This window comes from Bufo bufo, chromosome 1 (genome assembly GCF_905171765.1).
Source record: "Bufo bufo chromosome 1, aBufBuf1.1, whole genome shotgun sequence".
In the NCBI taxonomy this organism is placed as follows: domain Eukaryota; kingdom Metazoa; phylum Chordata; class Amphibia; order Anura; family Bufonidae; genus Bufo; species Bufo bufo.
The window spans coordinates 79,731,065-79,803,153 of NC_053389.1; the positions used below are offsets into that span (position 1 = coordinate 79,731,065).

Below are 72,089 nucleotides of genomic sequence, written 5' to 3' on the forward strand. Positions count from 1 at the left end.
CACGGCTGAGGGTTTTCACCATCCTCAGCCGTGACAGTCCTCCACCATGTCCTGCTGTGCCTTGTCATTTTTTCCAACAGCAATTTTGTCATTTTCTATTGTCGCCATCACCTCCTCGGATTTTAATGACGCTTTTGTAGCCCTCATCACCCCTTTCTCCACAGAAGGGGTTACCTTTCTCCTTGTCCGCCACCAAAGAACTGTCCCGCCCTATATGTCCCAGCTCCACTTCGGAAGCTGGGCCGGGCCGAGCAGCGGGTTCTAGGAGTGTGTATACCATGACCTCCTTCTCCGTGATTTTGCTTTTGTCTTTACTCTTCCTTGTTTTTACCATTTCATCTTCAGGAATGTCATCATTTCCAAAGTACAGTTTTCCTACTGAAGATTCTAGTTGTTTGATTTTTCCAATTAACAGTCCTCCAGCAAACCCTCCTTCCTCCCCAGACGCTGTTTCCTGGCTCCAGGAAGGTTCCCCCTGCCCTGCTGGCAGGGTGTCGTCCCCAGAATCTTCACCTACTAGGGTCTTACTCTGGCTCCTGATCCGCGGCCCTAACGGACCAGGGGTACCAGACCCAGACCCTGACATGCTTTCCAAACGACTTTCATTCTAGAACTTCTCCATAAACGGGCCGCCATTTTTTTCTATTGCCAACTTTTGCTCCTCCAAAGTCACTATCACCTCTTCTAGCTTGTTCAGCTTAGAGGAGAGAGTGGATTTCTTACGTTTGGGCAATAAGCTCTCCTGTATTTTCACATTTTTGTGTTCTAATTTGACTCTCCTCAATTCTTTTTTAACCTCTTCATACACCCTTAGATCATAAACTACTCTGGAAGCCAGAATAGCCGGGGTTTCAGTGGGGCCCTGTACCCCCCAGTTATAGAAAGCCTTTAGTTCTTTATTTTTTTGCTGACACCCCTCAGGGCGAGACAGACCAGACCCACCAGGGCGAGATACAGACATGCCAGACTCACGTACCTTCACCCCAGCCCTGGCCTTCTCTGCCTCAAATCCCACATTCTTAGAGGACTTTGCTGGCGCCTTCTCTGCTTGTTTACCTGCTACTTTGCCAACCATTGTTCTCTTCACCACTTGTTCAGCGGCAATCTCTTTTAGCTGCGCCAACCACCTGCTCAGCGGCAGACATCTTCATACAACAGGGCTTAGCCACATGAGAGCCATCCTGGTCCAAAGAGGAGTCAAGGCTGCTCCCCTTTCTCATGCTGCCCCGGACTTTCCCTGAAAGCCGGGTTTCAGAGCCACTCTTCTCCATACCGCCCCTCTCTGGAGCACTTGACTGCATAACTTGGGCATCATTTCGCTAATATTTTGGAGAATATTCATCATATATTCAAGAATTTGCGTTTATATTCTTGATTGCGAAAATCAGCAATGTAATATGCGCGTATTGTGCGCACAATACAGGCGTGGATCACATTTGCTACATATTTTGGTGCAATACGTGCAACTTCACATTTTAGCAGGTCTGACAACATATTACTAATTGGTGCACTAGGTATTGTTGTGACATCACAGCACTATGTCTGTAGCATGTATGTATGGACAGCAGAACCTATCAGCTACACTATATCACGATCCAACCTACACTGACTATCTCCAACTAACTATTAGTGATGAGTGGCAGGGATCATATTCGAATTCGCGATATTTCGCGAATTTTTTGTAGAATATTCAGTAAATATTCACGAATTCGAATATTCGTATATTCTAAAAAAAAATATTTGAAAAATTGGCAATGCAATGAACGCGTAATATGCAAATATTACGCGATCAATACAGGCGTGGGTCAAAAAGGAATATATAGCACTAACTTCGATCTAGTACTATATGTTAGTTTTTTTTGAATATTCGTCATTGACCAGGGGTAGGCAACTTTCCTATTGGTTGCTAGGGATGTTGCGAAGCTCAGACAAAGATATTGCTGCCTTCTCATTGGCCCACAAGCAAGAAGCAGGGAGGGATCATGGGTTCAGATGAAAAAAAATCTAGAATATTCACGAATACGATTATATAGCACAATATTTTAAATCTTAGTGAATTCTCGAAGTGGCGATATTCGCGATTAAAATTCACAATTAGAATATTCGCACCCAACACTAATGTCTATAAAAAAAATTGGAAGAAAAAATGTAATACAATAAATAAGTTGTAGTAAAATAAATAGATCCTAAGGTGAATAACCAGCACAAAATTCAATTGTTCTACAGTGGGTTTAACCATGGATAATTCCCCAAGTTTGACCACAGATTTTACTCTTTGCATTGCAAATTCTAAAATCTCAGGCCAGATCTGCAACATTTTTTTGTCATTTCACCTTTTGCCCCAGGCAGCAGGAAGGCGAGGGACATGGGTGCACCCCTGGTCTGAATTCTATAATCATGATCACATAAGAGGAGTTTCCACACTGACCTGGAAGACCCTACAGCTGCTGCCATCTCAGTGTGATACTTTTACCTTTAGGAGTCACATAGATGAGGATATGACACAACTCTTCCCAGCACTGCTCAGTGGGCGAGATAATTGTTTAGGTGTATTGCAGAGGTACAATGATGTAATTACTGAAGAATGTGGAAACACCCATTTGTCACAAGCCTTAACAGATACAAGAGAAGGTTCTTCTAGACTTCTAGACACTTAGACCAGACTGAAGAACTGCTTGAGAGATAAAGCAGCTTTTCGAAACATTTCAAGCAAGACGGTATACCAAGACTGTCAAGACTAACTCCAGCTTCTCCTCCCAATTGAGAGCTTTAAAGTATGGCATGATATATATATTTATGGTTTCTTAGCATTATGTCATAATATTTAATGATGGAAATATACCTTTAACTTTTTGCTTCCTTTAGCTTCATTTACACTTCATCATTCAGGATCCAAAACTTTCGTATAGAAAAGATCTTGACTCTGTTACCAATTGTATTCCATAGGGGCTAATGAGAGATCCATGTTTCTGCATACAAACTTATTTTCCAATATGTGGCATGCTCTACTGCAGGGATGGCCAACCTATGGCTCTCCAGCTGTTTCAAAACTACAACTCCCAGCATGCCCAGACTTGCCTTCAGCCTACAGCAGGGCATGGTGGGAGTTGTAGTTTTACAACAGCTGGAGAGCCACATGTTAAGCCATCCCTTCTCTACTGGATGCAGTGTGATGGCTATATTTTTAATCAAAGTCAATACAAACTGAAAATAGTCTGTATTTCTCCTAACTCCATCATAAACATGCACGGTCATATATGCAGGTTTTTAAAATGGGGGGATGAAAATCTGTCACTTTCAGATCCCTGACTTTCAGAGTTACTGAAATCCTACATTGCCGATCTTCATTCTCCTTAAATCTGCCATCAGAGAGAGTGGAGAGGTCCCATACATGTTAAATAATCCACAAATCCCACTGTAATCAGCAGCTTATCTGATATGGGTCATTTATGTTTGTGCTTCTGATGCAGCTAGAGATCTGTCTCTTCAGCTCACTTGAGGTTATATTTTTAATAGATTATTAAGCACATTGCAGAAGATTAATGGAGGAGTAACTGCTTTAAAAATTGTGCCATAATTAAAAGGCCTCTTTCACACGGGCGAGATTTCCACGCGAGTGCAATGCGTGAGGTGAAAGCATTGCACCCGCACTGAATCCGGACCCATTCATTTCTATGGGGCTGTGCACATGAGCGGTGATTTTCACGCATCACTTGTGCGTTGCGTGAAAATCGCTGCAAGCTCTATTTTGTGCGTTTTTCATGCAACGCAGGCCCCATAGAAGTGAATGGGGCTGCGTGAAAATCGCAAGCATCCACAAGCAAGTGAGGATGCGGTGCGATTTTCATGCATGGTTGCTAGGAGATGATCGGGATGGGGACCCGATCATTATTATTTTCCCTTATAACATGGTTAAAAGGGAAAATAATAGAATTCTTAATACAGAATGCTTAGTAAAATAGTGATTGTGTCACGGCGGACGTGCACTCAGACTAACAGTAAAACCACCAACCAGGCTCTAGGCGAGAGGTAGGGGAAGGGTCACCTCCTAACTTATCCCTGACCTCTCTCCCTGCACTGCTCAGCCCACATTCAGACCTTTGTGGTAGGTATGATGTGTCCACGTGCCTGGACTGAAACACCCTAAATTCCCTGAGATGGTGAAGAGGGGAAATAGGAGCAGCCTGCTCGCACAGAACCTGGATGGGAGAGATGACACCAAACAATCAAACAAGAAACCACACTTATCTCTCTGCGCTGGAACAGACAACCTTCCTCTCTAGCTTCCAAGACCAAAGTGATTAATATAATCCTCTCAGAGCACTGGGGTGGAGTGCTATTTAAACTCATAACCCCACCCAGTGCACCTGATGGGAGGCGGATCCAGCACAGCTCCAAAACAAAACACTAAACTCGTGCTGCTATTCTGGCCGACCTCCGCACACCGTCAGGACGGGGCATGACAGATGGAGGGGTTAAAAAAAATAAAAAATAATTTAACTCGCCTTAATCCATTTGTTCACGCAGCCCGGCTTCTCTACTTTCTTCTCTGTTCAGGAACTGGGTAAAGAACCTCTGATGACATCACTGCGCTCATCACATGGTCTGTCTCATGTGATGGACCATGTGATGAGCGCAGTGATGTCATCAAAGGTCCTTTACTCAGGTCCTGAACAAAGAAGAAAGAAGAGAAGCCGGGCTGCGCGAACAAGTGGATTAAGGTGAGTTACATTTTATTTATTTTTTTAACCCCCCAGCCCTATTTTACTATGCATTCTGTATTAATAATGCTATTATTTTCCCTTATAACCATGTTATAATGGAAAATAATAAAATCTACACAACACCTAACCCAAACCCGAACTTCTGTGAAGAAGTTCTGGTTTGGGTACCAAACATGCCGATTACATTTAAATGTTTTGCACTCGCGTGGAAAAATCGCGCATTTTCCCACGACGCACCCGCATCTTATCCGGACCAAATCCATGACGCCCGTTTGAAAGAGGCCTGAGGCTTTCCAACAGTTCTGGAACAATACTTGTGAAACCGTGATGTTTTACTTATTCCTTTTAAGTTTTCTTTAAGTATGCAGTGGGGTGCTCAGGTGTCACTCTTCTTTAACAGTCGCTCGAGTTCCTAATATAACAAAGTTAGGATTTATAACAACAGTTTTAAATTTCTTAGTTAATCATACTTTGGGTACACAGGGTGCCTCCTGATTTGTCACCAGTAGCTTTCCTGCTTCTTAGGCCTCATGCACACGACCGTTCCGTTTTTTTTGCGGTCCGCAAATTGCGGACTTGCAAAACATGGAGGCTGCCCATGTGCCTTCTGCAATTTGCTGAATGGCACAGGCGGTCCATTGTTTAAATGCCTTTTCTTGTCCGCAAATCGGACAAGAATAGGACATGTTATATTTTTTTTGCAGGGCTACGGAATGGAGCAACGAATGCGGACAACACACGGAGTGCTGTCCGCATCTTTTGCGGCCCCCATTAAAGTGAATGGGTCTGCACGCGGACCAGAACAAGGGTCGTGTGCATGAGGCCTTTCACTGACTCCTCGCTCCCTGTTTATTGCACTCTGATCTGAGGGTGATGCAACCCACATACAGGGTACATTGCTCTGGACTACACTACACATAGACCACAAAGCTGCAGGTGTCCTCTCACCAGTCTTGCACGGTTTCCTCTACCTTTGCTGGTTCTCTTCAGTGCCCTGCAGCACACTCTTCTCTGCTATTCACTTAAAATACATGTAGCATGCAGGATCAGGTCTTAGATTAGACTCTGCCCACTTCCAGTGCTTCACATACATCTTTCTTGGAAAGCAGCGTCTCTCTTGTAGTGTCTTCTCGCACAGGTTACATATTTTGCATTCTTGCCCATATTGTAGCGGTGTATGGGATATAGCTTATGTTGTCATTTCTATTTGGCTGTGTATTCTGCCTGCTACATGCATTTTCATATCAACATCTATGTTTCTGGACAGCTGTATTGTTTGTAGCTATTACAAACATATCAGCAAGTTAATTGTGTCATTGTCTTTTAGATTTTTACAAGAAAATGGCTGGATTTGCACTAACAGATGGTAAGTTTGGTGTCAATACTGATATTTTGGTCAAGTCTATAAAGAAAGAAGAGAAGTAAACATGGCTGATTAAACATTGACCCCTTAACAATCCTTTACATACTAGTACGTCATGGCAGCAAGTGACTTGCCGATCTTTGACGTACTAGTACGTCATGATGATTGGGCGGGTACAGGCGCTGAGGTGACAGGGGGCCGAAGACTACCATGGCATCACCAGGCGTTGCAAAAGCCTCGGGATCTGCCATATACAGAATCCTGTGAGACCCAGCCATTATGCACACACAGCATGTATTCTACTACATTGAAACTGGCATCAGACCCTGAAATGTTGAAGTCTCTGTACTGGGACTAAAATGAAAAGTAAAAGTTTTATAAAAAATTTAAAATAAAAATAAAACTTTACATTAAAAAAAGTGCCCCTTTCCTTTCATCAAGAGATTTTTAATAAAAAAAGAAAATAAAAAAATAGACATATTGGATATTGCCACATCCGTAACAAGCAGCTCTATTTAAATATCACATGACCTACTCCCTCCGGTGAACACCATAAAAAAAAAAAACTGTGCCAAACATCAATTTTTTTGGTCACCTTACCCAAAAAGTGTAATATTGAATGATCAATAAATCTTATGTACACAAAAATAGTACCAATAAAAACAGCTATTCATGCAAAAAAATTAGCCCCTACACAAGACGATTGGCAGAAGAAAAAATATGGTGTTCAGAAAAAGCATGATTTTTATTTTCAAAAATGCTTTTTATTGTTTAAAACTGAAATAAATAAAATAAAAAATAGACCTATTTAATATTTCTGCGTCCGTCACAACCAGCTCTATAACAATATCCCATGATTTACCCCCTCAGGTGAACGCCGTAAAAAAAAAAAAAACTCTCACTTTTTTTGGTCACCTTGCCCCAAAAAAGTGTAATATCGAACGATCAGAAATCATATGTACCCCAAAATGGTACCAATAAAACCTGTCACCTTATCCTGTAGTTTCCAAAATGGAGTCACTTTTTGGGAGTTTCTACTGTAGGGGTGTTTCCGGGGGTTCTTAAATTGCGACATGGCAACTAAAAATTATCCCAGTGAAATCTGCCCTCTAAAATCCATATGTTGCTCCTTCCTTTCTGCAATCTGCAGTGTGCCCATACAGCAATTTACAACCACATATGGGGTGTTTATGTAAACTGCAGAATCAGGGTAATAAATATTGAGTTTTGTTTTGCTGTTAACCCTTGCTGTGTTACAGGAAAATTTATTAAAATGGAAAGTCTGCAAAAAGAAGTGACATTTTAAAATTTCTCCTCTATTTTCCTTTAATTCTTGAGGAACATCTAAAGGGTTAAAAAAGTTTGTAAAATAATATTTGAATAACACGAGGGGTGTATTTTCAAAAAATGGTCTTTTATGGATGTTTTCTATTATGTAAGCCCCACAAAGTGACTTCATAACTGAATTGGTCCTTTAAAAAGTGGATTTTGGAAACTTTCTTGAAAATTTTAAAAATCGCATCTAACATTGTACTCCTTCTAACATCCCAAAAAAATTAAATGACATTTACAAAAATGATACCAACATAAAATAGACATATGGGTATGTAAAGTGGTTACTGTTTTATAATATATCACCTAAATGCAGAGAAATTGAAATTTTTAAAACTTTTGGTACATTTTGGATTTTTTTTATCAACTTTAATTTACAATTGTCATGAAGTACAATGTGTCATGAGAAAACAATCTCAGAATGGTTTGGATAAGTAGAACATTTCCAAAATTATTACCACATAAAGTGACACATCAGATTTGCAAAAAAATGGCTAGGTCCATAAGGTGAAAACTGGCCCAGGGTAGAAGAGGTTAAAAGAATGATTTGTTTTATTTTTCCAATTTTTATTTTTGCACATTGGTCTGATGGCTTCAGTGAGCATTCCATTTCAGTTATATGAAGCCTACATCTCCCCCTTTCAGCATTCTAGGCTACAATGTCCCATTTCTTCCTGCTGATATGGTTCTTCTAAGGCTAGTTTTGCACTCCCGGTATGGTTACCGTAGGCTGTTCCTGCAGGAATTGCCTGACGTTACACAATGCCCGCTGGCCCCATTGACTATAATTGGAACTGGCAGAGACACGGCATTACCCAGCAAATATGCTGCGATTAGCCTGACAAAAAATGCTGCGTGTGAATCCTGGCATATTTGCCGGGTAGCACCTGAATCTCCACCAGACCCCATTATGGTCAATAGGGCCGGCAGGCATTGCAGTAACATCCGGTAGTGCGCGATCCAGAGAGCTCCGTCAGGCTGTTCTCTGCTGGAACCTTATCGCCAGTGTGAAGGAAGCCTAAGTTATTGCATCCTGCTATCTGGGACAGTATCTGAGAGGGGGTGCATCTGCACCATTAATCACTGTAGAGCTTCTACAGCTAGAACCAGACTACAGAGGATACTGTTTATAGTCGGGTTCCTCTACTGAGCCAAAGAAATCTGTATACCATTAGAAAATACATGCAGGGGTGAAACAGGACTAAAGAGACAAAATAGGCAACTACTTTCCATACAAAAGAAATGCTTAAATGCACATGTTTTTTTATAAATAATAAAAAGGCCTCAAAAAAGTACGTTGCTTAGTGGCGTCGCAGGTCCCAATGGTGAAGTGGGTACAGTTCACACAGGTGAAAGCGTTTCTTTTGATTGGACCGCGCTGCCTCAGAAGTCACAGAAAATCCACAATCGAAGCCAGCAAGATAATCACGGACATGGGGAAGCAAACAGGCCAGTCAAAGCCTCTCCTCCTCTCCTTTCCAGGCTTCTATGGAACACCAAAATTGCATCCAATGGATCAATGGATCAATCACATTGTGAGTATAATAAAACCATTTTTTACTCCAATTTGCATGACGGTACTTCACTATTGGATGCAATTTTGGTGTTCCATAGAAGCCTGGAAAGGAGAGGAGGAGAGGCTTTGACTGGCCTGTTTGCTTCCCCATGTCCGTGATTATCTTGCTGGCTTCGATTGTGGATTTTCTGTGACTTCTGAGGCAGCGCGGTCCAATCAAATTAAATGCACATGTATTTGCTGGAACTATTTCTAATTATGCATTTTTTTCTAATTACAGATCCTTTCATAGGGGTAAAGGGATTCATAAATACTTCAAAAACAAAAATGTGGGTTAGCAATTTCCGGAAATATTTTCTTGTTGGACACCCAGAAGAGTGCACTGCCATTTTCGAATCAGATGTAGATGCTGGAGGTACAGTAGATACAATAACAGTTGTCCAGTGCGTTTAACTTTATATACACTAGTGGAAAATCAAAGAACACCTGAAAAAACGTAATGTGATTGAATTGAGATTGACAAAGTATAAACTGGGAGTGTTACTTGGTCAATGATCACCCAACCAAGATGGTGGACCCTTTACTTTCTGCAGCAGGATATATGTTGAGGCAGGATCACATTAGAACTGGGTAGGATCTCCACTTACATAGATACAGGCTGCCACTCTGGCATGATAACAGTCATACAGTTGCTGGATATCCTCCTGTGGTATGTCATTCCAAGTTTTCTCAGCTTGGCCCCATAGTTCAGCCAAGGTGGCTGTTGGTTACTGTGCATGGGAGATCCATCACCCCATTAAAAATCAGATATTCTTGATGGGGGAGAGATCTGGCAATAGAGCTAGTCAAGAGAGCTCCTGGATACCCCAAAGAGCATTTTGCGTAGTGCAGGCAGTGTTTGGGCAGACATTATGTTGTTGGAACACCTGTTGGAACATGTCTCCTGGTCAAAAAAGGCAGTAGGACTGATTCCACATTGTGATCTGGACATTCTACAGCTGGTCAGTGTTTCCTGTATGAATACCAGACGAGAACAGCCATTATAGCTAATAACGCCCAACATCATGACACCTGGTGTTTGTCCTGTGCCTCTCTGCAGTAGATGATCTCTAGCCATCCTGCGAACCCTGTGATGCATGTTTTCATATATTTTTTAAATATTTGTTGTGTCGTGGCCGAGTGTTCTATTAATGAGAAAAATTTTAGAATAATAGGAATGTAGTAAAATTTCACAAATTTTCTCATCTCTAGTCACAATTTTTGGGGTAATTAGAATACATTGCTCATTTAAACAATCATCTTTCTTTCTGTTTTAGCGGAACAAGCAACATTCTACCTAGAGACATACAGGGAGATTGGTGGTGATGGAAATGGCATTCCAGTGGCCATCAGTTGCCAAATAGGCAGTACAAATTACCTTCTGTGCATAGAATGCAATTTAGTTATTCTTAAGGTAAGATGATAAGATCCAGTACCAGATAAATATCTATTACCTATAAATTACTTGAGGTAACCCTTTAATGTGTGTATACTGGCCTCTGTTACCTTACTCAGTGTCCGCTCTCTGTCTGATTAGTGATCGGTCTTCTTCCTCTATGTGAATCTGTGGTGGCCGATGATGGAGTGAATATTCCCGTGCTTGCTGCGGAGTAGGACGGGCCTTCCTCTAGTCGGGTGTCCAATTTTTATTTTATTTTAGACTTGATAAATTCCTGCTGTTTCCCCATATCTGAGTGCCGTTCATAATTATCTTTTTGTCTCTGGATTTACCCCTTGCCTACTGTTCTGGCTATAGCTCTCCCTCCTGGCTGTGTCCCTGCTTGCCGATTTCTATTTTGTACCTTGCTGGTCATACTGGCAGGCCTACATCTAGTGAGTTTGCACCAGTTTTCTGCTACCTTCCTCTGCAGACGTAACCTGGGTCCCTAGCAGCCAAGTCCATCCGACCTTGTGGAAGTTTCTGGAGAAGAACCAGCAGTAGCCTTAGCTTCCTACCAACCAGAGTGGTTAAGGAAGACTAGTAGCAGATTATGAGTTTGCTGGCTGCGGTCCTGGACGGTGCTTAAAGGGTTTCTACCACCAGATTTTGACATATTTATGTCACGGCCACGGTTTTGGCCGTGACTCCTTGGGAGCCGCATACAGTTGCCCGCGGTTTGAGTTGTTGTTTCAACCGCAGCTTGAGGCTTGATGTTGCATGCCTCAAGTGCGGTTGCCGCGGACAACAGGTATGTGTGCGGTCCCTTTGGACTTTGTGTGCGTGTATGTATGCACTGTCGTTTGTCTGTGTGCACTCTGTGTAGTGTGTGGTGTGCACGGACACCTTTCCTGCACTGTGGTTGTCCGTGGCAACGTTTGTCGTTGTGTACATGTGGTGGCAGTGTCCCGGCCTTGGGGTTAACTCCCAGGACACGGTTGCCACCCATGTCGTTGTCTGCGGCAACAACCACAGTGTGTTTGTTGTGTTGGACACTTTCCCTTTAAGTTTGTGTTTCCCTTCCCTGGTGCTGGAAGGGTTAACTCCCTTCCCAGTGTGTGTGTGACTCACTGGGTGTGTCTGACTGCTGGGTGTGGCTTCTTGGCCTATAAAGCCTCACTGTTAGCATATGTCTGTGGGTTGCTTCAGCCATGCTTATGGCCATATTCAGCCATATTATGTCACATTAAGTTTATGTTCATCTTTATGTGTGATGTCTATGTGATGGCCATATTCAGCCATATTATGTCACATTAAGTTTATGTTCATCTTTATGTGTGATGTCTATGTGATGGTCTGTTGGGATTTTCCTGTGTTGTTTAGTGCAGCCTATGGATCTGGATTCCAGTTTGCACAGGGATCCAGTCAGCAAGGCTGTGGCAGGTAGGTGGAACTCGGATAGTTCACCTGCCATATCCGTAAGTCTGTTTGTGTTCCCCTTTTCCCTGCAGCTTGGCCAGTGAGACCCCTGTTCCTCCGTGTCCAGTAGGAACAGGCCGTCTTACCTTGACTCCTAGTTCAGGGACCGGACGGAGGGTGAGTTAGGGATCCGAGGTTCCGGAGCATGGGTCCTCCTACCTTAAAGGTCGGCCCATGCAGCTAGGAGTTAGGGTCAGGTTAGGGACGCTTTAGGAGGTGACCTGCTCCCTAATCCTGTTGTCCTGGCCGAGCAGCCATAACATCATCTGGCATCGCACGGCAGAGGATTTTCCCATCCTCAGCCGTGACAATTTAGCTGTCTGACACTAGCGATCTGCTAGTGTCTGCTGTACCTAACCGTGTTTTTGTATTACCTTTGTCTGCTGCGATTAACCTTAAAAACGTAATTTTATTTATATGCAAATGAGCCTCTAGGTGCTATGTGGGCGTCTTTTCAGCACCTAGAGGCTCCGTCTACTCACCATGTCTGCCGCCCATCTCGTCCCTCCAGCCCGCCCCTCTCGTCTATATTGACGGGCCTACATCGCGCCATCTCGGCCGAATTCTCGTGCCTGCGCCGTGCGCTTCTGTATTCGGGGCAGGCGCAATGACTGTCAGACCTCTCCCTGCACCGGCATCTTCGGCGCAGGGAGAGGTCCGACAGTCACTGCGCCTACGCCGAATAAAGAACAACCGCTCACTGTAACGAACTGTACTGCTCCGGCTCTCCAATCAGAAAGCAAGCTGTATACTGTATTCAGTTTGGGCTTATGTCTAACTGGACTAAGTAAGTTTTGAGCAAGAAAAGGCCGTATTACCTCAGTCCTGATGCAGAGCCATAGCTAGGCCTTCTTTCTCCTTTTCTCCTGGGGCAAAAACCAAATTGACTTATTGCTGCCCCTCCTAGAACCCAACTTCCCCTTCTCCCAGGTATGTCCCTGTCTTTATGGTACCTGATGAGTGACTGTGAATTTCTGGGGACCAGGCCCATACAGAAGGAAAACAACACATGTTCTGGGTGGCTGAATCATCATTCATGCATTCACTGACTAGAGTTCCAGTGACAGATCTTGATTTAAAAAAAACCATAAAGAATGTAAACATGCTTGTTACAATCACAATACAGCTTTAAGGTAGAAAAGTATAGATATCAGTAACCAACTTTATTTAACGACAGATTATGATTAATAAATTGTGATAATGAATTTCCACAGGAAACTGAATTGCCAGAAGAAATCCCAGAAGAGGCCAGTGAATATATCTTCTACAAAAGAAATTCTGATGACAAAAATGTAACTTTTGAGTCATCAGTGGAGAGAGGATTTTGCCTTGGATGCAATGAAGATGACCAGTATCTGGTGCTAAAGCCTTATCTTGAAGATGAATTTGATGCATCTAAAGCATTCCTCTTGAGTAAAAATTCACTTTGTGTTTAGTTGGAAACAACATGGTGTAAATTCAACCTTAGCATATCTTTTAGTAGTTTTATTTATTGTTTTTTGGCCTTCAGTGATGGTATAATTTTTTGTATGTTTTTAGGATCTAGCAAACCCACCAGTTCTTCAAATGTTGAAGTGTTTCAGCACTCACTAAAAGTAGCAATTCAAACAGCTCATTGATTAAGTCAGACCTCCACAAATCTGATAATCACCTATTTAATCCAAATTTATTTTACACCTTTTAATGCACTGTAGATGTGGGCACCCTATTGTAAAATATTATCTGAATTTTATGGGGGAGATTTATCAAGATTGGCATTTCCCTATGTCAGTCTTGATCCCATTGCACTGGAGTAGAGGTGAGCGAATCAATTTGCAGATTCGGAGATTCGTTTCGAATCTCAGATTTTTTAGACACTGAATCGAACCCGAATCTTTTTTGGTTCAATTCGGACGAATCTTGTAAAACTGAGCCCAGCGCATAAGCAATCAATAGTGTTCTGTCACCACCAGGCAGGAGGAAATTGCAGTCAGTTGGGGCCAAGCAATAACCACAGTTTGCGGCGGCAACTATAAAAGTAGATACAGTTACACCTGACTCTGTATCAGACCAAGGGGAAGGGGAAGGGGAAGGGCAAGGGGAAAAAAAAAAAAAAAAAAATTAACAAAACTAGATAGGAACTTTTTTTTTTTTATCTGTGTTTTAGAGGACGAGGGTGTTATATACCAATTTCCAGGGCAATTGGAGCAACTTTGGTTTGGAACGAATAGATTCAGGCCCGAACCAAACTTTTTGAAAAATTTGGCAAATCCGAAATGAACCGAATTTTAGAAGATTCACTTATCTCTTCACTGGAGTCAGATGTGACAAATTTATTATGAGGCAGATCCCTATCCCTCCATGCACTAGAAACTGAAATCTGCGCCAGCATGATGTAAACATGAGCTCTATTTATCAGCAGTTTCTGGCATCAGTTATAGTAAATCCGGCAGGCCAAGCTAAGCCCCTCCTGCTAAACCTTTTTCTCACCACTTCAGAAAAGTGAAGAGAAACCTATAAACCCCAAAATATGAAAATTAGCAGCACTCTGGTTGTTTACCTTAAAGGTTATATCCAATATTCAATCAGTGGACGTGCAGATAGTGTTAGGTTCATGCTTGCTGACCCCTGTACACACTTAATATAAGGCAACTCCAACACTCCCGTTGTCTTCAATAAACTTCCAAGTTCATTCGCCAAGTATCAGCAACATTTCGATGTCAACGACTATAGTCAAAATGTTGCGGATACTTGGTGAATAAACTTAGAACATTATTAAAGACAACAGAAAAGCTGCAGTTTCTATATAGCACAAGAAGCTTAAAAAGTCAGAAATTGTAGCGCCAATATGGCATGTGCCATGATATGCAAATGTTGTACCCCTCAATAGTGCCGTAAAAGCTTTTATAAATGTCCCATCATGTTTCTAAACTATTCTAATTATTTTTTGTTTGGCACTTGCAGAATATTCTTCAGAAAAATATTTAAAGGAAGTTACTGGGAGAAAACACCCATATCATTTCCAGAATATCCATAAAGACTTGCTTGTTGCTCACCCAAAAGAGTCCGCTGTCACTTTTGATTCAGTTGGAGATGTAAAAGGTATACTTAGGTCCAGTGTTGGTTTGAACATTGATGTGATTGGGAAATTTGATAGATTTAGCACTTTTCAACAAAAACGGAAAATCTAGACAAACGTTAAATCGGTTGTGTCAAGGGATATCTAACTGATCGGTGGGGATCTGAACACTTGGATGCCAATGATCCTGGAAATGTGGGTTCTCTTCTCTTGTACTAATGCTGCATCAAATTGCACATGCACTCCGCCACTTCATTCCTTCTCTATGCTCTGTGTTCCCCTTTGCCTTGGCCAACAAGAGGACATGGTTCAGCACCAAACGTAGTTTGGCTTCAGATGCACCAAAATTGTACCAAACTTCAGTTATATGATTTTACCATAAAGTAATCCACCCAATGTATGTCAGAAACTGAGACAAAACCTGAAGATCTAGACATATATGAAAAACCGCAGCACTCACTTGTCTTCAATTATGCAGGATTTATTCACCAACAACAATGCGACGTTTCGATCGTCATGGTCTTTCTCAAGCAATGAGAAAAACCATGACGGTCGAAACGTTGCATTGTTGTTGGTGAATAAATCCTGCCTAATTGAAGACAAGTGCGTGCTGCGGTTTTTCATATATGACGCATCCAAGGGGGAACTTCAGACTGGTTCCTAACACGGCTGGCACCACCACAAGAAAAGGTTTTATTTATTTTTTCGTTGTGCTGCTATATACATTTTTTCTATGAAGATCTAGACAAACATTACATAGGTTGTGCCAAGAATCCCCTATACACAGGATAAGGGATACTTAACTGATCGGTGGGGTCTGAACACTGGGACCCCTAAAAGTGGCCCCATGTTGTAGGCGGGTCAAATTGACTGAAGACGGGACAAACAAGTAGGCAGGGACAAGAGAAGTTGGCAGGCCCTACAATACCATAGTGCAGCACACAGAACCACCCCAGCAGAACCAAATAACACAGGGCAGCACAAAATACTGCCGCCCCAACCACAGAATTCAACTGTATCACTGTCATGAGGACGGTAATACAGTTGAGTTCAGGAGGGCACCTGTGGCCATTGAGCATCAGATCATTAGGTACCTGGCCTGTGGCCATCAAGAGGCTTCAGTGGCCCCCTGTAGGGTCTATGGCCAATCCGCTCCTGCCGATAATCCTGGAAATGTGGGTTCTCTTCTCTTGTCCTAATGCTGCATCAAATTGGGCATGCACTCCACCACTCTATTCCTTCTATATGCTCTGTGTTCCTCTTTGCCTTGGCAAACAGGGGGATGTGACTAAGCAGCAGACATGGTGTGTCTTTAGATGCTACAAAATTGTACCAAAATTCAGGTGTATGATTCTACCATAAAGTAGGCCACCTAATTAATATATGTCAAACACTGAGACAAAACAGTCCAACAGTGCACCAGATTTATGATTCCGCTCCAGCCACTGTGATAAATCTGGCATACTGTATGTTTAGAGAATCTGGTCTATGCTTTGATTATTTAGTAAATTACTATTATATTAGTAAATCAACCTCTTTGCATCGAAAAAGGTAAAGTCTGCAGCAAACATATAGAAGAGCTCTGTATAGTCTGACAGGCACTGTGTATATGTGGTCACTCTCTGGTAGGTATCATATATAAGGTACTCTGCTCTTTTGGCCCTCTTCTTTGATGAGTATGATACAGATGTGCTCTCCCTGAACATGTACCTTAAAGGGGTTTTGCCACCATTATAAATGTATTTAAAAATAAAGTATACCCTATAAATAAAAATATCAATAAATACATGTATTTAAAAAAAATATATATTTTAAAAGATATAGATGCATTTTCCCCCCTATGTTTACCTGTCCATTTCCTATGGTTACGGCCACCGCAGCAGTTACACTGCAGTGGCCGTGACTGCGCAGTTCATTCAGAACTGCTCTGTGAAGGAGACGGCCGGGCTAATCTGCTTGCTCTTTGTAGCACAGAAGCCCCCTGGCCACTCCTTGTAGTAGAAGCACTACTGACCGTTCCTTCTCAATGATGGCATCCAGTTCCTCCGCTACACCAGGATCGCAGGTTACATAGTGTGCTGAAGGAGATGGCTGGGCTAATCTGCTTGAGCTTTGTAGCGCAGAAGCCCCCTGGCCACTCCTTCTCCTTTGTAGCTAACCACTCTCCTGGCCCTCCCTCATACTGTGCTCAAGCCCATAAGAGTTATGCGGGCATGTGCAGTTCAATAAACCAGAGCCACCTCATAAAATCTCGTCACGGTTTTACAGCAGGCGCACTGGTCAGAGTTTATCCATTTTGATTTGAGGTGAAAGACAGCATTTTCTTAGTCTAGTTTTTATATGTTGGCCTTTATATAGTATTTAATAAATATATTATTATTCTCTAGATTAATTATATAAAATAGCAATATAATATAATAATAGAATAGGTAGTAAGGGGGGGCCATTTACAAATAAAAAATAAGCCCAAATTAGGCGTATATCAGTAGAAAACGAAGCAACGGTTGGTTGTGCCGTTATCTGAGACTTTGCCCAGCTCTTGCCAGGTCTAAAATTGTGGCAATGGCGTGGGCGGGGAAGGGGACGGGCCGGTAGGCTAGTCTCATTTACCATATTCTACGCCTGTTTTAAACGTAGAAAATGGTCTAAATGTAAGACAGCTTGGAATCTCTTTTACATTTAGAACCGGTGCAGGATGCGCTGAAGTTATGGAGAGACCTGCGCCTCTTCATAACTTTGGCGGAACCACCGCCGCCGTCTATGGGCCTAAGCGCCGGTCTAAATATGCCCCTTAGTGAGGTAAAAATTTTATGTAGAAGTATTATCAAATCGATTGTGCCTATAAATTCACCAATTATCTTGTATACATATGTTAATGTGCTCATGTGACTATGACGAAGCCCCTCCCACAGCCTGTGAAATCTGAGAGAAAAGAAAACAGCAGTTGGGAGGGACAGTGAGAGTAAACTCACTGCTGGCAAAACCCCTTTAATGCAAATTTGAAAGATGAAAAACAAATAAAAACCTTTATACATGTACAGCACACCATTCATTGGCCATCAATTACTTTAGGCATCGATGTTGAAAAAAGCATAAGCTTGATATATACTTTTCGTTTTTTTTACTGGATGACACTGGCGGATACCTCTGATGAATGGCATTTATTGGCCCTCCGTTGCCCGTAGTCTGCCATATTAAAAAATATACTAAATGGCACTAGGTTATATCCATTTTGTATCCTGAAAATTTGGAGTCCTTAAATGGCCGTTTTGGGACTGCAATATTGATGACTTATTCATTAATATGTAATCGATGTGAGTCCAACTCCTGGCACCCCAACCAACCAATGGTACTGCATTGCTGCTTCTATTCATCCTCCAGGTCAAGAAAAAAAATTACAATAAAGAGGTTCTCCCATGATTAATTTAAAAAATGAAAATCAGACTTCATATAGTACATGACTCTTTCTAACAAAGCTAGAACTAGCCCTGTACCTCACACGGATCCAGAGATCTCCACATTCATTGCTCTGCTAGATTTATATCAAGCTGGCGGCTCAAGGGGAGTGTCTTATCTGCTGCAGCTCAGGGGGCGTGTCCATGCTCTGCCTATCACAAATCAGGAAACAGTTTAAAGATGAAACTGAGCATGTGCGGCCATCTCAGTAAGCAGGACAAAGAGATAAGGAAAAAAAAAAAAACAGCAGGTGGTGCTATAGTTTTACATTTTATTGAATAACTAGCAGAAGGACCCAGCTTCGCTCGGGTATATTTCATCTATTACATTTAATGTTTGTGTGTGTCGTTAAAAGATATCGACAGTATCCCCCATAACAGTGACCTCTACAGTACCCCGCCTCTTCAACAGTGAACTCCACAGTCCTCGACCCCTTGACACTGCCCCCCCCACAGTGCCACACCCACTTAAAATGGGACCTCCACAGCAGCCCATCCCCTTAACTTTGACCTTCACAGAAGCCTGCCCCTTTAACAGTGAGTTTCACAGCACCCCACCCCCTTGGCAGTGACCTCCTCAGGGGCACGCCCCCTTAACAGTGACCTCCACAGTACCCCTTTCCCTTAACAGTGACCTGTTTCATAATAATACTCTATGGTGTAGCACTGTGACATGTGACATGCTGCGACTGCAGCACAACAGTCACAAAAAATCCATCCAAGATGGATTTTTCTGCAACTGTCGCGTCGCAGTCATAGCATGTCACATGTTGCAGAGCAACACCATAGACTATCATTATAAAAATTGTTGTGCGACATATGTAGCAGTGTAGTTGTGCCTTTATTGTCACGCGACACATGTCGTCGTGACCAAATGGCCATGACATGTTAACTACGCTATTATGCCAATGCCAAATTTATACACTGCCTGCCACCTGGATTTAACTAAGCAAATTGTTGTGAGCCTCCTATTGGATAATTAATGCATGGGCGATTATCTTTCAGCTGGCAACAATTTATTTAACCCCAACTGGTGCCATGAGTTGCTTCTTATTTCTTAAACAACCATGTCGAAAATCACATCTCGTGGTCGTGGAAAAGATGTTAGGCCGCTTTCACACGGGCGAGAATTCTGCGCGGGTGCAATGCGTGAGGTGAACGCATTGCACCCGCACTGAATCCGGACCCATTTACTTCAAAGGGGCTGTGTACATGAGCTGTGATTTTCACGCATCACTTGTGCGTTGCGTGAAAATTGCAGCAAGCTCTATACTGTGTGTTTTTCACGCAACGCAGGCCCCATAGAAGTGAATGGGGCTGCGTGAAAATCGCAAGCATCCGCAAGCAAGTGCGGATGCGGTGCGATTTTCATGCATGGTTGCTAGGTGACGATCGGGATGGGAAACCCGATCTTCATTATTTTCCCTTATAACATGGTTATAAGGGAAAATAATTGCATTCTTAATACAGAATGCTAAGTAAATTAGGGATGGAGGGGTTAAAAAATTTAAAAAATTATTTAACTCACCTCATCCACTGTTTCGGGCTACCCGGCTCATCTTCTTTCTTCTTCTTTGAGGACCTGGGAGGAAAAGGACCTTTGGTGACGTCACTGCGCTCATCACATGGTCCAACGGCGATAGCGCCACTCCCCATCATTGTACCCCTCAGGTTGTCTGAGTTATTTTTTTGTCCTTTGTAGGTTTCTAACTAATCAAATGTTTACAACTTTCAAGGCCTTACAACTGACATACTTAATCTGCAGTGGCTCCTTTCTCAGATTTCACTGAGGGTCACATGACCTGTGATGTCAGCTTCTCTCCCTGCTCTAATGATGTCTTGTACACAAGCCTGAGGGGGTAGGTCTGTGTACGAGATGCCACTGTGCTTCCACGCCCTCTGCACTGCCGTCTGCTGCTGTCTGCCCTGTGTCTCCCTGCTGGTTTGAAAAAATTACAATATTTTTTTCGTGGGACAACTCCTTTAACCACTACAGGACCGCCGTACGCAGGATTGCGTCTTTGCGACGGCCCTGTTATTCCGAGTGGACGCGCCGGCGCGTCATCTAGCGAGACGCGAGATTTCCTGTGAACACGCGCACACAGGTGCGCGCGTTCACAGGAACTGCAGGTAATCGAGTGGATCTGCAGCCTGCCAGCGGCGATCATTCGCTGGCAGGCTGTAGATCCGATTTTTTTAACCCCTTAAAGGTATATTAGACGCTGTTTTGATAACAGCGTCTAATATACCTGCTACCTGGTCCTCTGGTGGTCCCTTTTGCTTGGATCGACCATCAGAGGACACAGGCAGCTCTGTAAAGTAGCACCAAACACCACTACACTACACCCCCCCTTTCACTTATTAACCCCTGATCACCCCATATAGACTCCCTGATCACCCCCCTGTCACTGATCACCCCCCTGTCATTGATCACCCCCCTGTAAGGCTCCATTCAGACGTCCGTATGTGTTTTGCGGATCCGCGGATCCACGGATCCGCGGATCCACAAAACACATACGGACATCTGAATGGAGCCTGACAGGGGGGTGATCAATGACAGGGGGGTGATCACCCCATATTAGACTCCCTGATCACCCCCCTGTCATTGATCACCCCCCTGTAAGGCTCCATTCAGACGTCCGTATGTGTTTTGCGGATCCGCGGATCCGCAAAACACATAAGGACGTCTTAATAGAGCCTTACAGGGGGGTGATCACCCCATATAGACTCCCTGATCACCCCCCTGTCATTGATCACCGCCCTGTAAGGCTCCATTCAGATGTCCGTATGTGTTTTGTGGATCCGCGGATCCGCAAAACACGGACACCGCGGATCCGCAAAACACGGACACCGGCAATGTGCTTTCCGCATTTTGCCGATCCGCACATTGCCAGAACTATATAGAAAATGCATTTTTTTTGGTCACAAGTTAGCGGAAATTGATATTTTTTGTTTTTGTTTTTTTGTTTTTTTTTACAAAGTCTCATATTCCACTAACTTGTGACAAAAAATAAAATCTCACATGAACTCACCATACCCCTCACGGAATCCAAATGCGTAAAAATTTTTAGACATTTATATTCCAGACTTCTTCTCACGCTTTAGGGCTCCTAAAATGCCAGGGCAGTATAAATACCCAACAAGTGACCCCATTTCGGAAAGAAGACACCCCAAGGTATTCGCTGAGGGGCATATTGAGTCCATGAAAGATTGAACTTTTTGTCACAAGTTAGCGGAAAGGGAGACTGTGAGAAAAAAAAATAAAAAATTCCGCTAACTCGTGCCAAAAAAAAAAAAACTTCTATGAACTCGCCATGCCCCTCACGGAATACCTTGGGGTGTCTTCTTTCCAAAATGGGGTCACATGTGGGGTATTTATACTGCCCTGGCATTTTAGGGGCCCTAAAGCGTGAGAAGAAGTCTGGAATACAAATGTCTAAAAATGCCCTCCTAAAAGGAATTTGGGCCCCTTTGCGCACCTAGGCTGCAAAAAAGTGTCACACATGTGGTATCACCGTACTCAGGAGAAGTTGGGCAATGTGTTTTGGGGTGTCTTTTTACATATACTTTTTACATTTTACATATATACATTTTACATATATATTTTTTGTATAAAAAAATGGGAAAAGTTGTCTTTTAGAGATATTTCTCTCACCCAGCATGGGTATATGTAGAAAGACACCCCAAAACACATTGCCCAACTTCTCCTGAGTACGGCGATACCACATGTGTGACACTTTTTTGCAGCCTAGGTGCAAACTCACGCATTAGGGCCCCTAAAATGCCAGGGCAGTATAACTACCCCACAAGTGACCCCATTTTGGAAAGAAGACACCACAAGGTATTCCGTGAGGAGCATGGCGAGTTCCTAGAATTTTTTATTTTTTGTCACAAGTTAGTGGAAAATGATGATTTTTTTTTTTTTACTTACAAAGTCTCATATTCCACTAACTTGTGACAAAAAATAAAAACTTCCATAAACTCACTATGCCCATCACGAAATACCTTGGGGTGTCTTCTTTCCAAAATGGGGTCACTTGTGGGGTAGTTATACTGCCCTGGCATTTTAGGGGCCCTAATGCGTGAGAAGTAGTTTGAAATCAAAATGTGTAAAAAATGCCCTCTGAAATCCTAAAGGTGCAATTTGGAATGTGGGCCCCTTTGCCCACCTAGGCTGCAAAAAAGTGTCACAAATGTGGTATCGCCATACTCAGGAGAAGTTGGGCAATGTGTTTTGGGGTGTCTTTTTACATATACCTATGCTGGGTGAGAGAAATATCTCTCTAAAAGACAACATTTCCCATTTTTTTTATACAAAGTTGTCATTTGACAGAGATATTTATCTCACCCAGCATGGGCATGTGTAAAAAGACACCCCAAAACACATTGCCCAACTTCTCCTGAGTACGGCGATACCACATGTGTGACTTTTTTTTGCAGCCTACGTGGGCATGTGTTACCCAAACATTTTTTTTATTATCAAAGACATGTAGAACAATAAATTTAGAGAAAAAATTATATAGAAATGTAGTTTTAAAAAAAAAAAAATTACAACTGAAAGTGAAAAATGTCATTTTTTAGCAAAAATTTCAGTAAATTTCGATTAATAACAAAAAAAGTAAAAATGTCAGCAGCAATGAAATACCACCAAATGAAAGAAAAGGAGGTAAAATTCATTTGGGTGGTAAGTTGCATGACCGAGCAATAAACCGTGAAAGTAGTGTAGTGCAGAATTGTAAAAAGTGGTCTGGTCATTAAGGGTGTTTAAGCTAGGGGAGCTGAGGTGGTTAATGATCATTTTGGCCCATAGTCTGCATAGGAACTGTATTGAAAAAATTGCACGCTATGTGAAATGTACATATTTGAAAAATGGTTATACAAATGTAGTCTACATCAGCTTTCAGCTACAAAAATCCACAGAATATCTTTCCCGGACAAGTGTGACATTAAATGTAGCATCTGTGATCATAGATCGTGATTTTATTTACTAATAAACATTTTTCTCCTGAACAGGAGGATGAACTGCCAGCAGTTATACTAACGGACACCAGTGAATTAATTTTCTACACGAAAGCTTTTGCTAATGGGACATCATCTCTCCGGTTTGAGTCATCTTCTGTAAAGGATTTTTGCATTGCCTGGAATAGCAAAGACTCTAAGGTGATACTAAAGCAGTATTCTGAAAATAACCTTGATGAAACCATAAAAATGTCTCTTACAGAAAGGGACTAACCCAACAAAACGGATTGACTCCTCCTTTGTGATTGATTCCAAAACATTTAAATCATTCATTGTTTCACAGAGATATGACCTTGCTTTGCATTGTTATTAGAGATGAGTGAATTTTTCAAAAGTTCGATTCGGTTGATTTGCCATATTTTACAAAAAAAGTCGCTTCGTCTTACTTCGTCACGAAGTGCATTGTTTTGTAAGTAGTGGGTGCAATGACAGGGAGCTGCGATAGCGCCATTACCCATCATTGTACCCCTCAGGTTGTCTGAGTTATTTTTTTGTTCTTTGTATGTTTCTAACTAATCAAATGTTTACAACTTTCAAGGCTTTACAACTGACTTACTTCATCTGCAGTGGCTCCTTTCTCAGATTTCACTGAGGGTCACATGACCTGTGATGTCAGCTTCTCTCCTTACTCTAATGATGCCTCGTACACAAGCCTGAGGGAGTAGGTCTGCGTACGAGATGTCACTGTGCTTCCACGCCCTCTGCACTGCCGTCTTCTGCTGTCTGCCCTGTGTCTCCTTCCCACTAGATTCTTCAGGAAACTTTAACCACTCTGTAGCACACACTCAGGGCTGGAGGCTTTGCTGAGCAGCTGCAGGCAGTGAAGAGACACAGGATATTCCCTCGTCATCCTGCAGACACAGAGCTGACAGACTGGAGGAGTTCTGCAGAGCATTTCACAAGAACAGATAGGGGGAATAAATCTTGTGTGTATCAGCAGTGTCATTGTACAACTGGGACTTGTAGTTCTACACATACAACATGCTGCTGAGTATTCCAGCAGTCAGACTTTTCACTTAGGTCAGCACTTTTATTCACTTCCTTTGCAGAGCAGGGGGCACAAATATTCATAAGGAAAACCTCAGATTGTTATTATTGAAGGTAATCAGAGTCCAGAAGAGAACCAGGAAAATAAAGAAAACTATTTTTTTTTGCCTAAAACTTGCTTAGCTTATGTATATATTGCAATCATCAGATTTAGGCTACATGCACACGACCGTTCTGTGTTTCGCAAAACGGACAAGAATAGGACAGGTTATATTTTTTTGCGGGGCCACAGAATGGAGCAACAGATGCGGACAGCACATGGAGTGCTGTCCGCATCTTTTGCGGCCCCATTGAAGTGAATGGGTCCGCATCCAAGCTGCCAAAACTGCGGCTCGGATGTGGACCATAACAACAGCCATGTGCATTAGGCCTTACAGTGCTATATTTCTGTTTTACATAACTTGGGCAACCACTTTAAAATGTGGCAAGCTGTGTGCTTGCGACTTTTTGAATCCACCTTTTTGAAAAGAAAAAAAAATTGGTAAGCTCCTCTTTTTACGCCATACTTTCCACTTTTCAAAAGGAAGAAATGGAAAGGACGGGGAATGCGAGCAGTCAGCAGCGGAGACAAATTTATCTTCATTAATGCCAGTTTTCTGGTATAAATGAAGCCAGAAATCTACAGCAGTTCAGGGTTGTCGTAGATATCTGTTTAGGCTCACGGACTGCTTAGGGTTATACATAATTTATTATGAGGCCTGTGTCTCGTCATAAATGTGTTACGTCCTCTGACAGTGCAGGAAATATCAAGACCGGTGCAGAAAGCGACTGTCTTGATAAATCTCTCCTCCTGTGCCAAGATATGTTGCAATATAAATTATCATTTCACTCTTGAAGGGCCTGTGCAGTGCTACCATATTAATGACCTATATTAGCTCGATAAGGGTTTGACTCCCTTCACCCCGTCAATCAGCTGTTTGAAATGGTAGCGGCACTAATGCGAGCGCTGCTTGTGCTTCAAACTTAACTGTGCAGCGCCTCATCACATTTCACATCACAGCCAGGGAGAAAAAAAAGCTCACCTTCTCACTGGCTGTTACGCTCTCCGCTGTGATTGCCCTGTGCAGCCAGGGAGAAGGAGACGCCCATTGAGAAACCCTGGTGTCTACTCCTCCCTGTACCGATGCTTAGTATTAACCTACTGAGCGAGAAAACTGCAGGGGGGCACAGCGAAGCGTAGGAGCGATATTTTAAAAAAACATGCAGGGTGGCAGCATCAGCAGGGGAAGGGGCTGTTACCCCACGAGTAAAGGTATTTATCTAGAATAAAAAAAAACATGAAAGGTCCTCTTTAAAAAATATATATATAACAATGAAATATAATATGATGTAGCATTATAATGCTCAGCACCTCTGGGAAGTCCTTCAAGTCCTTCATGTTGGAAAATCCAGACAACTACTTCATGAAGCTGATTGAGAGAATGTCAAGTGTGTGCAAAGCTGTCATCGAAGGAATAGGGGGCTACTGTGAAGAATCTAAAATATAAAACATATTCTGGTTTGTTTAAGGCTAGTTTCACAATAGCGGAAGGGGAGTCCGGCAGGCTGTTCCGGCGGCAGCACTGAAGCGCACGGACTAAAAGTACTGCATGCCGTAGTTTTAGTCCAGCTGCCTCTTGCCGTGTGCTACCGTGCTGCCGCCGGAACTCCGCCACCGCCCCCAGGCTGCTGGACTCCCCTGCTGCTAATGTGAAAGTACCCTGACACTTTTCTGTGTACTGATATACCGAATTCCATATGTGTTCCTTCATCATTTTCATGTCTTTGAGCTTAAGACTACAATATAGAAAAAAAAATAAAGAACTACCACTTGTAGTGTATACATCTAAATTAAAATCAATATTTGGCGTGACCACCCTTTGCCTTCAAAACCCCATCTGTTCCTCTAGGTACACTTGCACACAGGTTTTTGAAGAAACTCAACAGGGGGGTTATTCCACCAGACATCTTGGAGAACTAAGCACATATCTTCTGTGGCTGTAGGCTTTCTCAGTTCTCAAGTCTCTTCATGTAATCCCAGACAGATTCGATGATGTCATCACTTCCTGAACTCATTGGGCCAGATTTATCATTACTCTGACAGCTCACTCCACTTTCACATATGGCTAAAGTCAGTTTTAGCTAAGTCAGATTTATGATCGGCCCTTCAGGACTGTGATAAATGTGGTTTGACGGTAGCAGTTTATCAGTCAATAAGCGGCTTTACAAAAGTCGCCCGTCTTTACGAAAAGTCGCATAAATAAGCATGGTCCGCACTGGAGTGATTTTGCGCATTATTTTGCGACTTTTTTGAGACTTTTAAATGCAATAGTAAATCTGTCTAGAGATTCATTTAAATAAGAAAACACGCCCACTTTCAGAAAACTGGCGAGCATAATGCAGAGTCAATAAAAGTCGCAAATTTTTGCGCAGTTTAAGCGATTGCGCAAAAATTTGCGACTTTTTCACTCCATTATTCTGACTTAAGCTAATGAGATAAATCTGGCCCACTTATTGTATTGCATGATGGATAATTATCTGACTGTATTTTTCATCACTGTTATTCCTGACCAAATCCCCTCCTCCATTTACTGAAATGTCAGTAGGAACTATCTTGATACAGTGCCACATAAATGGTTAGTGCATAAAGTCAGAATGCTTGGACTGGAGCGAAATGTGTGTATCCGGGTAAGTATCTGGGTAAGAGCCAGAGGCCACAGGCTGCATGCACACTATCAGTGGCGTGTAGCTACTCTGATTTATTTCTGTTATTTTTGTTGTATTTAAGCTCCTGATGAAACGTTGACATTTTATCAGCACAGAAACACGTTGAGCAGTGACAGTGACAGTGATGGGTGCGTCGTGGGAAAATCATGCGATTTTGCCTGCGAGTGGGGTGAGTTTTGTATGCGATTGCGTTGCGTTCTTCAGTTTTTTCCGCTTAATGTGGTACTGAATGTGGTACCCAGACCCAAACTTGGACTTCTTCACTGAAGTTCGGGTTTGGGTTAGGTATTCTGTAGATTTTAATATTTTCCCTTATAGCATGGTTATACGGGGAAATAATAGCATTCTTAATACAGAATGCTAAGTAAATTAGGGATGGAGAGGTTAAAAAAATAAAAAATAAAATTAAACTCACCTCATCCACTTGTTCGCACTGCCCGACTCATCTTCTTTCTTCTTCTTTGAGGACCTGGGAGGAAAAGGACCTTTGACGTCACTGCACTCATCACATGGTCCATCACACGGTCTATCACCATTGTGATGGACCATGTGATGAGCGCAGTGACATCACCAAAGGTCCTTTTCCTCCCAGGTCCTCAAAGAAGAAGAACGAAGACGAGTCGGGCAGCGCGAACAAGTGGATGAGCTGAGTTTAATTATTTTTTTATTTTTTTAACCCCTCCATCCCTAATTTACTTAGCATTCTGTATTAAGAATGCTATTATTTTACCTTATAACCATTTTATAAGGGAAAATAATGAAGATCGGGTCCCCATCCCGATTGTCTCCTAGCAACCTTGCGATTTTCACGCAGCCCCATTCACTTCTATGGGGCCTGTGTTGCGTGAAAAACGCACAATAAAGAGCTTGCTGCGATTTTCACACAATGCACAAGTGATGCGTGAAAATCACTGCTCTTGTACACAGCCTTATTGAAGTGAATGGGTCCGGATTCACCTCACGCATTGCACCCGCGTGGAAAACTCGCTCGTGTGAAACAAATTTAACTTGCCCCATCCACTTGGTCGCATAGCGGATCTCCTGTTCTTTCTACTTTCTTCAGGACCTGGCTAAAGGACCTTTGATGACGTCACTGTGCTCATCACATGGTCCATCACTTGGTCCATCACCATGGTGATGGACCATGTGATGACCGCAGTGACATCATCAAAGGTCCTTTAGCCGGGTCCTGTAGAAAAAAGAGGAGACCCGCTACACAACCAAGTGGATAGGGTGAGTTAAATTTGTTTATTATTTTTAACCCCTCAATGGACATTTAACTAAGCATTCTGTATTAAGAATGCTATTATTTTCCCTTATATCCATGTTATAAGGGAAAATAATAAAATCTACAGAACACCTAACCCAAACCCGAACTTCAGTGAAGATGTCCGGATTCGGGCCTGGGTACCAAACAATTTCTCACGCGCGTACAAAACGCCTTGCAGTCACTCTAAAACATCACGCATTTTCCTGCAACGCACCCGCATCTTGTCCAGCCCTCACACGTGACACCCATGTGAAAGAGGCTGTAACGGTATCAACCGTTGGCGACGTCCCTCTCCCCTGGTCAGCGTGCGCTGTAGAGCTGCTGCTGAGACTTCCAAGCCGAGTTGCGATTTCTAGTAGCCGTGCAGCTTTTACAAGAGCTAGTAGTAATATAGCTGTTCCCTACAACACGAGACGAGGCTGCGAGTTGAGGGAAAGAAGAACAACATTTATTGGTGCCACCCTTGGCCTTATATACCAGTCTCCATGGAAGGGGACCTCCCCCGTGGACATGATGGAGAACTGCGTTACAAACACACCGACCAATGGAAATAATCACACAATCCGGGACAGTCCCACACAATGTCTCCCCTCTGTCTGGGAGATAATCAAGTTAGACACTGTAGGTAAACTAATCATCTCCAGACAGAAAAACCACACTGTTTATAAAGATCCCCATACAGGACGTACAATGTCTCCCCCCTGACTGGGAGATAATCAGGTTAGACACTGTAGGTAACCTAATCATCTCCAGACAGTAAAACACCTTTTTTTTTTATACGCATTAAAAAGTACCCCAAAATCCACAATATTCCAACAGACAACCAGAGGGCTTCTGTTACAGAGGCCTTAGTCTTTTCCCCACGCAAAGCGCACCATTCACTGTGCGCTTAAAACTCAGTTAAATGTAGACCGCTGACAGCTCAGTAGAGTACAGAGTACGGGCTGTGAAATTTATAAATGGGGCCGCATAAGCAGGGAGTACGGGCAGGAATGCATATTTTGCTGCTCCTGCCCATGCCCCCCCGAAGGTTTACTAACTCCTGTTACCCATGTGCTATGCCAGTATTAGCTGAGTGGAGCTGGCTCCTGCTTCTGCCTGCTTCACTAAACTAAGATTTGACATGCAGGACCCTTAACTTAACGGAGCAGGCAATAGCAGGAGCCTCTCCACTCAGCTAATCCTGGCATAGTACATGGTTGCAGAGTACCCATGTGCTATGCCAGGAGTTAGTAATCCTCCAGAGGGCGCGGGCAGGAGCAGCAATATGCGCTCCTGCCCGTACTCACAGCACTGCTGCGACCCTGTTCATAAATTTCACAGCACGTACTCGGTACTCCGCTGAGCTGTCAGCGGTGTACGGAGAACTAAGTTATCAGCGCACAGTGAATGGGGAAAAGACTATGAAAAATACAAAATTAATTAATAAAGTATATATATTAAAAAAAAGTTTTATTAGGGCATTAGAGACATGTTATTAAAATTTGATACAAAGGTTTAGTTACTCTGTAAGTTAGACCACAGGTTTACTCACAGACATATGGACTACAAGTAACTGATACGGTCCAAAGGGATTATTCCTATTCCTAAAATAGCTGCTTTGTTAGCACAGCTACTCAGAACAGTCATATATATTGACATTAGAGTTGAGCGAACACCTGGATGTTCTGGTTCGAGAAGTTCGGCCGAACTTCCCGGAAATGTTTGGGTTCGGGATCCGAACCCGACTCGAACTTCGTCCCGAACCCGAACCCCATTGAAGTCAATGGGGACCCAAACTTTTCGGCACTAAAAAGGCTGTAAAACAGCCCAGGAAAGGGCTAGAGGGCTGCAAAAGGCAGCAAAATGTAGTTAAATCCCCTGCAAACAAATGTGGATAGGGAAATGAATAAAAATTTAAATAAAATAAATAAAAATTAACCAATATCAATTGGAGAGAGGTCCCATAGCAGAGAATCAGGCTTCATGTCAGCAGAGAATCAGTCTTCATGTCATAGCAGAGAATCAGGCTTCACGTCACCCAAAACTGGAACAGTCCATTGTCATATATTTAGGCCCCGGCACCCAGACAGAGGAGAGAGGTCCCATAACAGAGATTCAGGCTTCATGTCAGCAGAGAATCAGTCTTCATGTCATAGCAGAGAATCAGGCTTCACGTCACCCACCACTGCAGCAGTCCATTGTCATATATTTAGGCCCCGGCACCCAGACAGAGGAGAAAGGTCCCATAACATAGAATCTGGCTTCATGTCAGCAGAGAATCAGTCTTCATGTCATAGCAGAGAATCAGGCTTCATGTCATAGCAGAGAATCAGGCTTCACGTCACCCACCACTGGAACAGTCCATCGTCAGATATTTAGGCCCAGGCACCCAGGCAGAGGAGAGAGGTCCCATAGCAGAGAATCTGGCTTCATGTCAGCAGAGAATCAGTCTTCATGTCATAGCAGAGAATCAGGCTTCACGTCACCCACCACTGGAACAGTCCATTGTCAGATATTTAGGCCCAGGCACCCAGGCAGAGGAGAGAAGTCCCATAGCAGAGATTCAGGCTTCATGTCAGCAGAGAATCAGTCTTCATGTCATAGCAGAGAATCATGCTTCACGTCACCCAACATTGGAACAGTCCATTGTCATATAATTTAGGCCCCGGCACCCAGACAGAGGAGAGAGGTCCCATAACAGAGATTCAGGCTTCATGTCAGCAGAGAATCAGTCTTCAAGTCATAGCAGAGAATCAGGCTTCATGTCACCCACCACTGGAACAGTCCATTGTCACATATTTAGGCCCAGGCACCCAGGCAGAGGAGAGAGGTCCCATAGCAGAGAATCTGGCTTCATGTCAGCAGAGAATCAGTCTTCATGTCATAGCAGAGAATCAGGCTTCATGTCACCCACCACTGGAACAGGCCACTGTCAGATATTTTTAGGCCCCGGCACCCAGACAGAGGAGAGAGGTCCCATAACAGAGATTCAGGCTTCATGTCAGCAGAGAATCAGTCTTCATGTCATAGCAGAGAATCAGGCTTCACGTCACCCACCACTGGAACAGTCCATTGTCACATATTTAGGCCCAGGCACCCAGGCAGAGGAGAGAGGTCACATAGCAGAGAATCTGGCTTCATGTCAGCAGAGAATCATTCTTCATGTCATAGCAGAGAATCAGGCTTCATGTCACCGACCACTGGAACAGGCCACTGTCAGATATTTTTAGGCCCGGCACCCAGGCAGAGGAGAGAGGTCCCATAACATAGAATCTGGCTTCATGTCAGCAGAGAATCAGTCTTCATGTCATAACAGAGAATCAGGCTTCATGTCACCCACCACTCGAACAGGCCACTGTCAGATATTTTTAGGCCCCGGCACCCAGACAGAGGAGAGGTTCATTCTACTTTGGGTTGCCCCGCAATATAATGGTAAAATGAAAATAAAAATAGGATTGAATGAGGAAGTGCCCTGGAGTACAATAATATATGGTTAAGGGGAGGTAGTTAATGTCTAATCTGCACAAGGGATGGACAGGTCCTGTGGGATCCATGCCTGGTTCATTTTTATGAACGTCAGCTTGTCCACATTGGCTGTAGACAGGCGGCTGCGTTTGTCTGTAATTGCGCCCCCTGCCGTGCCGAATACATGTTCAGACAAAACGCTGGCCGCCGGGCAGGCCAGCACCTCCAAGGCATAAAAGGCTAGCTCTGGCCACGTGGACAATTTGGAGACCCAGAAGTTGAATGGGGCCGAACCATCAGTCAGTACGTGGAGGGGTGTGCACAGATACTGTTCCACCATGTTAGTGAAAATGTTGCCCCCTGCTAAAACGTTCCGTATCAGGTGGTGGTGCACTTAGCTGTGGCGTGGTGACAAAGCTTTTCCACATCTCTGCCATGCTAACCCTGCCCTCAGAGGAGCTGGCCGTGACACAGCTGCGTTGGCGACCTCTTGCTCCTCCTCTGCCTTCGCCTTGGGCTTCCACTTGTTCCCCTGTGACATTTGGGAATGCTCTCAGTAGCGCGTCTACCAACGTGCGCTTGTACTCGCGCATCTTCCTATCACGCTCCAGTGCAGGAAGTAAGGTGGGCACATTGTCTTTGTACCGTGGATCCAGCAGGGTGGCAACCCAGTAGTCCGCACACGTTAAAATGTGGGCAACTCTGCTGTCGTTGCGCAGGCACTGCAGCATGTAGTCGCTCATGTGTGCCAGGCTGCCCAGAGGTAAGGACAAGCTGTCCTCTGTGGGAGGCGTATCGTCATCGTCCTGCATTTCCCCCCAGCAACCCACCAGTGATGGGCTGCGTTGGGTGCCACCCCGCTGTGAACATGCTTCATCCTCATCCTCCTCCACCTCCTCCTCATCCTCGTCCTCCAGTAGTGGGCCCTGTCTGGCCACATTTGTACCTGGCCTCTGCTGTTGCAAGAAACCTCCCTCTGAGTCACTTCGAAGAGACTGGCCTGAAAGTGCTAAAAATGACCCCTCTTCCTCCTCTTCCTCCTGTGCCACCTCCTCTTCCATCATCGCCCTAAGTGTTTTCTCAAGGAGACATAGAAGTGGTATTGTAACGCTGATAACGGCGTCATCGCCACTGGCCATGTTGGTGGAGTACTCAAAACAGCGCAACAGGGCACACAGGTCTCGCATGGAGGCCCAGTCATTGGTGGTGAAGTGGTGCTGTTCCGCAGTGCGACTGACCCGTGCGTGGTGCAGTTGAAACTCCACTATGGCCTGCTGCTGCTCGCACAGTCTGTCCAGCATGTGCAAGGTGGAGTTCCACCTGGTGGGCACGTCGCATATGAGGCGGTGAGCGGGAAGGCCGAAGTTACGCTGTAGCGCAGACAGGCAAGCAGCTGCAGGATGTGAACGCTAGAAGCGCGAACAGACGGCCCGCACTTTATGCAGCAGCTCTGACATGTCGGGTAGTTGCGAATGAACTTCTGCACCACCAAATTCAGCACATGCGCCAGGCAAGGGATGTGTGTCAAACCGGCTAGTCCCAGAGCTGCAACGAGATTTCGCCCATTATCGCACACCACCAGGCCGGTCTTGAGGCTCACCGGCAGCAACCACTCGTCGGTCTGTTGTTCTATACCCCGCCACAACTCCTGTGCGGTGTGGGGCCTGTCCCCCAAACATATTAGTTTCAGAACGGCCTGCTGAAGTTTACCCCGGGCTGTGCTGAAGTTGGTGGTGAAGGTGTGTGGCTGACTGGATGAGCAAGTGGAAGAAGAGGAGGAGGAAGCTGAGTAGGAGGAGGAGACAGGAGGCAAAGAATGTTGCCCTGCGATCCTTGGCAGCGGAAGGACGTGCGCCAAACAGCTCTCCGCCTGGGGCCCAGCCGCCACTACATTTACCCAGTGTGCAGTTAGGGAGATATAGCGTCCCTGGCCGTGCTTACTGGTCCATGTATCTGTGGTTAGGTGGACCTTGCCACAGATGGCGTTGTGCATTGCACACTTGATTTTATCGGATACTTGGTTGTGCAGGGAAGGCAGGGCTCTCTTGGAGAAGTAGTGCCGGCTGGGAACAACATACTGTGGGACAGCAAGCGACATGAGCTGTTTGAAGCTGTCTGTGTCCACCAGCCTAAATGACAGCATTTCATAGGCCAGTAGTTTAGAAATGCTGGCATTCAGGGCCAGGGATCGAGGGTGGCTAGGTGGGAATTTACGCTTTCTCTAAAATGTTTGTGAGATGGAGAGCTGAACGTGTGACATGGTTGAGATGCTTGGTGACGCAGGTGGTGGTGTTGGTGGTACATCCCATGTTTGCTGGGCGGCAGGTGCCAACGTTCCTCCAGAGGCGGAGGAAGAGGCCGAGGCAGCGGCAGCAGCAGAAGAGGCCGAGGCGGCAGCAGCAGAAGAGGTAGCAGGGGGAGCCTGAGTGACTTCCTTGCTTTTAAGGTGTTTACTCCACTGCAGTTCATGCTTTGCATGCAGGTGCCTGGTCATGCAGGTTGTGCTAAGGTTCAGAACGTTAATGCCTCGCTTCAGGCTCTGATGGCACAGCGTGCAAACCACTCGGGTCTTGTCGTCAGCACATTGTTTGAAGAAGTGCCATGCCAGGGAACTCCTTGAAGCTGCCTTTGGGGTGCTCGGTCCCAGATGGCGGCGGTCAGTAGCAGGCGGAGTCTCTTGTCGGCGGCTGTTCTGCTTTGCCCACTGCTCCCTCTTTTGCTATGCTGTTGGCTCGGTCTCACGACTGCCTCTTCCTCCGAACTGTGAAAGTCAGTGGCACGACCTTCATTCCATGTGGGGTCTAGGACCTCATCGTCCCCTGAATCGTCTTCCACCCAGTCTTGATCCCTGACCTCCTGTTCAGTCTGCACACTGCAGAAAGACGCAGCAGTTGGCACCTGTGTTTCGTCATCATCAGAGACGTGCTGAGGTGGTATTCCCATGTCCTCATCATCAGGAAACATAAGTGGTTGTGCGTTAGTGCATTCTATCTCTTCCACCCCTGGGGAAGGGCTAGGTGGATGCCCTTGGGAAACCCTGCCAGCAGAGTCTTCAAACAGCATAAGAGACTGCTGCATAACTTGAGGCTCAGACAGTTTCCCTGATATGCATGGGGGTGATGTGACAGACTGATGGGCTTGGTTTTCATGCGCCATCTGTGCGCTTTCTGCAGAAGACTGGGTGGGAGATAATGTGAACGTGCTGGATGCACTGTCGGCCACCCAATTGACTAATGCCTGTACCTGCTCAGGCCTTACCATCCTTAGAACGTCATTGGGCCCCACCAAATATCCCTGTAAATTCTGGCGGCTACTGGGACCTGAGGTAGTTGGTACACTAGGACTTGTGGCTGTGGCAGAACGGCCACGTCCTCTACCAGCACCAGAGGGTCCACTAACACCACCACGACCATGTCCGCGTCCGCGTCCCTTACTAGATGTTTTCCTCATTGTTACCGTTCACCACAATAAGAAAAATATTATTCGGGCCAATGTATTGAATTCAAATTCAGGCCTTTTTTTACAGACACCTAACACTATCTGGCTATCTATTTAGGTACCGTATTACACTAATACAGGCACACCAGTAATGACAGATTTAGCTGAATATAAATTTGAGGCCTATTATTTAGGCGCTGGGTGACAGGTATACGTTTACGGACAGAATTAGACTTGGATCTGCACTGTAGCGTGTGTGTGAAGTTATTGAGAACTACCCTATCAGCACCTTGAATCTAATATACCCTTTTAGGGATAGATTTAAAGTAGGCCTGATACAGCAGAAACCACTAATTTAGAGAATTGCAAAATTGGGAATTGTATTTCAACCCAGAACAAAAACTGTGCTTTGACGGACACTAAATAACTTGACCAGCTAAAGCAGTAATGACAGATTTGGATGAATATAAATGTGAGGCCTATTTTTTAGGCGCTGGGTGACAGGTATACGTTTAATCACAGAATTAGACTTGGATCTGCACTGTAGCGTGTGTGTGAAGTTATTGAGAACTACCCTATCAGCACCTTGAATCCAATATACCCTTTTAGGGATAGATTTAAAGTAGGCCTGATACAGCAGAAACCACTAATTTAGAGAATTGCAAAATTGGGAATTGTATTTCAACCCAGAACAAAATCTGTGCTTTGACGGACAATAATTAACTTGACCAGCTAAAGCAGTAATGACAGATTTGGATGAATATAAATGTGAGGCCTATTTTTTAGGCGCTGGGTGACAGGTATACGTTTAATCACAGAATTAGACTTGGATCTGCACTGTAGCGTGTGTGTGAAGTTATTGAGAATACCTTGGTGACAGGCTCAGCTTTACCCTGATGTAGGATATAGCCAAAAAATAACCACACTATTGATGGTTAAATGCACTTGGGTGACAGGCTCAGCTTGCCCCTGATGTAGTATATGGCCAAAAAATAACCACACTATTGATGGTTAAATGCACTTGATGACAGCTTGACCCTGATGTAGGATATAGCCAAAAAATAACCACACTATTGATGGTTAAATGCACTTGGGTGGCAGGCTCAGCTTGCCCCTGATGTAGTATATGGCCAAAAAATAACCACACTATTGATGGTTAAATGCACTTGATGACAGCTTGACCCTGATGTAGGATATAGCAAAAAATAACCACACTATTGATGGTTAAATGTACTTGGTGGCAGCTTGTGCTGGCGCACCACAAGCCACAAAATGGCCGCTGATCACCCCAGAAAAAAGTGACTGAAAAACGCTCTGGGCAGCCTAAAAACAGTGAGCAATTGAATAGCAGCAGTTCAATGATCCACAGCTGTAGATCGATCACTGAATGAAGTCTTTTGGAGGAGTTAATCACTGCCTAATCTCGCCCTAACGTCGCAGCTGCAACCTCTCCCTACACTTGTATCAGCAGAGTGACGTGCAGCGCTACGTGACCCAAGCTTATATAGAGGCTGGGTCACATGCTGCACTGGCCAATCACAGCCATGCCAATAGTAGGCAAGGCTGTGATGGCCTCTTGGGGCAAGTAGTATGACGCTTGTTGATTGGCTGCTTTGCAGCCTTTCAAAAAGCACCAAGAAAGCGCCGAACACCGAACCCGAACCCGGACTTTTACGAAAATGTTCGGGTTCGGGTCTGTGTCACGGACACCCTAAAATTCGGTACGAACCCGAACTATACAGTTCGGGTTCGCTCATCCCTACTTACAAACAAACTAAGGGAGAAAAGAGAAAGAACCATATAGTATAAGATATATAAGGTTCTAAGAGGGGATTGAAGGGATATATGTAACTCCATTTTGTCTGTTTTAACAAAGTGTATTATGATAGCATCTTGTTCATGCACTGTTTCAAGTTCCCCCACTGGGACTTAGGAATCTTTCTCTTTCCTTTGACCATTTCCTGAAATTCCTAAGTTCCTAGTGAAAACAGTCACGCCTTATAAGGTCATTCCAGTTTAATGCATACTAGCATATATGTATCTACACATGATTGGTTAATGCTGTTACTATGTAAATTATACTCTCTGCCTTCTTTAAAAGGCTGAACTGAAGGGCAATAAAATTAGAGTGAATTTGAATAGACCTATGTTTTGTTGTATCTGACAAGTTCATTCTCCTGGCGCCAGATAGACTTAATCCAAGCTGACCACCGAAAGTCTGGTATCAGGGATACCATAGGCAAAGGGTCCAAATTTCCTTACAGTTTCTATTATGTAAGCCTCGCAAAGTGACTTCAGACCTGAATTGGTCCCTAAAAATTGGGTTTTTGAAGATTTGCTTCTAAACTTCTAAGCCTTGTAACATCCCCAAAAAGTAAAATATCATTCCCAAAATGATCCAAACATGAAGTAGACATATGGGGAATGTAAAGTAATAACTATTTTTCAAGGTATTATTATGTATTATAGAAGTAGAGAAATTGAAACTTGGAAATTTGCAATTTTTTTTTACAAATGTTTAGTAAATTTGGTATTTTTTTTATTAAAAAAAATGCATTTTTTGGACTTCATTTTACCAGTGTGATGAAGTACAATATGTGACGAAAAAACAGTCTCAGAATGGCCTGGATAAGTCAAAGCGTTTTAAAGTTATCAGCACTTAAAGTGACATTGGTCAGATTTGCAAAAAATGGCCAAGTCCTTAAGGTGAAATAGGGCTGCGTCCTTAAGGGGTTAAAGTTGGAATCCTCTGGAAACAAACAATTATATTTGTAATCCAAGGGACGATATGAAATGTTTTATAAAACCACATAAAATAACAGCAACATCATAGTAGAATTACATGAGGGCAGAGCGATATCCTGGACAGTCATTAGTTGCAAAGCGCGTATAAGCAGGAAAAAGAAATCAGGGTGTAATTTGGGTTTCTAAACAACGGATGGCGCATGGAACTGCTGTTTCCACTGCATATTCAGGACGACACAGACAAAATGTTATACTGTAATTTCACTGTAATTTCAGTCCATGATCTGCCCCGTTTCCCCTCCTCACAGCCATGCAGCGATCAGAACAGAGGGATTGAGGGTGGCAAGTGGTCGGGTCTGTGGGAAAACTGTTGCCCTGGAATTAATATAAGAATAAGATGGTGGGGCGGGCATTTTGTGATGGCGAAACAGAGGTGATGTTATAATAGACCAGTCTGACGAAGATACTGTACTACTGTAACTCTTCGTTATTCTTGGGTGACAACACAGAGGTCATCATCCAGCTTTTCCAGAGATCGATCCAGCAGACACTGGGAAAGCTGGGTGCCAATACTGTGGGAGCGCTGATCACCTCCTATCAGTGCGGTTTACTACTCTTCATGGATGTGTCTGAGGAGACGCATCATGATTGTTCTTGTAATGTTGCAGAAAAAGAGGGAACTTACCATTTACAAAATACTGTGAAATTAGAAGCATTCCTGGAATGGATGACGCCTCCCGGGGCAGCGTGGGAAGCAGCGTCACTGAGCACATGGACACAGCTACTGTACAGTACATGTTTTTAAAATTTTTGGGTTATACTGTACTGTATGATTATTATGCAACTTCCAAAACAGAGCCGCACTCCATCATCTCAATGTAGAGCTGCGGAGCGGACACCTGGTTCCCCTCTGAATGAAATATTATTCTTATTATTATTCCATGATGCAAAGGGATATCAGACCTTCGAAGATGGCATTGTGAATGGTGATTAACCCCTTCCCGACACATGACGTACTATTACATCATGGAAGCCACTGCGTTCCCGCAATATGACGTAATAGTACGTCATGGTGATCGGGCGGGCACATGAGCGGTGCGCTATCACTGCAGGGGCCCGGCAGTCCCTGGTAGCCGGGCCCCTGCTGCATCCGCCGGCAATGCTGTAAAAGTCGATGCCAGCGGATTAACCCCTTTTATGCTGTGGTCCGCGCTGACCGCAACATAGACCGGGTTTGTGTCGGGTGAGGGAGCGCATCGAGTCCCCGCGCTGCTGTGTCGGGGACCCGTTGTGTGACAAGGCAGCCTGATGCCGTGCAGAGGCTGCTTAATGCCTTGCACGGCATAGGGACCTGCCTTCTACGGATGCCGAGGAGATCCAGCCTCAGGCTGCGTCTCCTAGGCAACCTGTTAGTATATTGCTCACTGTAGTACACGAGCAGACAATGCATTACAATACACATGTATTGTAATGCATTGCAGAGGGGATCAGACCCCTAAAAGTTGAAGTCCCAGAGTGGGACAGAAATAAAGTTTTTTTTTAAAAGTGTCTTCAATAAAATTAATAAAGTAATAAATTAATAAAGTAAAAAAAAAACAAAAAAAAAAAAACGCCCCTTTCCCTTTATTTTATAATAAAAAACTGAAGAAAAAAACCCCACACATATTAGGTATTGCCGCGTCCGTAATGACTGGCTCTATAAATATATCACATGATCCACCCTGTCCGAAAAGCACCATAAAAAAAATAAACGGTGTAAATAAAAGCCATTTTTGTCACCTTACATCACAAAAAGTGCAACACCAAGCGTTTAAAAAGGCATATGTCCCACAAAATGGTAAAACCGTCACCCCATCCCGCAAAAAATGAGCCCCTACCTAAGACAATCGCCCAAAAAATATTAGCTCTCAGAACATGGAGACACTAAAACATCATTTTTTTTGTTTCAAAACTGCTATTATTGTGCTAAAGTGAAATACATAAAAAAAAAATTTGGACAAATATCAGGAGCTTGTAGAAAGGGACCTCTGTATACTTTATGACAGGGTTAAATCTAATAGCAACAACATAGCTAATATTTCGTGTGGTGACAAAATAAAAATAAAACGCTCTAACATGACCCCGGGTGAATTTCAGGCTCTGCGGGATCGAAGGGACAGACAGGATCTGGTCATTAAGGAGGCAGAGAAGGGGGGAGTGGTGGTTATTCTGGACAAGTTCTAAACATGCTCAGTGACACTACGACATATGTCACACTACGCAGTGACCCCCTCCCCCCTTTCCAGTCTGAAATGGCCAGAATCCTGTCCCTTGGTCTGGATCTGGATATTCTTACTAATAAAGAGATGGAATATATCTATATCCAGCACCCTATCATTGCAATCTTTCATGCGCTACATAAAATACACAAGGGCATTTTTCCACCTCCCTTGAGACCCATAGTGGCAGGGATAGGGTCCTTTTCAGAGCGTTCATCTGAGTGGGTGGATTCACTCCCCCAGCCACTCATTCCCATGATTCTGGAGTTTCTTAAGGACACAAGATCAGTCTTACAGGCTTTTACAGATTTCAAATGGCAGAAGGACTTTATATGGATCACTGCAGATGTGGTGTCATTATACACCAACATCCCACATGATCTTGCCCTAAAGTCGTTACACTGGTTTCTAAACACATATAGTGACTACACGGGAGTTCTCTCAGAATATATTGAATTGGTGGTGGATTTTCTACTCAGGCACAATTTTTTCATGTTTAACAATAATTTTTATTTACAGGTTTCGGGTGTGTAGATGGGGGCCAGGATCTCTCCCTCCATAGCCAATATTTTCATGGCATGGTGGGAGAGATACTTTCTCCTCATTGACACACACCCTTATCATTTCCACATCCAATGGTATGGCCGTTACATCGACGACCTGCTGTTTGTTTGGACTGGCGATGTGGCGGCCATACCGCCTTTTAAGGAATACCTTGATTCATGTTTGGAGACAATTTATTTTAGTGTCCACCATGTGCAAGTGTAGTTTCCTTTTTGGATTTGTGCCTGAGGGGGGATCCATCCCTGTCTAGAGTTGTTGCTTCTACGTACAGAAAGGAACTAGCTGGTAACACCCCACTCCTGGCCTCTTCCTGTCATCCTCCGCATGTTATAAAAAATATTTCTAAAGGCGAGATGATTCGCACAAGACAAAACTGCACGGAGGAGGAATCTTTCCTATGCGAGGCTGCCAACATAGTTGAGAGACTGTCACACAGATCTTATGCCGTACAGCATGTCTCTAAGTGTAGGGACTTGGCTCTGTCTATGAATAGGGACACACTGGTTTTCCCTGTGGTGGACAGAGCTAGGACATGTAGACAACCATTGCATTATAAAGCCAAGACAATCGTGTTTATCACACAATGCAGTCAAGAATACAAAGAAATATGTAAAATTGTCAATAGATACTTTCCTGCGTTGGGATATGATAAGGATTGGGAGAATGCGATTGCGGGAGGCTACCTACTTTGGCTAATGTCCTCAGCCCAAGTTTATTTCAGGAAAACAAAAAAACCCTAGGCCAACTTGGATTGCAAATAAAGGTAGTTATCGATGTGGACACGGCAAATGTATTTGCTGTGATCACACGAACACGGGCAGGTTTTTCGGATCCACCGCAAACAAAAACAATATGAGATTAAATCTTATTTAAATTTTAATATAAAATTTGTGGTGTATCTTATCAACTGCAATATTTCAGAAGCACGACTAACCCTATCAAGATCAAAATCCACAAACACATTTCGGATGTGCCGCATTATAGAAACCGCAATGTGTCAGCTGCTAGTCTAAACTTTGCAGTAGTACATGGCGGTGATACATCCAGGCTGCGGGCTCAGGGTATTGAGAGGGTTACTGTTCCCATCAGGGGAGGAGACCATAGAAGAAAGCTCCTGAATAGAGAAGCTTTTTGGATATTCCAGCTTGATATACGCCATCCTAATGGTTTGAATAAAAGGCATGACCTCATATTGCAGTACTAATGAGTTTTTGTCATTTTTTCCTTTGATTTTATAGCAAAAATTATTGTGTGTTTTTATATATATGTGTACACATGATATTCTTATCCTGGATTTATTTGGTGCTATTGTAACTTTTGTTAAGGTGGAACATGTGTTTTAGATTACGCACTGGGCTCACCAATCACGGTAAACACTTGATCAGGTGTTTGGTTAGCATATAGTGCACAGTCATTTGAGAGTCTCTTGTGTCATGAGTAAGGACCTAAAGACAAGGGTCTGAAACGCATAGACGAGACTGCCCTGTACAGGAAGTTATCGCTACAATAAAGTATATTCCTCTTTGCTACAAGACTGAGCTGGACTTCACGTTTTTGTTTCTGAATACATATTAGGTATTGCCACGTCCGTAACAACCAGCTCTATAAAAATATCACATGACCTAACCCCTCACCTTACATCACAAAAATTGCAACAGCAAGTGATCAAAAAGGCGTATGCCCCCCAATATAGTACCAATCAGACCGTCACCTCATCCCGCAAAAAATGAGACCTTAACTACAACAATCGGTCAAAAAATAAAAAAGCTATGGCTCTCAGACTATGGATACACTAAAATATGATTATTTTTTGCTTAAATAAAAAAAAAGTATACATTTTAGGTATCGCCATGTCTAAAACAACCAGGTCTATAAAAATATCATGTGACCTAACCCCTCAGATGAACACCGTAAAAAAAAAAAAATGTGCAAAAAAAATGCCATTTTTGTCACCTTACATCACAAAAATTGCAACACCAAGATATCAAAAAGGCATATACCCCCCAAAATAGGACCAATCAAACCGTCACCTCATCCCGCAAAAAATAGGTCTTTACCTAAGACAATTAGTCAAAAAAAAAAAAGCTATGGCTCTCAGACTATGGATACACTAAAATATGATTATTTTTTGCTTAAATAAAAAAAAAGTATACATTTTAGGTATCGCCATGTCTAAAACAACCAGGTCTATAAAAATATCATGTGACCTAACCCCTCAGATGAACACCGTAAAAAAAAAAAAAATGTGCAAAAAAAAAGCCATTTTTGTCACCTTACATCACAAAAATTGCAACACCAAGATATCAAAAAGGCATATACCCCCCAAAATAGTACCAATCAAACCGTCACCTCATCCCGCAAAAAATAGGTCTTTACCTAAGACAATTAGTCAAAAAAAAAAAAAGCTATGGCTCTCAGACCATGGATACACTAAAATATCATTATTTCGGTTTCAAAAATGCCATTATTGTGTAAAACTTTAATAAATAAGAAAAAGTAGACATATTAGGTATTTCCACGTCTGTAATGATCTGCTCTATAAAAAAGTCACATGACCTAATCCCTCAGCTAAACGCTGTAAAAATAAATAAATAAAAGCTGCGCCAAAACAGCCAATTTCCGGTCACCTTGCCCCATAAAGTGTAATAATGAATGATCAAAAAATCATATGTACCCAAAAATGGTACCAATAAAAACGTAAACTCTTCCTGCAAAAAACGAGCCCCTGCACAAGACGATCGGCAGAAAATTAAAGAAAATAGGGTGTTCAGAAAATGGAGATACAAAAACCAAATTTTTGTTTTCAAAAATGCTTTATTATGTAAAACTGAAACCAACATAATAGGAAGTAGACATATTTGATATCATTGCATCCGTAACAACTTGCTCTATACTTGCTCTTGTGGTCCGTTTTTCACGGATCCGCTGTTCCAATTTTTTTGCTTCCGTTGTGTTTCCGTTTCTGTTCCATTTTTCCGTATGGCATATACAGTATACAGTAATTACATAGAAAAAATTGGGCTGGGCATAACATTTTCAATAGATGGTTCCACAAAAACGGAACGGATACGGAAGACATACGGATGCATTTCCGTATGTGTTCCTTATTTTGCGGACCCATTGACTTGAATAGAGCCACGGAACGTGATTTGCGGGCAATAATAGGACATGTTATATCTATCAACAGAACGGAAAAATGGTTGTGTGAAAGAGGCCTAAGGCTACTTTCACACTTGCGGCAGAGTGATCCGGCAGGCAGTTCCGGCAAAACATATGCCAACTGATGGTATTTGTAAGACTGATCAGGATCCTGATCAGTCTGAAAAATGCCTGATCAGTCTGAAAAATGCATTGAAATGCCGGATCCGGCTTTCCGGTGTCATCCAGCAAAACGGATCCGGCAATTATTATTTCACACTAGCGGCAGGACGGATCCGACAGGATGTTCACCCTGTCGGATCCGTCCTGCCGCTATTTCGCCGTGCCGCCGGACCACCGCTCCGTCCCTATTGACTATAATGGGCAGTGCACTGCGAAAGGCCGCCAGACAAGAATAGGCATATTAGCCTGTCAGATCCGTCCTGCTACTAGTGTTAAAGTACCCTTAGAATACATGGGGATAAAACTGATTAGTTCTTTTCCGGTATTGAGCGCCTAGGACGGAACTCTATGCCGGAAAAGAAAAACGCAAGTGTGAAAGTACCCTAACTTTCAGTCTGGCCTCTATAATTTGTGTATTCAGTACATTTTATTGTATCAGTATCATACTGTTTTAATGGGTGGGTTTAAAGTTGTACAGAAAATAATATTTCATATGAATCAATTTTATTTATTTAGAAAACTCAGATAGTAACCAATTTAAAATGCTAAAATTTCATTGGAAGTAAATGCAAATAAATATTTTTATGTACAATTCAATAATACCACAAAAATATATATACAGTACAGACCAAAAGTTTGGACACACCTTCTCATTCAAAGAGTTTTCTTATTTTCATGACTATGAAAATTGTAGATTCACACTGAAGGCATCAAAAAGTATGAATTAACACATGTGGAATTATATACATAACAAACAAGTGTGAAACAACTGAAAATATGTCATATTCTAGGTTCTTCAAAGTAGCCACCTTTTGCTTTGATTACTGCTTTGCACACTCTTGGCATTCTCTTGATGAGCTTCAAGAGGTAGTCCCCTGAAATGGTTTTCACTTCACAGGTGTGCCCTGTCAGGTTTAATAAGTGGGATTTCTTGCCTTATAAATGGGGTTGGGACCATCAGTTGCGTTGAGGAGAAGTCAGGTGGATACACAGCTGATAGTCCTACTGAATAGACTGTTAGAATTTGTATTATGGCAAGAAAAAAGCAGCTAAGTAAAGAAAAACGAGTAGCCATCATTACTTTAAGAAATTAAGGTCAGTCAGTCAGCCGAAAAATTGGGAAAACTTTGAAAGTAAGGGCTATTTGACCATGAAGGAGAGTGATGGGGTGCTGCACCAGATGACCTGGCCTCCATAGTCACCGGACCTGAACCCAATCGAGATGGTTTGGGGTGAGCTGGACCGCAGAGTGAAGGCAAAAGGGCCAACAAGTGCTAAGCATCGCTGGGAACTCCTTCAAGACTGTTGGAAGACCATTTCAGGTGACTACCTCTTGAAGCTCATCAAGAGAATGCCAAGAGTAGGCAAAGCAGTAATCAAAGCAAAAGGTGGCTACTTTGAAGAACCTAGAATATGACATATTTTCAGTTGTTTCACACTTGTTTGTTATGTATATAATTCCACATGTGTTAATTCATAGTTTTGATGCCTTCATAGTCATGAAAATAAAGAAAACTCTTTGAATGAGAAGGTGTGTCCAAACTTTTGGTCTGTACTGTACATGTGTGTATACTGGATAAATGTGTATCGATGAACACAGAAGGAAAATATATATTCATGAACTGAATGAAAGGTCTCTTCTTCCACCTCTCTCATGTCCTTGGCACCACAGCACGCCCCTTATTAGAAAGGATCTGTAGCTGTTTTCATCCTGAGCCTCCTGGTTAGTGCTCAGCATACCAGATCTGTCCTGTGTGAACCCATAATTCCTCACAATGCAGAGTGATGTGCAGCTCATCCTGAGCCTCCTGAATCATGAACAGTACACACCAGGCCTCTCCTGTTCCCTTCCTCAATCCAATGCTTTGAAGCACTCTTTCTTTTCCTTAGGAGCTCTAGCTGTGCTCATCCTGAGCTTCCTGGTTCATGCCACTGCTGGTTGTTCTCTGAGTGAAGAGAGGGCTTTATGTGTACGGGAGGGCAGGGTCAGGTGTCCAGATCATATTGGGAGTGTTATCCTAGTAGATCAATACAGCAGCATTGAAGGATCATAGTGGGAGTAGTATTTTAATAAATCAATACAGCAGCGCTGTATACAGTATATTGGACTAATTTTCCCTGCCTGTCAACTTCTGGTGTATTTTGGTATATTTAATACTGTGTAGTGAATATTCAATTAAAATTCCAAGTGAGGATTATGGACTAACTGTACATTCATATATTTATAGATCTATTGCAATTTTGATTCATTACATCTAGAGTATTGGACTATATACCTGTATTTGTATACACCGCTCTATAATAAATATGTATACACCGCTCCATTTTACACCTGTATACACCACTCTATTATATACACTATCTGTATCCACTGCTCTATTGTATATCTGTATACATCGCTCAATTATGTCTTTAGATCTATGATACAAGTGGATTCGATTTTGATAACACCAGGTGATACATTGCACCGGATTTGTTGCGGCGTATAGAGCGGTGGATGCAGATACAGTATACTGTATAATGGAGCAGTGGATACAGATACTTTATATACAGTAATAGAGCGTTGCATACAGATATATAATGGAGCGGAGTATACAGATATGCAATGGAGCAGTGTATACAGATATATAATGAAGTGGTGTATACAGATATGTAATGGAGCAGTGTATACAGATATATAATGAAGTGGTGTATACAGATATGTAATGGAGCAGTGTATACAGATATATAATGAAGTGGTGTATACAGATATGTAATGGAGCAGTGTATACAGATATATAATGAAGTGGTGTATACAGATATGTAATGGAGCAGTGTATACAGATATATAATGAAGTGGTGTATACAGATATGTAATGGAGCAGTGTATACACATATATAATGAAGTGGTGTATACAGATATGTAATGGAGCAGTGTATACAGATATATAATGAAGTGGTGTATACAGATATGTAATGGAGCAGTGTATACACATATATAATGAAGTGGTGTATACAGATATGTAATGGAGCAGTGTATACACATATATAATGAAGTGGTGTATACAGATATGCAATGGAGCAGTGTATACAGATATATAATGAAGTGGTGTATACAGATATGCAATGGAGCAGTGTATACACATATATAATGAAGTGGTGTATACAGATATGTAATGGAGCAGTGTATACAGATATATAATGAAGTGGTGTATACAGATATGTAATGGAGCAGTGTATACAGATATATAATGAAGTGGTGTATACAGATATGTAATGGAGCAGTGTATACAGATATATAATGAAGTGGTGTATACAGATATGTAATGGAGCAGTGTATACACATATATAATGAAGTGGTGTATACAGATATGTAATGGAGCAGTGTATACAGATATATAATGAAGTGGTGTATACAGATATGTAATGGAGCAGTGTATACAGATATATAATGAAGTGGTGTATACAGATATGTAATGGAGCAGTGTATACACATATATAATGAAGTGGTGTATACAGATATGCAATGGAGCAGTGTATACAGATATATAATGAAGTGGTGTATACAGATATGTAATGGAGCAGTGTATACAGATATATAATGAAGTGGTGTATACAGATATGTAATGGAGCAGTGTATACAGATATATATTATGAAGTGGTGTATACAGATATGTAATGGAGCAGTGTATACACATATATAATGAAGTGGTGTATACAGATATGTAATGGAGCAGTGTATACAGATATATAATGAAGTGGTGTATACAGATTTGTAATGGAGCAGTGTATACACATATATAATGAAGTGGTGTATACAGATATGTAATGGAGCAGTGTATACACATATATAATGAAGTGGTGTATACAGATATGTAATGGAGCAGTGTATACAGATATGTAATGGAGCAGTGGATACAGAGTGTATTTATTAGCTATGTTCCTATAGTGGCTGAATGCTGATACAGTATCTAACAACAACATGTATGGATATATCACGCCGCAATATAGCCGGCACTTTGTATTCAGCTAGCGAAGCCTTTTCATCATTTCCTCCTTGCCTGCACCCTCCCCACCCTCATCCCCTTCTACCAGCAGAAACGCAGGACAATTCCCACACCAAAGAAATAAAGTAGGCACAAAGAGACTAAGGATCTATTCACACATCCGTAGTGTGTTTTGCGAATCCGCGGATCCGCAAAACACGGACACCGGCAATGTGCGTTCCGCATCTTGCGGACCGCACATTGCCGACACTAATATAATATATGCCTATTCTTGTCTGCAATTCCATATCCGGGCAGCACATCATGCGGCCCCATAGAAATGAATGGGTTCGCAATTCCGTTCCGCAAAATGCGGAACGAAATTCCGGACGTGTGAATGGGGCCTAAGGCTTCCTGCACACAACCGTATGGCTTTTACAGTGTTTTGCGGTCCGTTTTTCACGGATCCGTTGTTTCATTTTTTGCTTCCGTTGTGTTTCTGTTTCGTTTTTCCGCTCCGTTTTTCCGCATGGCATATACAGTATACAGTAATTACATAGAAATAATTGCGCTGGGCATAACATTTTCAATAGATGGTTCCGCAAAAATGGAACGGATACGGAAGACATACGGAGTGCATTCGTATGTGCTCCATTTTTTTTTTTCAGACCCATTGACTTGAATGGAGCCACGGAGCGTGATTTGCGGGCAATAATAGGGCATGTTCTATCTTTCAACGGAACGGAAAAACGGAAATACAGAAACGGAATACATATGGAGTACATTCCCTTTTTTTATGCGGAACCATTGAAATGAATGGTTCCGTATACGGACCATATACGGAACGCAAAAAAAGGCCCCTAAACGGAAAAAAAAAAACGGTTGTGTGCAGGAGGCCTAAGGTTTTCCTGCCACACACTATAAACTATACTATCTAACACTAACTATATGGATTATATATTTCAACTAACTATCTCTATAACCTACACTAGACCCTGCACTGGACCTTATCAGCTATTCAGCTACACAATTCCCTTTTACTATCTAACACTAACTATCTGGAATGGTGGGATCCTGGACATTAGGGAAGGATCCACATGGGATTAAGGTCATCCCTAGGTGCTTCATGCTATTAGTTTTGGCGGGAATTTTCCCGCCTTTTTTACTGTTGCCATGTCCGGGCAGATTGCCTGGGATGGCAACATGGTTTTGATTGGGTCGCCAACGTTTGGGCAATTCTGCCCTGGTGTGGCAACGCTTATTTTATTGGCTGATATTTTAGCCAATGGTTATCTTTGTTTATGTTGCCAAGGCTGTGATTGGCTAATCGGGTGAGCTGGTGCTGCCAGAAACAGATAATGTGGAGGTGAGGACTGCGGCATCTCCTTTAGGTGAGCGGCACTCTGAGCGCCAGAAGAGACGTCGCCGTTTTTTTTCTCCCTCCCCTCCTAGGCGTCTGCAGTCACTGGAGCGTCGTGTGCAGGGGAGCACCCAGGAATTTTCTTTAGGGGGGGTCCGAAAGGCAAAAAAATGCGGCATGTGTAGTGCGCTATGCTAATTGAATTTTTCAAAGCCCCCTTTATATTTAAAAATGCAGGGAAAGGGTGTAGTGTGTTGTGCTGATTCTTTTACTTGGCGATTCTAAAAGGCCTGCATGAAAATAACAATGCGGCGCGCGAAGCAAATTTTTTGGCCCCGCCCATTATTAAAAGCCCCTCCTACATATAATAGGCCACTCCCAACAAACACTGTACAGCTGACATTCTATAGTTGCGGCCTGTCTCTACACATCATACGGAGAGGGGAGGGTCTGTCCTGGCTGCACTGCCTGCTTATATAACAAGCTACAGCCAGGAAGCTCCTCCGCTCTCCTCCCTCCCCTGATCCTGCTCAAGGCCTGTGGTTCCCCCCACCATCTGCCACCCACCCGTGGCCTGCTGCCCCCCTTGACCGTCCTCACCCAGCTCTGAATCCTCCTTCTGCAAATGGCAGGGGGAGGAGCCGGAGCATCTCCTCTCCTACATAGCACCACATACCTCTTACATCCAGTGATGTCACCTTTGTTGTAGACGTTCTCTTTCCTCATCTTCTCCATTCAGACCAGACCGCCATGATGATTTTTCAGCCATCTCCCATCTCTGCAGAGATTAACAAACAGACATTAGTTTCCCACATTTCCATCATCTTCACATCTTCTGAACACCCTTTCCTGCCACCCCCAATACTGTGCCCGCTGTGCCCCCAATACTATACTACAGAAACAGTCCCCCTGGAAATACTACTACCACACAGATAGTGCCCCCCTCAACAATTATTGGCACACAGTGCTCTAAAAAAATAACTGCGCCCAGACACTAATAGTATAAAGATAATGTCCCCCAAAAATTATTGTGCTAAGCTGATACTGTGGCAGGGTGCCCCCCAAAGTAACAGGGCTCCCCAAAATAGAAATAATTCTCTGCCAGAGCACACTTAGTAGTAATAATGCCCCTATAGTGCCCATACTAGTAATCATGTTCCTCATAGCCCCCCAGTATTAGCAAAGCTCCGCATAATACCTCCTAGTACTAATAATTCTCCCTACAATATGACAGTACATGAAATACCCCCGCTTAGTGCCCGCTGTTGAGCTAATGTCCCCATAATGTATGCCAGTATAAAATACCCCTATATAGTGCCCCAGTAAATTCCCTCATAGTGCTCCTCTCCCTTCCCCATAGTGTCCCCCATAATATGCCAGTAAAAAATGCCCCTTCTAAGTGCCACCATATGCCCCAATAGTGCTCCACTCCCCCATAGTGCCGCTCTCCCCTATAGTGCCTACCATAATGTGCCAGTAAAAAAATGCCCCCTTAGTGACACCAGATGCCATAATGTCCCCATAATGTGCCAATAAGAATAAAGGCCCCTTTAGAGCCCCCACTTCCCCTTAGTGCCCCCAAATAATGCCCCTATAGTGCAACCAGATGCCCCATAGTGCCATTCTCCCCTATAGTGCCCCCATAATATGTCAATTAAAAAAAAGCCCCTTTAGACCCCCCAGATGCCCCCATAGTGCTCCTCTCCCCCATGGTGCCGCCCCATAAAGTTCCACCATATGCCCCAATAGTGCTCCACTCCTCCATAGTGCCGCCCTCCCCTATAGTGCCTTCCATAATGTGCCAGTGAAAAATGCCCCCTTAGTGCCACTAGATGCCATAATGCCCCCATGTGCCAATAAGAAAAAAAGGCCCCTTTAGTACCCCCACTTCCCCATAGTGCCCCCAAATAATGCCCCTATAGTGCCACCAGATGCCCCATAGTGCCGTTCTCCCCTGTAGTGCCCCCCATAATGTGTAAAAAAAAAAGCCCCTTTAGAGCCCCCATAGTGCTCCTCTCCCCCATGGTGCCCCCCAAATAATGCCCCTATAGTGCCACCAGATGCCCCATAGTGCCGTTCTCCCCTATAGTGCCCCCCATAATGTGTAAAAAAAAAAAAGCCCCTTTAGAGCCCCCATAGTGCTCCTCTCCCCCATGGTGCCCCCCAAATAATGCCCCTATAGTGCCACCAGATGCCCCCTTGTGCCGTTCTCCCCATAATGTGTAAAAAAAAAGCCCCTTTAGAGCCCCCATAGTGCTCCTCTCCCCCATGGTCGTCCCCCCCATAATGTGCCAGTAAGAAGTGCCACCTAAAAAAAAAAAAGAGTACCACCAGATGCCCCATAGTGCCGTTCTCCCCTTTAGTGCCCCCATAGTGCCAGCTCCCCCCCTCCAAAAAAAACAAAACAACAAAAATAAAATAAAAAATACACTGATACTTACCTCCATCAGCAGCGATGCGATGCAGGCTCTTCCGGCCTGTGTCCCTGCTGTGTGCTGCCCGGCTCAGGCGCGTGATGATGACGTCATCTCGCCTGAGCCGGCCTCTGATAGGCTGCAGGCATTAGTGCCTGCGGCCTATCAGAAGAACAGGGGAGGGACACGCCTCTCCCTCCCCTGCCGCAGCACAGCACAGGCATCTGTATCGCTGTCCTAAGGACGGCGATACAGATGGATTAGATATGGAGATGAGCGCTTCCACAATGGAAGCGCTCATCTCCTAGTACTCCCACTGCCCCCCCGGCCCCCCCACCACCGCCGCAGCCGCAATTACATCCAGGGCCGCGCCGCCTGTGGTGATCGGCGGTGCGGCCCTGAAGGATTAAAAAAAAAATAATTCGGTTGGTTGTTCTAGGGGGGGTAGGTGCGCCACTGGTCGTGTGACACCTTCCTCCAGGCACAGGGATGTTAGAGGTCGCCGTTTTACAGTTTGTACACAGCAAGTACGCAGGGAGGCAGTGTGGTCTGGCTTACCTGAGGTAGCTCCTGGAGATGTCCCTCGGTCCTCTTCTGTTCCGGGTCATCTGCCTCAGGAGCCGGAAGCTGTTTGTGTTCCTGTGCTTGCATCATCTTCGCAGGCTGTGTCTTCAGCGCCATCTGGTGGTCAAGGGGAGCAACTGCATCTAGAGGAAAATTTACTATTAATTAATCAGTGCTCAGAGGCAGGTCCTTCTTTTAACCCTTTAGCTTCCGGTGTTTTTTCTCAAGTGGAGCCTCTGAATAACGTGCAATCATCAGCTCCGGTGAGCAATCTACTGTGGGGGGTAAGGGTGAATAATGATGCTATGCATGTTGTTCCTATGGCCCTAGCCCCTGCGCCGGTCTCTGCCACTGATGCTGGTCCCGTCATTGTGGACGTCGCCTCTAGATTTCCATCATCGAGTCAAGCTGCAGTTACAACGGTGATGGACCCTCAACCAACGGGATCACCGGCTGGTTAGTCCTCGGCGGTTGCATCCAACTCTGCAGGAGGGACGGCGCCATTGCAGCAGGGTGAGCTTCCAGCTGCTTCTTCGCTTGTACCTCTGTTTTCACAGGTTTTAAATGCCTTCAAGGTTTGCTTACGGCTCCTCAGTTGGTATCTGCCCCCGTCCCTCTCACCGGTGCTGCTGGTTCTGCTCTGTTTCCACGGCCGATTGATGTATCTGCTGCATGGCGTCCAGCGGGTCCGGGTGGACAGGGATTGGGTGTTGCAGGGACGGACGAACCTATTCCTACTCCGCCTGTTAGGGCTAAGAGAGTTCCAGAGTCGTGTTACAAGGAAGCGGTGACATGTACTTTGTCTCCGTTGGGTTTCCATTTAGCTGCATCTGTTAAGGAGAACATTTATAATAATGAATATGTCGATATCTTGTCCCTTTTGCCGGCTTCAAAGGATTTTGTTGTGAAGCTGGAGAAGGGAGAAGATAAGCTGGGTTTGGATGACCGCAAATGGCCTGTGGCGCGGTCATTTAATAACTGGCTGCATGCATTTTGTATTTTCGCTAGTGTGTTAGGTGAGCGTAGGCCTGAATTTTGTTCAGGGCTGTTTCAGCATCTTGAAATTGTTTTGGAGGCATATAAAAAAAATTCCGGTTTGGGTTGGTATTATTATAATGAAGGTTTCCGTCAGAAACTGGCTGTGCATCCGTCCGTGCGCTGGGGAGTTAAGTATGTGGGCCTTTGGTTGAATTTGATGTCGCCGCAGCGTTTCTCCCCAGCGCATAGACCGATTGCTAATCAAAGTGTAGGCCTGTTGCGAAAGGGTACCTGTTTTGCATTTAATGATACTCAGTGTCGATGGCCTGCCACGTGTAAATACAAGCACGAATGCTCTTTTTGTGGTGGGGGCACCCAATGTCCCGATTGCAGTACGCCAGTCCTGCAGGGTGAGCGAATGTGAGGTCACAGGGGTCAGTTAGCAGACTGAGGGTTACTCTGGACTTCTCCAAAGCATTTGAAACTGTACCACATAAAAGGTTAGTATATAAAATGAGAATGCTCGGACTGGGAGAAAACGTCTGTATGTGGGTAAGTAACTGGCTCAATGATAGAAAACAGAGGGTGGTAATTAACGGTACACATTCAGATTGGGTCACTGTCACTAGTGGGGTACCTCAGGGGTCAGTATTGGGCCCTATTCTCTTCAATATATTTATTAATGATCTTGTAGAAGGCTTGCATAGTAAAGTATCAATTTTCGCAGATGACACTAAACTGTGTAAAGTAGTTAACACGGAAAAGGACACTATACTACTACAGAGGGATCTGGATAGACTGGAGGCTTGGGCAGAGAAGTGGCAGATGAGGTTTAACACTGACAAATGTAAGGTTATGCACATGGGAAGGAATAATGCAAGTCACCCGTACATACTAAATGGTAAAATACTCGGTAACACTAACATGGAAAAGGATCTAGGAATTTTAATAAACAGCAAACTAAGCTGCAAAAACCAGTGTCAGGCAGCTGCTGCCAAGGCCAATAAGATAATGGGTTGCATCAGAAGGGGCATAGATGCCCGTGATAAGAACATAGTCCTACCACTTTACAAATCGCTAGTCAGACCACACATGGAGTACTGTGTACAGTTCTGGGCTCCTGTAAACAAGGCAGACATAGCAGAGCTGGAGAAGGTCCAGAGGAGGGCAACTAAAGTAATAACTGGAATGGGGCAACTACAGTACCCTGAAAGATTATCAAAATTTGTGTTATTCACTTTAGAAAAAAGACGACTGAGGGGAGATCTAATTAATATGTATAAATATATCAGGGGTCAGTACAGAGATCTATCCCATCATCTATTTATCCCCAGGACTGTGACTGTGACGAGGGGACATCCTTTGTGTCTGGAGGAAAGAAGGTTTGTACACAAACATAGAAAAGTATTCTTTACGGTAAGAGCAGTGAGACTATGGAACTCTCTGCCTGAGGAGGTGGTGATGGTGAGTACAATAAAGGAATTCAAGAGTGGCTTGGATGTATTTCTGGAGAGTAATAATATTACAGGCTATAGCTACTAGAGAGGGGTTGTTGATCCAGGGAGTTATTCTGATTGCCTGATTGGAGTCGGGAAGGAATTTTTTATTCCCCTAAAGTGAGGAAAATTGGCTTCTACCTCATAGTTTTTTTTTTTGCCTTCCTCTGGATCAACTTGCAGGATGATAGGCCGAACTGGATGGACAAATGTCTTTTTTCGGCCTTATGTACTATGTTACTATGTTACTCACAATTTGTAGAAGACCTTGGGCAGGCGTACAGCAGTGATGGAGAGGCTGGCACATGGATCCTCTGGGGCACTCTCTGTATATAGGGACCAGGCTGGGTGGTAGGTGAGGTGCCCTGGGTGTTGGAAGTTTAGTGTGCCGGTGGCAAGATCCCTTATAGTTCATGACGCCAGTGCCGGTAACGGTGGCATACCGATTTGTTGTAGGAATAATTGAGGTACACACAGTTGTAGTGAACCAGAACTCTTTTTTACTGAACAGTTCAACTATTTACAGGCTTCAGAAAGTTCAATATGCAGGATAATGGTATCAGGCAGGCTTGACATAAATGGCAGGTAAAATCCTAGCAAGATAACTCAAGAGGGAATAAACTCACAGATCAGGCTGTACTTTCTGCAGAATCCTGTCTGACTTTCTCCAAGGCCCGGATGACTAATAGCTGGCTTTATCATTGGGAGAGAACCTTCCTCTGGTATGAATCCACTTGCTGCAAATAACCTTCTGCCTTTCAGCTTTCTACTTTGCTGGTTAAAATTAGCACTGCTCTGTACTTTGTAAGATGCAGGATAACTTCAGGAGGGAACCTCTTCTCCGGGACTAACTTCTGAGCTTTGCTTACTCAGGACTTCAGGCAGGCTAGACTGAGCTACTTAGCGTCCTGGACTGGACTGAACTAGCTCTTTCCTGTCTGGGCCTAACTATATATACTAGGGGGTTCCCTAGCTCCCTCTACAGCTTGGGAGAAGAAACTACACCCCTAACAGGCCTGGTACACAGGAAATAACATGAAAATATGCATTACAATGCAATACAAAACACAATAGCAATTTCCCACAGGAGGTGGGGGCAACATGTCCCTTAGTAGTACCCACCCTTACGTAGCAGGACACTACATAGCCCGCTACTTTGAGGTTGCCCGTCCTCGGCGCAACACAGGGGGCCCGCCCCGCTGGAAATGTAGTGTCCCACTAGGTCAAGGTGGGCACTACACAAAGGGGTTAATGCGTTTACTGCCTTACTGTTATGTGTATGCATTTCTTGTGTTAACTGGGTGTCAGGCTTGTCAGGGTGCAGTTTAGCCTCCCAGGCGTTAGAGGGAGATAGGGAGCCCCTAGTATAAATGTCCAGGCCCAGACAGGGGAGTGACAGTGTATTCCAGGGGACTAGAGGAGTCACTTAGTCAACCTGAAGCTCCTGAGGCTAGGAATAGCTCAGTTGAGATACCCCAGTAGCAGGACAGGACCTCCTGGGAGAAACCTGCAGCTTCCCTACCAAGCAAGGATAATACAAGGTCAGATAAGTAACCTGATGGGCAGAAGTACTATAAAGTAAAGAGCAAGGGTCAATACTGGAGGAAGGATTTATATACCAAGGATTAAAGCCAGCAATTAGGCATCCGGGCCTTGGGATCCAGCCAGCTAGAATAGCTGAAGGGGATAGAGCAGCATTGCACTGCAAAGCATTAACTGTTTGCCCTCCAAGTATCTTGCATGATTAATACCTGCCATTATTGAAAGAAAACCTGCTTGTGGAGTATTGTTCAAGGGACTGCATCATCATTATCTACTGTAACTACATGTACAAAGTTGGACTGTTTTTCCAAAGTAAAGCAACATTTGGTTCACCAACTGTGTACTCATTTAATCCTTCAACAAATCGGTGTGCCACCGTTACAGGCACTGGCGTCACGAACCTTAAAGGGACCTTACCTAAGGCACTCAAAACACCTACAACATCCAGGGCACCTCACACAACATCAGGCCTGGTCCCTATCTACAGAGTGTGCCCCAGAGGAACTAGTGTCTGCCTCTCATTCACTGCCGCATGCCTGCCCAGGGTTCTCCTCAGAAAAGTGAGTAACCCTCGATTGCCCATAACGTGACCTCACTGTTGCTATACCCTGCAGGTCTGGCGTGCTGCATAAATTGGCATCACGAACAGGATACGATCATTCCTGCGCCATTGCGGATATAAAAACTGTGTGCTGTTATTTGCCTTAAAGTGACCAAGCCCTAATTGCTTTATTGAAAATTGCTGGGCCAAAGAGAACTGTAATAATTTGCGGTGTGAAGATAATATTGTATGGACTGTTTGCTGCTTGTGTAAGCCACCGCTTGCTGTCAGTGAATAGACAGCGATTTTGCCCACTTCATCTGAGTTGGATTACAAGTGCGCCTTGTGGAACCGTTGTACGCAGAACGCTCGGCGCCCGTAGCCACGCATCTCGCGAGATCTGGAACGAGCATCACCGGAGTAAGTACAGACTTTAAACTTTTGCCGGCACTTCCGATTACCTTACCGGAACATTCCCGACCCCTGCCAGGGCACCGGAGAGGATCCCTTTAGTGACCAAAGACTTTCCTTAGAAAAGTTATTACCATTGCCGCTCCGGTCCGCTACATTTAAAGAGCCATACCCACATATTAACATCATCATGTCCGCACCTGAGGAAATCGGGCAGGCGGCCCCAGTCGTGCCTTCTGAAGTACCCACAGCCGACTCTAGGGCCCCTGCCGCCGCGGCACCGCCAAGCTTGATGCCGTTAACCATGCCGTATTATTTTGGGGCCCCCTGGTTCCCACGTTATTCAGGGGAAGCCCACAAGTTAAAGGACTTTAGGGAGCAGATGCTGGCCTTGTTCCGGCTTTATCCCATAACTGCCGAACAGCAAATGGAGATCCTCCTGGCTCAGTTAGAAGGGGCCGCCCGCAGGGAAGTCATGTCGTGGCCCCGCTCTGAGAAGAGTAGCCTGGAACAGATTTTTGATCGCTTGGGCACCACATTTGAGGCCAGAACGGTGTCAGAAGTTAAAATGCGTTTCTTCAGCAGAAAGCAGCAGCCTGAAGAGTCGCTCCGCGATTTTGCCCTGTCCTTACAAGAGACACTGAGAGCTGTAGTCCAAGTGGATCCCAAAGAAGCTGAGGACCAGGACCGGACTCTTAGAGAGCAGTTCATTGCGGGCGTAAGTACTGAGCATTTAAAGGGCCAGCTACGGATGTTGTCAGCTCAACACCCCCACTGTACATTTTTGGATTTTAAGGAATTGGCCATCAGTATACTAGGCCAGAACCCTGCTCCAGGGCCAGCAGCCTTCCCTGAACCTCAGGCTTGTCAGCCAAAGACTGTTAATGTGGGGCCTGCAGGAGTCAGTCGGGCCACCCAGGCTCCAGTCACAGATGTAGTGGCAGCACTAATGGAGCAAGTGAACTATCTTACTCTAAGCTTAGAGAAGGTGTGTAAGAAGATAGAGGAGTGGGAGAGACCACTGTTACTGGAGGATGAAGGCCCTTTTCCTCCGAGGCTCCCAACTGCCTATAGGGATGTATATCCAAAAGAACCTGATGGGCGACCGAGTTACCGGCCCAGAAGTAGAAAACAGCCTGTCTGCCACCATTGTAAGAAATATGGACATACCGAATCAATGTGCTGGCAGTTAAACGGGCAACCCCTGAGGCAGAGGACCGCCCCTCAGGAGGTAGAACAGTAGGTCCAAAGGATCCAAGCTGGATGCCTAAGTATGTAGGATCCCGTCCGAAAATTTATATATGTATCAACGGGATACCCTTTGAAGCCCTCTTGGACACTGGGTCACAGGTCACCACCATTCAACGGCCTGCCTTTGACAAGTTCTGGGATCCAAGTCTTCTCACCCAGCCACCAGAGTCCTGGCTAGATATCATTGCCAGCAACGGTAAGCCAGTGAAAGTGCATGGGTATTGGGAACCTACCCTTCAGGTGGGAGAAGCCACCCTGCCACAGCAAGGCGTGATTGTGGTACAAGCAGGAGATAAAGGAGGAAACCCTGTGATCTTAGGGACTAACGTTCTAAAAAATTGTTACTCTGAAGTGCTTGAAGCATTAAATCAAACTATATCTTCAGCCTCACCTGCTTCCAGAAGAGTTATTCAAAAGACTATTAGTGTGCTGTGTGCTCAACAAAGGTTCGCCAACAAGAAAGGAGAAATTTGTACTGTCCGGATCCGGGATAACCGGCCGGTAATTCTGCCTCCAAATTCCCAGATCATCCTGTGGTGCCGTGCTGTGTTAGGGATCCAGGGCCAGGACTATCAGGCCTTAGTGGAACCTATTCCCATTGAAAATCATCCCTTCATACGGACAGCCAAGAGCCTGGTGACCGTGTCTCAAGGTAAAGTGCCTGTCCGTTTAATCAACTTTGGTGATCATCCCGTTACTCTCCTTAAACATTGCCCCGTTGCTCAGCTTTTTCAGGTGTCTTTCCAGGATGTGATCCGTCTGCCTGCCACGGAGGCGTTCCAGACCACACAGAGCAGCAGCCTCCCTGCGACATCCTGGTGGGAAGAACTACATGTGGGGAACGAATCCACCCCAAAAGAGCAAATAGAGGGAGTCCTGAAGCTGGTGAAGGAGCACCACCAGGCTTTCAGCAAACACTCCACGGACTACGGAGATGTCAGTGTAATCAAACACACCATACCCACTGGCTCTCATCCTCCTATTAAGGAGAGATACAGACCCATACCACCTACTACTTATCAGTCTGTGAAAGAAATGATACAAGAGATGAAAGACTCTAATATAATCCGGGACAGTCATAGTCCCTGGGCTGCGCCCCTAGTTCTTGTCCGAAAAAAAGATGGCAGCATAAGGTTCTGCGTGGATTACAGAAAAATTAATCAAATCACCCACAAAGATGCATATCCATTGCCACGCATTGAAGAGTCCTTGACTGCCCTGGGGTCATCAGCCTATGTCTCCACCTTGGACTTAACCAGTGGGTACTGGCAAGTACCCATGGCCCCAGAAGATCGAGAAAAGACTGCTTTCACTACACCTATGGGCCTGTTTGAATTCAAATATATGCCGTTTGGACTGTGTAACGCTCCAGGAATTTTCCAGAGGCTGATGGAACGTTGTTTAGGCCATAGGAATTTTGAGACTGTTCTATTATACCTGGATGACGTTATTATATACTCCAAGATGTATGAGGACCACCTAGAACACCTGGGTGAGGTGTTCCAAGTTCTTACTAAATATGGCCTCAAAATCAAGCCATCCAAGTGCCACCTGCTGAAACCAGCAGTCAAATACCTCGGGCACGTTGTCAGTGCCGAAGGAGTACAGCCTGATCCTGATAAACTTGCTGCTGTCCGCAACTGGCCTACTCCTACAACCGTGAAAGAGGTGAGAAGCTTTCTCAGTTTTGCAGGGTACTACAGGCGTTTCATCCCGCATTTCGCACAAATTGCGGATCCCATCCAGGAACTCCTGAGGGGGCATCGAAAGAAGAGCCCAAAAACTCCTATTCCTGTTGAATGGAATGAAGAACGGGAAATTGCCTTTCAACTCCTAAAGAAGAAGTTGACTGAACCCCCTGTTCTGGGTTACCCAGATTATCAGAAGCCATTCCACCTCTACACAGATGCCAGTAAAAGAGGCCTGGGGGCCACGTTGGCTCAAGTGCAAGATAACAAAGAAAGGGTAATTGCCTACGCCAGCAGATCCCTGAAGGGAGCTGAAAAGAACGACCAGAACTACAGTTCTTTCAAGCTGGAGTTTCTTGCCTTAGTGTGGGCTGTGACCGAAAAGTTCAAAGACTATCTCGCTGCCACACCATTTGTTGCCTTCACGGACAATAATCCCCTGGCGCATCTGAATACAGCCAAATTAGGGGCACTGGAGCAAAGATGGGCTTCCCGCCTTGCCAACTATGACTTTACCGTGAAATACCGGGCAGGCCACTCCAATGATAACGCTGATGCTCTGTCGCGGCTTCCCACTACAGAGGCCCCAGATGAACCAAAAGATGCCTGGGAAGAAGTGGAAATGCCAGCGTTCTACAATAAATTTGCCCAGCAGGATAATATCCGTACTGAAGATCTCCCTGCTGTTGATCCTCCCTCATCAGATGGTCCTGAGTCCAGAGGTGATCAAGAAAGGTGGATTAAGCTCCAGTCCGAAAGTAGAGTCCTCGGTGAACTGCTCGACTTCCTTACCAGTGGGAAAATCCCTGAGAGAATCCGCAGGAAGAGTGAAGACCCAGAACTAGCGAGACTGTGGAGACATCGCCACCAACTATTCCTTCAGAGAGGCCTGTTGCTCAGAAGGAGCCTGGATCCAGTGTCCTGTGATAGAGTGTACCAAATTCTCCTACCACGTCGGGATGCCAGCCTGGTGCTGGATATGTATCACAACCAGTCCGGACACTTCGGTGTGCAGAAGACTGAGGCCACCATTCTATTGGATTGGGATGAGGGAAGATATTGAGAAATGGTGCCGAGAATGCACTGCCTGTGCTGTGGGGCAAACTGAACGCCATGATCAGAGGGTGCCTCTCCATCCTATTGTAAGTAAAACTCCTTTAGAACTTGTTGCTATTGACCATGTGAAGTTGGAGCCGAGTCGCTCAGGGTATACCTATGTCATGACTATTATTGATCACTTCACCAAGTTTGTCGTAGCAGTGCCTGTGAAAGACCTGACAGCCAAGACTACAGCGGAGGCGTTCTGGAAGCATTTTCTTTTGCCCTACAGCTGCCCAGAAAGGATCCTCACCGACCAAGGGTCTGCGTTTGAGTCACAGCTGTTCCATGAGATGTGCCTGCTGCATAATTGCCAGAAAGTCCGGACCACTGCCTACCATCCGCAAGGTAACGGACTCTGCGAAAAAATGAATAAGACTCTCATTGAAATGCTGAGGGCAGTACCCCCTGAGACGAGGGGTGATTGGCCTACTCTGTTGCCGCAGCTCATGTACACTTACAACAACACCATTCATTGTTCCACTGGTTACACCCCATTCTATTTGATGTTTGGCCGACAAGGGAGATTGCCTGCGGATCACTCCCTGGGTGTGCAAGTACCGGATGTGATCAACCCACTGCCAAGGACGGATTGGGTAGTGGAACACCAAAGACGTCTCCTCAATGCTAAGGAGATCGTCCAGGAACGCATGGAGAATGTTCAAGAAAAGCAGCAAAAAGACTATGATCAGGCTGCCCATGCGGAACCCCTGGCTCTTGGAGACAAGATGTGGTTGAAAAACAACCACCGGACCAGCAAGTTGGACAGCAAATGGGAAAAGATTCCCTATATTATTTCTGCCATCCCCAATGCTGAAGCCCATATTTACCAAGTCTCCAGAGAAGGTAAAGGTTCTCAAATTGTTCACAGGAACCGTCTCAAGCCTTGTATAGAAGGAGAACCAGCGGCAGAGGATATAGAGCCTGAGCCTTCTGAAGCGGAGTTGCCGGCTCCACCTATGGACCCTATGCAGGCTGTAGAGAACTTAATCCATGAAAAAGAGCCGCTCCACTGGTTCCTCACGCCCTGGTTGAATTTATTGGTTCCTGCTTCCGTTCCTGTTGGTCCCCCGCCTCAGGACATCTTACCCCAGAGAGCTCCTGAAGTGGCCCCAGAGGCGGTGGGCTCCTCTGACCTTCTTGTGTCCAGGCAGGAAGAACCCCTGCCAGTCAGGAGGTCCACCCGTTCTACCAGGGGGCACCCACCTGTGAGGTTTGGAGACTACATTATGGGCCCAGGTAGCCCCTCACGGGAAACCCCTGTTTAACCCTTTGCAAGCCTGGGTACGGACTCATGATCCTTTGAGCCTCCAAGGACTTATGTTTGTTTAAATTTTTTATGGACTATCCTGGTTTATTGATACGCTGCACCAGGTCAGCGCCCCTGTTCCCTTACATTATCCTGAGAGCAGAGAACGACGCCCCTTTTCACCATTCCTTTCAGTGACACTGTTTGTTAATTTTTATATTGTTACTGTAGTGATTGCTGTATGTGCATGTTCTCATTTGTCTTTCAGGTTGCCGCTTCCAGATGGGCGGACCCTCCATGTTGCGCCGAGGACGGGCAACGTCATAGCGTGGGCGTATGTAGTGTCCCACTAGGTCAAGGTGGGCACTACACAAAGGGGTTAATGCGTTTACTGCCTTACTGTTATGTGTATGCATTTACTGTGTTAACTGAGTGTCAGGCTTGTCAGGGTGCAGTTTAGCCTCCCAGGCGTTAGAGGGAGATAGGGAGCCCCTAGTATAAATGTCCAGGCCCAGACAGGGGAGTGGCAGTGTATTCCAGGGGACTAGAGGAGTCACTTAGTCAACCTGAAGCTCCTGAGGCTAGGATAGGATAATACAAGGTCAGATAAGTAACCTGATGGGCAGAAGTTCTATAAAGTAAAGAGCAAGGGTCAATACTGGAGGAAGGATTTATATACCAAAGATTAAAGCCAGCAATTAGGCATCCGGGCCTTGGGATCCAGCCAGCTAGAATAGCTGAAGGGGATAGAGCAGCATTGTACTGCAAAGCATTAACTGTTTGCCCTCCAAGTATCTTGCATGATTAATACCTGCCATTATTGAAAGAAAACCTGCTTGTGGAGTATTGTTCAAGGGACTGCATCATCATTATCTACTGTAACTACATGTACAAAGTTGGACTGTTTTTCCAAAGTAAAGCAACGTTTGGTTCACCAACTGTGTACTCATTTAATCCTTCAACAAATCGGTGTGCCACCGTTACAGGCACTGGCGTCACGAACCTTAAAGGGACCTTACCTAAGGCACTCAAAACACCTACAACATCCAGGGCACCTCACACAACATCAGGCCTGGTCCCTATCTACAGAGTGTGCCCCAGAGGAACTAGTGTCTGCCTCTCATTCACTGCCGCATGCCTGCCCAGGGTTCTCCTCAGAAAAGTGAGTAACCCTCGATTGCCCATAACGTGACCTCACTGTTGCTATACCCTGCAGGTCTGGCGTGCTGCATAAATTGGCATCACGAACAGGATACGATCATTCCTGCGCCATTGCGGATATAAAAACTGTGTGCTGTTATTTGCCTTAAAGTGACCAAGCCCTAATTGCTTTATTGAAAATTGCTGGGCCAAAGAGAACTGTAATAATTTGCGGTGTGAAGATAATATTGTATGGACTGTTTGCTGCTTGTGTAAGCCACCGCTTGCTGTCAGTGAATAGACAGCGATTTTGCCCACTTCATCTGAGTTGGATTACAAGTGCGCCTTGTGGAACCGTTGTACGCAGAACGCTCGGCGCCCGTAGCCACGCATCTCGCGAGATCTGGAACGAGCATCACCGGAGTAAGTACAGACTTTAAACTTTTGCCGGCACTTCCGATTACCTTACCGGAACATTCCCGACCCCTGCCAGGGCACCGGAGAGGATCCCTTTAGTGACCAAAGACTTTCCTTAGAAAAGTTATTACCATTGCCGCTCCGGTCCGCTACATTTAAAGAGCCATACCCACATATTAACATCATCATGTCCGCACCTGAGGAAATCGGGCAGGCGGCCCCAGTCGTGCCTTCTGAAGTACCCACAGCCGACTCTAGGGCCCCTGCCGCCGCGGCACCGCCAAGCTTGATGCCGTTAACCATGCCGTATTATTTTGGGGCCCCCTGGTTCCCACGTTATTCAGGGGAAGCCCACAAGTTAAAGGACTTTAGGGAGCAGATGCTGGCCTTGTTCCGGCTTTATCCCATAACTGCCGAACAGCAAATGGAGATCCTCCTGGCTCAGTTAGAAGGGGCCGCCCGCAGGGAAGTCATGTCGTGGCCCCGCTCTGAGAAGAGTAGCCTGGAACAGATTTTTGATCGCTTGGGCACCACATTTGAGGCCAGAACGGTGTCAGAAGTTAAAATGCGTTTCTTCAGCAGAAAGCAGCAGCCTGAAGAGTCGCTCCGCGATTTTGCCCTGTCCTTACAAGAGACACTGAGAGCTGTAGTCCAAGTGGATCCCAAAGAAGCTGAGGACCAGGACCGGACTCTTAGAGAGCAGTTCATTGCGGGCGTAAGTACTGAGCATTTAAAGGGCCAGCTACGGATGTTGTCAGCTCAACACCCCCACTGTACATTTTTGGATTTTAAGGAATTGGCCATCAGTATACTAGGCCAGAACCCTGCTCCAGGGCCAGCAGCCTTCCCTGAACCTCAGGCTTGTCAGCCAAAGACTGTTAATGTGGGGCCTGCAGGAGTCAGTCGGGCCACCCAGGCTCCAGTCACAGATGTAGTGGCAGCACTAATGGAGCAAGTGAACTATCTTACTCTAAGCTTAGAGAAGGTGTGTAAGAAGATAGAGGAGTGGGAGAGACCACTGTTACTGGAGGATGAAGGCCCTTTTCCTCCGAGGCTCCCAACTGCCTATAGGGATGTATATCCAAAAGAACCTGATGGGCGACCGAGTTACCGGCCCAGAAGTAGAAAACAGCCTGTCTGCCACCATTGTAAGAAATATGGACATACCGAATCAATGTGCTGGCAGTTAAACGGGCAACCCCTGAGGCAGAGGACCGCCCCTCAGGAGGTAGAACAGTAGGTCCAAAGGATCCAAGCTGGATGCCTAAGTATGTAGGATCCCGTCCGAAAATTTATATATGTATCAACGGGATACCCTTTGAAGCCCTCTTGGACACTGGGTCACAGGTCACCACCATTCAACGGCCTGCCTTTGACAAGTTCTGGGATCCAAGTCTTCTCACCCAGCCACCAGAGTCCTGGCTAGATATCATTGCCAGCAACGGTAAGCCAGTGAAAGTGCATGGGTATTGGGAACCTACCCTTCAGGTGGGAGAAGCCACCCTGCCACAGCAAGGCGTGATTGTGGTACAAGCAGGAGATAAAGGAGGAAACCCTGTGATCTTAGGGACTAACGTTCTAAAAAATTGTTACTCTGAAGTGCTTGAAGCATTAAATCAAACTATATCTTCAGCCTCACCTGCTTCCAGAAGAGTTATTCAAAAGACTATTAGTGTGCTGTGTGCTCAACAAAGGTTCGCCAACAAGAAAGGAGAAATTTGTACTGTCCGGATCCGGGATAACCGGCCGGTAATTCTGCCTCCAAATTCCCAGATCATCCTGTGGTGCCGTGCTGTGTTAGGGATCCAGGGCCAGGACTATCAGGCCTTAGTGGAACCTATTCCCATTGAAAATCATCCCTTCATACGGACAGCCAAGAGCCTGGTGACCGTGTCTCAAGGTAAAGTGCCTGTCCTTTTAATCAACTTTGGTGATCATCCCGTTACTCTCCTTAAACATTGCCCCGTTGCTCAGCTTTTTCAGGTGTCTTTCCAGGATGTGATCCGTCTGCCTGCCACGGAGGCGTTCCAGACCACACAGAGCAGCAGCCTCCCTGCGACATCCTGGTGGGAAGAACTACATGTGGGGAACGAATCCACCCCAAAAGAGCAAATAGAGGGAGTCCTGAAGCTGGTGAAGGAGCACCACCAGGCTTTCAGCAAACACTCCACGGACTACGGAGATGTCAGTGTAATCAAACACACCATACCCACTGGCTCTCATCCTCCTATTAAGGAGAGATACAGACCCATACCACCTACTACTTATCAGTCTGTGAAAGAAATGATACAAGAGATGAAAGACTCTAATATAATCCGGGACAGTCATAGTCCCTGGGCTGCGCCCCTAGTTCTTGTCCGAAAAAAAGATGGCAGCATAAGGTTCTGCGTGGATTACAGAAAAATTAATCAAATCACCCACAAAGATGCATATCCATAGCCACGCATTGAAGAGTCCTTGACTGCCCTGGGGTCATCAGCCTATGTCTCCACCTTGGACTTAACCAGTGGGTACTGGCAAGTACCCATGGCCCCAGAAGATCGAGAAAAGACTGCTTTCACTACACCTATGGGCCTGTTTGAATTCAAATATATGCCGTTTGGACTGTGTAACGCTCCAGGAATTTTCCAGAGGCTGATGGAACGTTGTTTAGGCCATAGGAATTTTGAGACTGTTCTATTATACCTGGATGACGTTATTATATACTCCAAGATGTATGAGGACCACCTAGAACACCTGGGTGAGGTGTTCCAAGTTCTTACTAAATATGGCCTCAAAATCAAGCCATCCAAGTGCCACCTGCTGAAACCAGCAGTCAAATACCTCGGGCACGTTGTCAGTGCCGAAGGAGTACAGCCTGATCCTGATAAACTTGCTGCTGTCCGCAACTGGCCTACTCCTACAACCGTGAAAGAGGTGAGAAGCTTTCTCAGTTTTGCAGGGTACTACAGGCGTTTCATCCCGCATTTCGCACAAATTGCGGATCCCATCCAGGAACTCCTGAGGGGGCATCGAAAGAAGAGCCCAAAAACTCCTATTCCTGTTGAATGGAATGAAGAACGGGAAATTGCCTTTCAACTCCTAAAGAAGAAGTTGACTGAACCCCCTGTTCTGGGTTACCCAGATTATCAGAAGCCATTCCACCTCTACACAGATGCCAGTAAAAGAGGCCTGGGGGCCACGTTGGCTCAAGTGCAAGATAACAAAGAAAGGGTAATTGCCTACGCCAGCAGATCCCTGAAGGGAGCTGAAAAGAACGACCAGAACTACAGTTCTTTCAAGCTGGAGTTTCTTGCCTTAGTGTGGGCTGTGACCGAAAAGTTCAAAGACTATCTCGCTGCCACACCATTTGTTGCCTTCACGGACAATAATCCCCTGGCGCATCTGAATACAGCCAAATTAGGGGCACTGGAGCAAAGATGGGCTTCCCGCCTTGCCAACTATGACTTTACCGTGAAATACCGGGCAGGCCACTCCAATGATAACGCTGATGCTCTGTCGCGGCTTCCCACTACAGAGGCCCCAGATGAACCAAAAGATGCCTGGGAAGAAGTGGAAATGCCAGCGTTCTACAATAAATTTGCCCAGCAGGATAATATCCGTACTGAAGATCTCCCTGCTGTTGATCCTCCCTCATCAGATGGTCCTGAGTCCAGAGGTGATCAAGAAAGGTGGATTAAGCTCCAGTCCGAAAGTAGAGTCCTCGGTGAACTGCTCGACTTCCTTACCAGTGGGAAAATCCCTGAGAGAATCCGCAGGAAGAGTGAAGACCCAGAACTAGCGAGACTGTGGAGACATCGCCACCAACTATTCCTTCAGAGAGGCCTGTTGCTCAGAAGGAGCCTGGATCCAGTGTCCTGTGATAGAGTGTACCAAATTCTCCTACCACGTCGGGATGCCAGCCTGGTGCTGGATATGTATCACAACCAGTCCGGACACTTCGGTGTGCAGAAGACTGAGGCCACCATTCTATTGAATTGGGATGAGGGAAGATATTGAGAAATGGTGCCGAGAATGCACTGCCTGTGCTGTGGGGCAAACTGAACGCCATGATCAGAGGGTGCCTCTCCATCCTATTGTAAGTAAAACTCCTTTAGAACTTGTTGCTATTGACCATGTGAAGTTGGAGCCGAGTCGCTCAGGGTATACCTATGTCATGACTATTATTGATCACTTCACCAAGTTTGTCGTAGCAGTGCCTGTGAAAGACCTGACAGCCAAGACTACAGCGGAGGCGTTCTGGAAGCATTTTCTTTTGCCCTACAGCTGCCCAGAAAGGATCCTCACCGACCAAGGGTCTGCGTTTGAGTCACAGCTGTTCCATGAGATGTGCCTGCTGCATAATTGCCAGAAAGTCCGGACCACTGCCTACCATCCGCAAGGTAACAGACTCTGCGAAAAAATGAATAAGACTCTCATTGAAATGCTGAGGGCAGTACCCCCTGAGACGAGGGGTGATTGGCCTACTCTGTTGCCGCAGCTCATGTACACTTACAACAACACCATTCATTGTTCCACTGGTTACACCCCATTCTATTTGATGTTTGGCCGACAAGGGAGATTGCCTGCGGATCACTCCCTGGGTGTGCAAGTACCGGATGTGATCAACCCACTGCCAAGGACGGATTGGGTAGTGGAACACCAAAGACGTCTCCTCAATGCTAAGGAGATCGTCCAGGAACGCATGGAGAATGTTCAAGAAAAGCAGCAAAAAGACTATGATCAGGCTGCCCATGCGGAACCCCTGGCTCTTGGAGACAAGATGTGGTTGAAAAACAACCACCGGACCAGCAAGTTGGACAGCAAATGGGAAAAGATTCCCTATATTATTTCTGCCATCCCCAATGCTGAAGCCCATATTTACCAAGTCTCCAGAGAAGGTAAAGGTTCTCAAATTGTTCACAGGAACCGTCTCAAGCCTTGTATAGAAGGAGAACCAGCGGCAGAGGATATAGAGCCTGAGCCTTCTGAAGCGGAGTTGCCGGCTCCACCTATGGACCCTATGCAGGCTGTAGAGAACTTAATCCATGAAAAAGAGCCGCTCCACTGGTTCCTCACGCCCTGGTTGAATTTATTGGTTCCTGCTTCCGTTCCTGTTGGTCCCCCGCCTCAGGACATCTTACCCCAGAGAGCTCCTGAAGTGGCCCCAGAGGCGGTGGGCTCCTCTGACCTTCTTGTGTCCAGGCAGGAAGAACCCCTGCCAGTCAGGAGGTCCACCCGTTCTACCAGGGGGCACCCACCTGTGAGGTTTGGAGACTACATTATGGGCCCAGGTAGCCCCTCACGGGAAACCCCTGTTTAACCCTTTGCAAGCCTGGGTACGGACTCATGATCCTTTGAGCCTCCAAGGACTTATGTTTGTTTAAATTTTTTATGGACTATCCTGGTTTATTGATACGCTGCACCAGGTCAGCGCCCCTGTTCCCTTACATTATCCTGAGAGCAGAGAACGACGCCCCTTTTCACCATTCCTTTCAGTGACACTGTTTGTTAATTTTTATATTGTTACTGTAGTGATTGCTGTATGTGCATGTTCTCATTTGTCTTTCAGGTTGCCGCTTCCAGATGGGCGGACCCTCCATGTTGCGCCGAGGACGGGCAACGTCATAGCGTGGGCGTATGTAGTGTCCCACTAGGTCAAGGTGGGCACTACACAAAGGGGTTAATGCGTTTACTGCCTTACTGTTATGTGTATGCATTTACTGTGTTAACTGAGTGTCAGGCTTGTCAGGGTGCAGTTTAGCCTCCCAGGCGTTAGAGGGAGATAGGGAGCCCCTAGTATAAATGTCCAGGCCCAGACAGGGGAGTGGCAGTGTATTCCAGGGGACTAGAGGAGTCACTTAGTCAACCTGAAGCTCCTGAGGCTAGGATAGGATAATACAAGGTCAGATAAGTAACCTGATGGGCAGAAGTTCTATAAAGTAAAGAGCAAGGGTCAATACTGGAGGAAGGATTTATATACCAAAGATTAAAGCCAGCAATTAGGCATCCGGGCCTTGGGATCCAGCCAGCTAGAATAGCTGAAGGGGATAGAGCAGCATTGTACTGCAAAGCATTAACTGTTTGCCCTCCAAGTATCTTGCATGATTAATACCTGCCATTATTGAAAGAAAACCTGCTTGTGGAGTATTGTTCAAGGGACTGCATCATCATTATCTACTGTAACTACATGTACAAAGTTGGACTGTTTTTCCAAAGTAAAGCAACGTTTGGTTCACCAACTGTGTACTCATTTAATCCTTCAACAAATCGGTGTGCCACCGTTACAGGCACTGGCGTCACGAACCTTAAAGGGACCTTACCTAAGGCACTCAAAACACCTACAACATCCAGGGCACCTCACACAACATCAGGCCTGGTCCCTATCTACAGAGTGTGCCCCAGAGGAACTAGTGTCTGCCTCTCATTCACTGCCGCATGCCTGCCCAGGGTTCTCCTCAGAAAAGTGAGTAACCCTCGATTGCCCATAACGTGACCTCACTGTTGCTATACCCTGCAGGTCTGGCGTGCTGCATAAATTGGCATCACGAACAGGATACGATCATTCCTGCGCCATTGCGGATATAAAAACTGTGTGCTGTTATTTGCCTTAAAGTGACCAAGCCCTAATTGCTTTATTGAAAATTGCTGGGCCAAAGAGAACTGTAATAATTTGCGGTGTGAAGATAATATTGTATGGACTGTTTGCTGCTTGTGTAAGCCACCGCTTGCTGTCAGTGAATAGACAGCGATTTTGCCCACTTCATCTGAGTTGGATTACAAGTGCGCCTTGTGGAACCGTTGTACGCAGAACGCTCGGCGCCCGTAGCCACGCATCTCGCGAGATCTGGAACGAGCATCACCGGAGTAAGTACAGACTTTAAACTTTTGCCGGCACTTCCGATTACCTTACCGGAACATTCCCGACCCCTGCCAGGGCACCGGAGAGGATCCCTTTAGTGACCAAAGACTTTCCTTAGAAAAGTTATTACCATTGCCGCTCCGGTCCGCTACATTTAAAGAGCCATACCCACATATTAACATCATCATGTCCGCACCTGAGGAAATCGGGCAGGCGGCCCCAGTCGTGCCTTCTGAAGTACCCACAGCCGACTCTAGGGCCCCTGCCGCCGCGGCACCGCCAAGCTTGATGCCGTTAACCATGCCGTATTATTTTGGGGCCCCCTGGTTCCCACGTTATTCAGGGGAAGCCCACAAGTTAAAGGACTTTAGGGAGCAGATGCTGGCCTTGTTCCGGCTTTATCCCATAACTGCCGAACAGCAAATGGAGATCCTCCTGGCTCAGTTAGAAGGGGCCGCCCGCAGGGAAGTCATGTCGTGGCCCCGCTCTGAGAAGAGTAGCCTGGAACAGATTTTTGATCGCTTGGGCACCACATTTGAGGCCAGAACGGTGTCAGAAGTTAAAATGCGTTTCTTCAGCAGAAAGCAGCAGCCTGAAGAGTCGCTCCGCGATTTTGCCCTGTCCTTACAAGAGACACTGAGAGCTGTAGTCCAAGTGGATCCCAAAGAAGCTGAGGACCAGGACCGGACTCTTAGAGAGCAGTTCATTGCGGGCGTAAGTACTGAGCATTTAAAGGGCCAGCTACGGATGTTGTCAGCTCAACACCCCCACTGTACATTTTTGGATTTTAAGGAATTGGCCATCAGTATACTAGGCCAGAACCCTGCTCCAGGGCCAGCAGCCTTCCCTGAACCTCAGGCTTGTCAGCCAAAGACTGTTAATGTGGGGCCTGCAGGAGTCAGTCGGGCCACCCAGGCTCCAGTCACAGATGTAGTGGCAGCACTAATGGAGCAAGTGAACTATCTTACTCTAAGC

At 45.0% G+C, this 72,089-nt stretch overlaps 1 protein-coding gene across 2 annotated transcripts; it reads left to right on the plus strand.

Annotated features, from left to right (window-relative positions):
• Window positions 1–2,672: 2,672 nt before the first annotated feature.
• On the plus strand, window positions 2,673–23,952 carry LOC120996649. 2 transcript variants are annotated; one of them, XM_040426739.1, is made up of 7 exons: window positions 2,673–2,774; window positions 6,052–6,090; window positions 9,216–9,350; window positions 10,252–10,388; window positions 13,046–13,244; window positions 14,775–14,912; window positions 23,358–23,951. In XM_040426739.1, the coding sequence occupies exons 2-7, from the start codon at window positions 6,066–6,068 to the stop codon at window positions 23,363–23,365; spliced, it is 642 nt and encodes a 213-aa protein (XP_040282673.1). In that variant the 5' UTR covers window positions 2,673–2,774; window positions 6,052–6,065; the 3' UTR covers window positions 23,366–23,951. The 2 variants fall into 2 exon arrangements, with proteins under 2 accessions (XP_040282673.1, XP_040282684.1); XM_040426750.1 differs by lacking the exons at window positions 13,046–13,244; window positions 14,775–14,912 and having other exon boundaries at window positions 23,358–23,952.
• Window positions 23,953–72,089: the final 48,137 nt, after the last annotated feature.

Bases quoted from the DNA above. Each gene is read 5' to 3' on its own strand.
- LOC120996649 (XM_040426739.1), top strand. From the start codon at position 6,066: ATGGCTGGATTTGCACTAACAGATG. The intron at 6,091-9,215 runs GTAAGTTTGGTG...TTCTAATTACAG, and splicing joins TGGATTTGCACTAACAGATG to ATCCTTTCATAGGGGTAAAG. The intron at 13,245-14,774 runs GTAAAAATTCAC...TGGCACTTGCAG, and splicing joins ATCTAAAGCATTCCTCTTGA to AATATTCTTCAGAAAAATAT.